General features: G+C 41.9%; 1 protein-coding gene and 1 non-coding gene across 2 annotated transcripts; both read left to right on the top strand.

The window, feature by feature from the left end:
* The first annotated feature begins 22,891 nt into the window (after positions 1–22,891).
* LOC123070159 (probable GABA transporter 2) lies at positions 22,892–33,186 on the top strand. The gene is made up of 6 exons (XM_044493192.1): positions 22,892–23,223; positions 23,308–23,538; positions 23,834–23,931; positions 25,292–25,478; positions 26,648–26,767; positions 32,549–33,186. The coding sequence occupies exons 1-6, from the start codon at positions 23,088–23,090 to the stop codon at positions 33,184–33,186; spliced, it is 1,410 nt and encodes a 469-aa protein (XP_044349127.1). The 5' UTR covers positions 22,892–23,087.
* A 34,487-nt stretch (positions 33,187–67,673) lies between these two features.
* On the top strand, positions 67,674–67,753 carry LOC123073000 (small nucleolar RNA SNORD36). Its single transcript, XR_006435527.1, has one exon. It is a non-coding gene; the product is annotated as a small nucleolar RNA SNORD36 (small nucleolar RNA).
* The last annotated feature ends 4,336 nt before the right edge of the window (positions 67,754–72,089 follow it).

The following is a 72,089-nucleotide window of genomic DNA, read 5'->3' as shown; positions in this document are numbered from 1 at the left end:
ACATGGTTCGTGATAATCCACTGTGTGGGATCTACTTGATTTTTCATCTTGATTTGAATTACATAATGGGGTCACAGCTGCAGGGGATGGTGTTTGAATTGCTAGAACTTCTATCTGTAGTGAACATGCAACTATAGGTGTGCCGTCAAAAAATTTGGAATTATTTAGGGCTCGTTTGGACATTTTTATACGGTAACTTGGTTTTCTAGGAATTTTAGGTGCACAATTCAAAATTAAACCACATGCACATGCTCCGGTGCACCAAAATGGGTTGTAAAATGATATATGTGTCCATGGATTGATGCTTACGTCCCATTCAAGAAATGGGGATTAAATTCAAACACCATGGCACCCTGGCTCTCCGGAAAATGTTGAGGTGCTTGCTTTTGTAATTCTAGTAAATACAAAACTCGTCTAAAATTCATGAACCTTGGCATGCTATCATGGAACGACATCAAGATGTTGGGGTAAAAAAATGTTGTCCCATTTGGGCCAGGTTATGGTATAAGCTTCTCGCAAAGCAGAGCTTCTCTCACAACAAGCATGATGGTTTCGGTAGGGAACGTTTCACCTTTCTAGACGAAACAATATCCGTTGCATCTTCTCGATTTCAATTTTTTTCCTAGTGTCAACATAGAACAACAGGGGTGTTGTGTCAATTTTTGGGATTTTTCGGGGTTCGCTTGGACATTTTATACATTAACTGAGTTTTCTATGCATTCATGTGCATAATTCAAATTTGAACTACATGCACACATATGCCCTAATGCATATAAATTGGTTGAAAATTCAAATATGTGTCCTTAGTTGCATGCTAAATTAGGTCCCATGCAAGAAATGCGAATGAATGTCAAATACCCTACCACCGTCACTCGGCCGCAAACATTGAGATATATACCTGGTTTTTAAATTGTAGTAAATCCAAAGCTCGTCTGAAATTCATGAAACTTGGCATGCTGTCATAGAGCGGCATCAACATGCCGTGGTAAATTTTTTGTCCCATTTGGGGCAGGTTTGGGGATATGCTTCTCACAAACCAGAGCTTCTCACAACAAGCCCGATGGTTTTGGTAGGGAACATTTCACCTTTCTGGACGAAACGAGATGCATTGCCTCTTCTCGGTTTCAATTTTTTTTCCTAGTGTCAGCATAGAATAACAGGGGTGTTGCGTCAATTTTTGGGATTTTTGGGGGTTCGCTTGGACATTTTTATACATCAACTGAGTTTTCTATGCATTCATATGCATAATGCAAATTTGAACTACATGCACACATATGCTCTAATGCATATAAATTGGTTGAAAATTCAAATCTGTGTCCTTGGTTGCATGCTTAATTAGGTCCCATGCAAGAAATGAGAATGAATGTCAAACACCCTGCCACCGTCACTCGGCCGCAAACATTGAGATATATATACCTGGTTTTTAAATTCTAGTAAATCCAAAGCTCGTCTGAAATTCATGAAACTTGGCATGCTGTCATGGAGCGGCATCAACATGTCGTGGTTAATTTTTTGTCCCATTTGGGGCAGGTTTGGGGATATGCTTCTCACAAACCAGAGCTTCTCACAACAAGCCCGATGGTTTCGGTAGGGAACGTTTCACCTTCCTGGACGAAACGATATGCATTGCCTCTTCTTGATTTCAATTTTTTTCCTAGTGTCAACATAAAACAACAGGGGTGTTGTGTCAACTTTTGGGATATTTGGGGGTTCTCTTGGACATTTTTATACATTAACTGAGTTTTCTATGCATTCATGTGCATAATTCAAATTTGAACTATACATGCAAGAAATGAGAATGAATGTCATCAAACAGCCTGCCACCGTCACTCGGCTGCAAACATTGAGATACCTGGTTTTTAAATTCTAGTATAAATCCAAAGCTCGTCTGAAATTCATGAAACTTGGAATGTATGCTATCATGGAGCGGCATCAACATGTTGTGGTAAAAATGTTTGTCCTATTTGGGGCAGGTTTGGGGATATGCTTCTCACAAACCAGAGCTTCTCACAACAATCTTGATGGTTTCGGTGCGGAACGTCCCACCTTTGGGGACAAAACGATACCCATTGCCTCTTATTGCTTTGAAATTTTTTCTCGTGTCAACATAGAACAACAGGAGTGTTATGTCAATTTTGGGATTTTTTAGGGTTCGTTTGGACATTTTTATGCATTAATTGAGTTTTTCAATGCATTTATGTGTATAATTCAAATTTTAACAATTCACGTGACGCCATGTGTCTTGGTTTTAAGGGATATAGGTTTCAATGGCTCTTGATCACAAACATTTTAGAAAGAACACCCGTATGCAAAGTGAGAGTAGGATTTGTGCATCTTTTTAATGCAAACGGTTGTTTTGGATGACCCGTGTGCAACCACTTTACAAAGAATTTGGTAAGATTTGCATCTGTTATATTGGGTATGTTGCCATTTGTCAAACTGTAAAGATTGTCATTTGTTGATCTAGTAACATTGTCATTTGTCAACCTTGTAACACCGCGATTTGTCAAAATATGAAGCTAAAAATCACTAGCAGTATCTAATTTTTGTAACTAAAATTCAGTAATTAAGTATAGATGGAGGCAAGGAGGCGTGTTCAGCCGGGCGTGCAGCAGGCGACGCAGTTCCTGATACGGCTTTAATGTAGATGAGGGAGAGGGTAGCGGTTCTCGAAATGTTGAACGGCCAATGATGCATCCTCCTTCAATTAGCATCATGAATGCACGAGGGAAGTAATGGGAGGAGGACTAGGAAAGAGGCAGCACGATGTGAATGCAACGCAGGTTGCACTCATAAAGGCGCCCCTCCATTCCAATGCATCTACCACATCGTATGCACCTAAGCATTTGCCTAAGCACCTACACTAAGCGCAAAAGTGCTCACTCCAAACCCATGGCGGCGATGCGTGCGAGTGGCCAGCGGCTGTGCCAGACGGTCCACAACGCCGGCCTACGGCATGGCACCAAGGATCGTCTCCAGACGGTGTTGGCGATCGCGGAGCGCTCTGCTCGCGTCCCTCCGTGCATGCTCTGCTAGCGGTTGGGCCTGCGCACGATCATGTCGGGGGCCCCATATGCAAGCGGTTGCACCGCGTGCGTTGTCACGCGATATAGTTACGTGCGGCATGATGGAGTTATGCGCTGTGAGTTAGAACTGCCATCAGGACGTGCCGTCTAGCCTCCCCTTTAATTCCCGTGGCCATTATAGCCTTAGTCTCTTCAACCTTTCGATCGCGCCCCACAACACAACAAGCACACCCACGACGACACATAGAGAGGGGATGTCTAGCGGCGCTCCAATGGAGTTCGGTGAGCATAAAGTGGAGACCCACACGAGGAAGGCGGATCTCTCGATGGTGTACACCATCGACCCGGCCGTGGTGGACGACTACACCAACACCGTTGAGCAGTTGCTTGCTGTCGACAAGTACAAGGTGGTCGGAATTGACCTCCTTTACACCGACGGTAGTCCCGGCATAGACCAGAAGGTTGTCGTTGCCCAGTTGTGCGTGCGCCATGATGTCCTCATCTACCACTACTGCATGGCCAGAGAGCCTTGCGACCGTTTCAACAGGTTTGTCAACAGCACCGACTACAAGTTCGTGAAGGAAATATGCCCTAGAGGCAATAATAAAGTTATTATTTATTTCCTTAGTTCACGATAAATTTTTATTATTCATGCTAGAATTGTATTAACCGGAAACTTAGTACATGTGTGAATACATAGACAAAACACATAGTCCCTAGTATGCCTCTACTTGACTAGCTCGTTAATCAAAGATGGTTATGTTTACTCACCATATACATGTGTTGTCATTTGATGAACGGGATCACATCATTATGAGAATGATATGACGGACATGACCCATCTGTGAGCTTAGCATTATGATTGTGTTAGTTTCATTGCTACTGCTTTCTTCATGACTTATACAAGTTCCTCAGACTATGAGATTATGCAGCTCCCGAATACCGGAGGAACACTTTGTGTGCTACCAAACGTCACAACATAAATGGGTGATTATAAAGGTGCTCTATAGGTGTCTCCAAAGGTGTTTGTTGGGTTGGCATAGATCGAGATTAGGATTTGTCACTCTGTGTTTCGGAGAGGTATCTCTGGGCCCTCTCGGTAATACTCATCACTATAAGCCTTGCAAGCATTGTGACTAATGAGTTAGTTGCAGGATGAAGTATTACGGAATGAGTAAACAGACTTGCCGGTGACGATATTGAACTAGGTATTGAGATACCAACGATCGAATCTCGGGCAAGTAACATACCGATGACAAAGGGAACAACGTATCTTGTTATGCGGTTTGACCAATAAAGATCTTCGTAGAATATGTAGGAACCAATATGAGCATCCAGGTTCCGCTATTGGTTATTGACCGGAGACATGTCTCGGTCATGTCTACATAGTTCTTGAACCCGTAGGGTCCGCACGCTTAACGTTCAATGATGATTGGTATTATGAGTTTATGTGTTTTGATGTACCGAGGCATGATGTGATATAAATTGTTGTATGAGATGATCATGTTTTGTAACACAGTTATCGGCAACTGGTAGGAGCCATATGGTTGTTGCTTTATTGTATGCAATGCAATCGCCATGTAATTGTTTTACTTTATCACTAAGCAGTAGTGATAGTCGTAGTAACAATAGTTGGCGAGACGACAACGATGCTACGATGGAGATCAAGGTGTCGTGCCGGTGACGTTGGAGATCATGACAATGCTTTGGTGATGGAGATCATGAGCACAAGATGATGATGGCCATATCATGTCACATATTTTGATTGCATGTGATGTTTATCCTTTATGCATCTTATTTTGCTTAGAACGTCGGTAGCATTATAAGATGATCCCTTACTAAATTTCAAGGTACAAGTGTTCTCCCTGAGTATGCACTGTTTCTATAGTTCGTCGTGCCGAGACACCATGTGATGATCGGGTGTAATAAGCTCTATGTTCACATACAACGGGTGCAAGCCAGTTTTGCACACGCAGAATACTCGGGTTAAACTTAACAAGCCTAGCATATGCAGATATGGCCTCGGAACACTGAGACCGAAAGGTCGAGCGTGAATCATATAGTAGATATGATCAACATAGTGATGTTCACCATTGAAAACTACTCCATCTCACGTGATGATCGGACATGGTTTAGTTGATTTGGATCACGTGATCACTTAGATGATTAGAGGGATGTCTATCTAAATGGGAGTTCTTAAGTAATATGATTAATTGAACTTTAATTAATCATGAACTTAGTACCTGATAGTATTTTTGCATGTCTATGTTGTTGTAGATCGATGGCCCGTGCTACCGTTCCTTTGAATTTTAATGCGTTCCTAGAGAAAGCTAAGTTGAAAGATGATGGCAGCAACTACACGGACTGGGTCCGTAACTTGAGGATTATCCTCATTGCTGCACAGAAGAATTATGTCCTGGAAGCACCATTGGGTGCCAGGCCTGCTGCAGATGCTACTAATTACGTTAAGAACGACTGGCAGAGCAAAGCTAATGACTACTCGATAGTTCAGTGTGCCATGCTTTATGGCTTAGAATCAGGACTTCAAAGATGTTTTGAACGAGATGGAGCATATGAGATGTTCCAAGAGCTGAAGTTAATCTTTCAAGCAAATGCCCGAGTTGAGAGATATGAAGTCTCCAACAAGTTCTACAGCTACAAAATGGAGGAGAATAGTTCTGTCAGTGAACACATACTCAAAATGTCTGGGTATCATAATCACTTGACTCAGCTGGGAGTTGATCTTCCAGTTGATTGTGTCATTGACAGAGTTCTTCAATCACTGCCACCAAGCTATAAAGGCTTCGTGATGAACTATAATATGCAAGGGATGGACAAGACTATTCCCGAGCTCTTCACAATGCTAAAGGCCGTGGAGGTAGAAATCAAAACGGAGCATCAAGTGTTGATGGTCAATAAGACCACTAGTTTCAAGAAAAATGGCAAAGGGAAGAAAGGGAACTTCAAGAAGAACGGCAAAAAGATTGTTGCTCAAGAGAAGAAACCCAAGTCTGGACCTAAGCCTGAAACTGAGTGCTTCTACTGCAAAGGGACTGGTAACTGGAAGCGGAACTGCCCCAAGTATTTGGCGGATAAGAAGGATGGCAAAGTGAAAGGTATATTTGATATACATGTTATTGATGTGTACTTAACTAATGCTCGCAGTAGCGCCTGGGTATTTGATACTGGTTCTGTTGCTCATATTTGTGATACGTCTCCAACGTATCTACAATTTTTTATTGTTCCATGCTATTATATTACCCCTTTTGGATGTTTATGGGCTTTATTTTACACATTTATATCATTTTTGGGACTAACCTACTAACCGGAGGCCCAGCCCATATTGCTGTTTTTTTTACATATTTCAGTATTTCGAAGAAAAGGAATATCAAACGGAGTCAAACGGAATGAAACCTTCGGGAGCGTGATTTTTGGAACAAACCTGATCCGGAGAGCTTGGAGTGCAAGTCAAGAAGCTTCCGAGGGCCCCATGAGATAGCCCCCCCTGTAGGGCGTGCCCCCTATCTCGTGGGCCCCTCGGGCAGCCACCGACGTACTTCTTCCTCCTATATATACCTATGTACCCCGAAAACATCCAGGGGCACCACGAAGCACAATTTCCACCGCCGTAACCTTCTATATCCGCGAGATCTCATCTTGGAGCCTTCGCCGGCACTCTGCCGGAGGGGGAATCGACCATGGAGGGCTTCTACATCAACATCCTTGCCCCTCCGATGAGTTGTGAGTAGTTTACCACAGACCTACGGGTCCATAGTTATTAGCTAGATGGCTTCTTCTCTCTTTTTGGATCTCAATAATGTTCTCCCCCTCTCTTGTGGAGATCTCTTCGATGTATACTTTTTTTGCGGTGTGTTCGTCAAGATCCGATGAATTGTGGGTTTATGATCAAGTTTATCTATGAATAATATTTGAATCTTCTCTGAATTCTTTTATGTATGATTGAGTTATCTTTGCAAGTCTCTTCGAATTATCAGTTTGGTTTGGCCTACTAGATTGATCTTTCTTGCCATGGGAGAAGTGCTTAGCTTTGGGTTCAATCTTGCGATGTCCTTACCCAGTGACAGAAAGGGATGCAAGGCACGTATTGTATTGTTGCCATCGAGGATAACAAGATGGGGTTTATATCATATTGCATGTGTTTATCCCTCTACATCATGTCATCTTGCTTAATGCGTTACTCTGTTCTTATGAACTTAATACTCTAGATGCAGGCAGGAGTCGGTCGATGTGTGGAGTAATAGTAGTAGATGCAGGCAGGAGTTGGTCTACTTGTTATGGACGTGATGCCTATATACATGATCATGCCTAGATAATCTCATAACTATGCGCTTTTCTATCAATTGCTCGATAGTAATTTGTTCACCCACCGTAATACTTATGCTATCTTGAGAGAAGCCTCTAGTGAAACCTATGGCCCCGGGTCTATCTCTTATCATATTTGCTTTCAATCTACTTTTATTAGCATCTTTACTTTTTGCATTTATATTACAAAATACCAAAAATATATTTATCTTATCATACTATCTTTATTAGATAACACTTTTGCAAGTGGCCGTGAAGGGATTGACACCCCCTTTATTGCGTTGGTTGCGAGTTCTCAGTTTGTTTGTGTAGGTGCGTGGGACTTTTGAGGAGCCTCCTACTGGATTTGATACCTTGGTTCTCAAAACTGAGGGAATACTTACGCTACACTTTGCTGCATCACCCTCTCCTCTTCGAGGAAAACCAACGCAAGCTCAAGACGTAGCAAGAAGTATTTCTGGTGTCGTTGCCGGGGAGGTCTTCGCTCAAGTCAAGACATACCAAGTACCCATCACAAACCCATCTCCCTCGCATTTACATTATTTACCATTTGCCTCTCATTTTCCTCTCCCCCACTTCACCCTTGTCGTTTTATTCGCCCTCTCTTTCCCAATCTCCTCCTCTCTTTTCGCTTGCCGTTTTTCTGTTTGCTTGTGTGTTGGATTACTTGTTGCCATGGCGCAAGATAATACCGAATTGTGTGACTTCTCGAATACCAATAATAATGATTTCCTTAGTACTCCGTTTTCTCCTCTTAATGATGTTGAGTCTTGTGAAATCAATACCGCTTTGCTGAATCTTGTTATGAAAGATCAATTCGCCGGCCTTCCTAGTGAAGATGCCGCTACTCATCTAAACAATTTTGTTGATTTGTGTGATATGCAAAAGAAGAAAGATACGGATAACAATATTGTCAAATTGAAGTTATTTCCGTTTTCACTTAGAGATCATGCTAAAGTTTGGTTTTCTTCTTTGCCTAAAAATAATATTGATTCTTGGAACAAGTGCAAAGATGCTTTTATCTCTAAGTATTTTCCTCCCGCTAAGATCATCACTCTTAGGAACGATATTATGAATTTTAAACAACTTGATCATGAGCATGTTGCCCAATCTTGGGAAAGAATGAAATTGATGATTCGCAATTGCCCTACTCATGGTTTGAATTTATGGATGATCATACAAAATTTTTATGCCGGGTTGAACTTTTCTTCTAGAAATCTCTTAGATTCGGCCGCGGGAGGCACATTTATGGAAATCACATTAGGAGATGCTACAAAATTGCTTGATAACATTATGGCTAATTATTCTCAATGGCACACCGAAAGATCTTCTAGTAAAAAAGTGCATGCTATAGAAGAAATCAATGTTTTGAGTGGAAAGATGGATGAACTTATGAAGATGTTTACTACTAAAAATACTCCTCTTGATCCCAATGATATGCCTTTGTCTTCCTTGATTGAGAATAATAATGAATCTATGGATGTGAATTTTGTTGGTAGGAATAGTTTTGGAAACAATGCTTATAGAGGAAATTTTAATGCTAGACCATTCCCTAGTAATTCCTCTAATAATTATGGAAATTCCTACAATAATTATTATGGTATTTTTAATAAGATGCCCTCTGATTTTGAGAATAGTGTGAAAGAATTTATGATTTCTCAAAAGAATTTTAATGCTTTGCTTGAAGAAAAATTGCTCATGGATGATGATTTGGCTAGGAACGTTGATAGACTTTCGCTTGATGTTAATTCTCTTAAACTTGGATCTTCTTCTCCTAAGCATGATATCAATGAGTATCTCAAAGTAATGAGAATTTCCATCGACGAGTGCAAGGAAAGAACCGCTAGATTGCGTGCTAAAAAAGAAAGCTTTATAAAAGCGTGTTCTTCTAGTTTCCGTGAAAATAATGATGAGGATCTTAAATTTATTGATGCGTCTCCGATTAGATCTATGTTTTCCAATATGAATTTTGATGATTATGGGAGTGATGATGAATCAACATTGCCTAGAAGGCGTCCCAAAAATTCAGAGTCTTTAGATCTTAATGCTAAATTTGGTAAAAGTGAGATTGGAGAATCCTCTACTTCTAATAATATTGAACCTTCCATCTCGGATTTCAAGGAATTTGATTATGATAATTGTTCTTTAAAAGGGTGTATTTCCTTGTTGTAATCCGTTGTTAATTCTCCTCATGCTTATAGTCAAAACAAAGCTTTTACCAAACATATTGTTGATGCCTTGATGCAATCTTATGATGAAAAACTTAATTTGGAAGTTTCTATACCTAGAAAACTTAATGATGAGTGGGAACCTACTATAAAGATTAGAATTAAAGATTATGAGTGTTTTTCTTTGTGTGATTTGGGTGCTAGTGTTTCCACGATTCCGAAAACTTTATGTGATATTCTAGATTTCCATGATCTTGATGATTGCTCTTTAAATTTGCACCTTGCGGATTCCACCATTAAAAAGCCTGTGGGAAGGATCAATGATGTTCTTATTGTTGCAAATAGAAATTTGGTGCCCGTAGATTTTATCATTCTTGATATAGATTGCAATCTTTCTTGCCCTATTATTCTTGGTAGACCTTTCCTTAGAACGATTGGTGCGATTATTGATATGAAGGAAGGGAACATTAGATTCCAATTTCTCTTAAAGAAAGGCATGGAGCACTTTCCAAGAAAGAAAGTCAAATTACCTTATGAATCTATCATGCGTGCTACTTATGAATTTAGTGCCAAAGATGGCACTCGTTAGATCTATCTTTGCTTTTTATGCCTAGCTAGGGGCGTTAAACGATAGCGCTAGTTGAGAGGCAACCCAATTTTCTTTATGTTTTTTTGCTTTTGCTCCTGTTTAGTAATAAATCTTGCATATACCTTCTATTTAGATGTGTTTTTATCTTTTAATTAGTGTTTGTGCCAAGTAGAACCTATAGGATAACCTACAATGATAGTTGATTTGATTCTGCTGAAAAACAGAAACTTTGCGCGCACGAATATAATTTTTTTAAATCACAGACACGTGCTTTTGCGTTGATTCTTTTTGATGCTGTTCAATAAACAAATTTTCCAGTACTTCCTATTTTGGTAGGATTTTTAGAGTTCCACAAGTTTGCGTTAGTTACAGATTGCTACAGACTGTTCTGTTTTTGACAGATTCTGTTTTTCGTGTGTTGTTTGCTTATTTCAATGCATCTATGGCTAGTGATTCAGTCTATGAACCATAAAGAAGTTGGAATACAGTAGGTTTAACACCAAATTAAATAAAGAATTATTTCATTGCAGTACCCTATGTGGTGGTTTTGTTTTCTTTCACTAACGGAGCTTATAAGATTTCCTGTTGAGTTTTGTGTTGTGAAGTTTTCAAGTTTTGGGTAAAGCTTTTATGGACTATGGAATAAAGGGTGGCAAGAGCCTAAGCTTGGGGATGCCCATGGAACCCCAAGATATTCAAGGATAGCCAAAAGCCTAAGCTTGGGGATGTCCCGGGAAGGCATCCCCTCTTTCGTCTTCGTTCATTGGTAACTTTACTTGGAGCTATATTTTATTCGCTACATGATATGTGTTTTGCTTGGAGCGTCATGTATTATATTAGTCTTTGCTTTTTAGTTTACCACAATCATCCTTGCTGTACACACCTTTTGGGAGAAGCCTATTTGATTAGAATTTGCTAGAATACTCTATGTGCTTCACTTATATCTTTTGAGCTTGATAGTTTTTGCTCTAGTGCTTCACTTATATCTTTTAGAGCACGGTGGTGTCTTAATTTTGAAGAAATTGCTAGTCTCTCATGCTTCACTTATATTGTTTTGAGAGTCTTTTATAACAGCATGGTATTTGCTATCATCATAAAGTTGGTCCTAGAATGATGAGCATCCAAGTTGGGTATAATAAAAACTATCATAGGAAGTGAATTGGATGCTATGATCAATTTGATACTTGATAATTGTTTTGAGATATGGAGGTAGTGATATTAAAGTCATGCTAGTTGGGTGATTATGAATTTAAAGAACGCTTGTTCTGAAATTAGCAAGTCCTGTAGCATGCACGTATGGTTAAAGTTGTGTAACAAATTTGAAACATGAAGTGTACCTGGTTTGTGCATCCTTATGAGTGGCGGTCGAGGACGAGCGATGGTCTTTTCCTACCAATCTATCCCCCTAGGAGCATCCGCATAGTACTTGAATTTTTGATGACTTCTAAATTTTTGCAATAAGTATATGAGTTCTTTTGACTAATGTTGAGTCCATGGATTATACACACTTTTACCTTTCCGCCTTTGCTAGCCTCTTCGGTACCGTGCATTGCCCTTTCTCACCTTGAGAGTTGGTGCAAACTTCATCGGTGCATCCAAACCCCGTGATACGATACGCTCTATCACACATAAATCTCCTTATATCTTCCTCAAAACAGCCACTATCCCTACCTATTATGGCATTTCCATAGCCATTCCGAGATATATTGCCATGCAACTTTCTACCGTTCCACTCATCATCATCATGACATACTTTACTTTTGTCATATTGCCATTGCATGATCATGTAGTTGACATCATATTTGTGGCAAAGCCACCATGCATTATTTTTCATACATGTCACTCTTGATTCATTGCACCATCCCGGTACACCGCCGGAGGCATTCATATAGAGTCATATTTTGTTCTAGTTTCGAGTTGTAGTTCTTATGTTGTAATCAATAGAAGTGTGATGATCATCATTATTAGAACATTGCCCAAAGAAAAAGAAAGAAAGAAAAGAGAAAGGCCAAAAGAAAAAAAAGGCCCAAAAAAGGAAAAAGAAAAAGAAAAAAAGAAAATAAACAAAAAGGGCAATGTTACTATCTCTTTTTCCACACTTGTGCTTCAAAGTAGCACCTTGTTCTTCATGTAGTGAGTCTCATATATTGTGCTTCAAAGTAGCACCATGTTTTTCATATAGCGAGTCTCATAAGTTGTCTTTTCATACTAGTGGGAATTTTTCATTATAGAACTTGGCTTGTATATTCCTACGATGGGCTTCCTCAAATGCCCTAGGTCTTCGTGAGCAAGCAAGTTGGATGCACACCCACTAGTTTTCTTTTGTTGAGCATTCATTTATAGCTCTAGTGCATCGGTTGCATGGCAATCCCTACTCCTCATGTTGACATCAATTGATGGGCATCTCCATAGCCCTTGATTATCCTCGTCAATGTGAGACTTTCTCCTTTTTGTCTTCTCCACACAATCCTCATCATCATATTCTATTCCACCCATAGTGCTATATCCATGGCTCACGCTCATGTATTGCGTGAAGGTTGAATTTTTTTTGAGATTATTTAAGTATGAAACAATTGCTTGGCTTGTCATCGGGGGTATAAAAGTTGGGAACATCTTTGTGTGACGAAAATGAAGCATAGCCTAACTATATGATTTTGTAGGGATGAACTTTCTTTTGCCACGTTCTTTTGAGAAGACATGATTACTTTGATTAGTATGCTTGAAGTGTTACTATTTCTTTTATCAATATGAACTTTTATTTTGTATTCATTTGGATCTGGACATTCATGCCACAATAAAGAAAATTACATTATGAATTATGCTAGGTAGCATCCCACATCAAAAATTCTCTTTTTATCATTTACCTACTCGAGGACGAGCAGGAATTAAGCTTGGGGATGCTTGATATGTCTCGAACGTATCTATAATTTTTGATTCTTGCATGCTATTATATTACCCCTTTTGGATGTTTATGGGCTTTATTTTACACATTTATATCATTTTTGGGACTAACCTACTAACCGGAGGCCCAGCCCATATTACTGTTTTTTTGCCTATTTCAGTATTTCGAAGAAAAGGAATATCAAACGGAGTCCAAACGGAATGAAACCTTCGGGAGCGTGATTTTTGGAACGAACCTGGTCCGGAGAGCTTGGAGTGCAAGTCAAGAAGCTTTCGAGGGCCCGCGAGATAGGGGGCCACACCCCGCCCCCCTGTAGAGCGCGCCCCCTGTCTCATGGGCCCCTCGGGCGGCCATCGACGTACTTCTTCCTCCTATATATACCTACGTATCCCGAAAACATCCAGGGGCACCACGAAACACAATTTCCACCACCGTAAGCTTCTATATCCGCGAGATCTCATCTTGGAGCCTTCGCCGGCACTCTGCCGGAGGGGGAATCGACCATGGAGGGCTTCTACATCAACATCCTTGCCCCTCCGATGAGTTGTGAGTAGTTTACCACAGACCTACGGGTCCATAGTTATTAGCTAGATGGCTTCTTCTCTCTTTTTGGATCTCAATACAATGTTCTCCCCCTCTCCTTTGGAGATCTATTCGATGTAAACTCTTTTTGCGGTGTGTTTGTCGAGACCCGATGAATTGTGGGTTTATGATCAAGTTTATCTATGAATAATATTTGAATCTTCTCTGAATTCTTTTATGTATGATTGAGTTATCTTTGCAAGTCTCTTTGAATTATCAGTTTGGTTTGGCCTACTAGATTGATCTTTCTTGCCATGGGAGAAGTGCTTAGCTTTGGGTTCAATCTTGCGATGTCCTTACCTAGTGACAGAAAGGGATGCAAGGCACGTATTGTATTGTTGCCATCGAGGATAACAAGATGGGGTTTATATCATATTGCATGTGTTTATCCCTCTACATCATGTCATCTTGCTTAATGCGTTACTCTATTCTTATGAACCTAATACTCTAGATGCAAGCAGGAGTCGGTCGATGTGTGGAGTGATAGTAGTAGATGCAGGCAGGAGTCGGTCTACTTGTTATGGACGTGACGCTTATATACATGATCATGCCTAGATAATCTCATAACTATGCGATTTTCTATCAATTGCTCGACAGTAATTTGTTCACCCACCGTAATACTTATGCTATCTTGAGAGAAGCCTCTAGTGAAACCTATGGCCCCGGGTCTATCTCTTATCATATTTGCTTTCAATCTACTTTTATTTGCATCTTTACTTTTTGCATTTATATTACAAAGTACCAAAAATATATTTATCTTATCATACTATCTTTATTAGATCTCACTTTTGCAAGTGGCCGTGAAGGGATTGACAACCCCTTTATTGCGTTGGTTGCGAGTTCTCAGTTTGTTGGTGTAGGTGCGTGGGACTTTTGAGGAGCCTCCTACTGGATTGATACCTTGGTTCTCAAAACTGAGGGAAATACTTATGCTACACTTTGCTGCATCACCCTCTCCTCTTCGAGAAAAACCAACGCTAGCTCAAGACGTAGCAATTTGCAACTCGAAACAGGGGCTACGGATTAAGAGAATATTGGCTAAGGACGAGGTGACAATGCGCGTGGGAAATGGTTCCAAAGTCGATATAATCGTGGTCGGCATGCTACCTCTACATCTACCATCGGGATTAGTTTTAGACCTGAATAATTGTTATTTGGCGCCAACGTTCAGCATGAACATTATATCTGGATCTTGTTTAATGTGAGACGGTTATTCATTTAAATCAGAGAATAATGGTTGTTCTATCTATATGAGTAATATCTTTTATGGTGATGCACCCCTGCTGAGTGGTCTATTTTTGTTGAATCTACACATATTCATAGTGTTGAAGCCAAAAGATTGAAGTTTAATAATGATAGTGCATATTATTTGTGGCACTGCCGTTTGGGTCATATCGATGTAAAGCGCATGAAGAAACTCCATACTGATGGACTTTTGGAATCACTTGATTATGAATCACTTGGTGCTTGCAAACCGTGCCTTATGGGCAAGATGACTAAAACTCCGTTCTTCGGAACAATGGAATGAGCTACTAACTTGTTGGAAATAAAACATACCGATGTATGTGGTCCAATGAGTATTGATGCTCGTGATGGGTATCGCTATTTTCTTATCTTCACAGATGATTTGAACAGATATGGTTATATCTACTTAATGAAGCATAAGTTTGAAACATTTGAAAAGTTCAAAGAATTTCAGGGTGAAGTGGAAAATCATCGTAACAAGGAAATAAAGTCTCTACGATCTGATCGCGGAGGAGAATATTTGAGTTACGAGTTTAGTCTTCATTTGAAACAACATGGGATAGCTTCACAATTAACGCCACCTGGAACACCGCAGTGAAATGGTGTGTCCGAATGTCGTAACCATACTTTATTTGATATGGTGTGATCTATGATGTCTCTTATTGATTTACCGCTATCGTTTTGGGGTTATGCTCTAGAGATTGCTGCATTCACTTTAAATAGGGCACCATCAAAATCCGTTGAGACGACGCCTTATGAACTGTGGTTTGGTAAGAAACCAAAGTTGTCGTTTCTTAAAGTTTGGGGCTGCGATGCTTATGTGAAAAAGCTTCAACCTGATAAGCTCGAACCCAAATCGGAGAAGTGCGTCTTCATAGGATACCCAAAGGAAACTGTTGGGCACACCTTCTATCACAGATCCGAAGGCAAAATCTTTATTGCTAAGAATGGATCCTTTCTAGAGAAGGAGTTTCTCTCGAAAGAAGTGAGTGGGAGGAAAGTAGAACTTGATGAGGTAACTGGACCTTCTTCCTTATTGGAAAGTAGTTCATCACAGAAATCAGTTCCCGCGATTCCTACACCAATTACTGAGGAAGCTAATGATGATGATCATGAAGCTTTAGATCAAGTTACTTCGAACCTCGTAGGTCTTCCAGAGTAAAATCCGCACCAGAGTGGTACGATAATCCTGTTCTGGAAGTCATGTTACTAGACCATGATGAACCTATGAACTATGAGGAAGTGATGATGAGCCCATTCCGTGAAATGGCTTGAGGCCATGAAATCTGAGATGGGATCCATGTATGAGAACAAAGTGTGGACTTTGGTGGACTTGCCCGATGATCGGCAAGCCATAGAAAATAAATGGATCTTTAAGAAGAAGACCGAAGCAGACGGTAATGTTACAGTTTACAAAGCTCGACTTGTTGCAAAAGGTTTTCGACAAGTTCAAGGAGTTGACTACGATGAGACTTTCTCACCCGTAGCGATGGTTAAGTCTGTCCGAATCATGTTAGCAATTGCTGCATTTTATGATTATGAAATTTGGCAAATGGATGTCAAAACTGCATTCCTGAATGGATTTCTAGAAGAAGAGTTGTATACGATGCAATCGGAAGGTTTTGTCGATCCAAAGGGTGCTAACAAAGTGTGCAAGCTCCAGCGATCCATTTATGGACTGGTGCAAGCCTCTTGGAGTTGGAATAAATGCTTTGATAGTGTGATCAAAGCATATGGTTTTATATAGACTTTTGGGGAAGTCTGTATTTACAAGAAAGTGAGTGGGAGCTCTGTAGCATTTCTAATCTTATATGTAGATGACATATTATTGATTGGAAATGATATAGAATTTCTGGATAGCATAAAGGGATACCTGAATAAGAGTTTTTCTATGAAAGAACTCGGAGAAGCTGCTTACATATTGGGCATCAAGATCTATAGAGATAGATCAAGACGCTTAATTGGACTTTCACAAAGCACATACCTTGATAAAGTTTTGAAGAAGTTTAAAATGGATCAGTCAAAGAAAGGGTTCTTGCCTGTGTTACAAGGTGTGAAGTTGAGTCAGACTCAATGCCCGACCATTGCAGAAGATAGAGAGAAAATGAAAGTCATTCCCTATGCTTCAGCCATAGGTTCTATCATGTATGCAATCTTGTGTACCTAACCTGATGTATGTCTTGCTATAAGCATAGCATGGAGGTACCAAAGTAATCCCGGAGTGGAGCACTGGACAACGGTCAAGAACATCCTGAAACACCAGAAAAGGACTAAGGATATGTTTCTCGTTTACGGAGGTGAAAAGAGCTCGTCGTGAACAGTTACGTCGATGCAAGCTTTGGCACTGATCCGGATGACTCTAAGTCGCAAATCGGATACGTATTTTTATTGAATGGAGGAGCTGTCAGTTGGTGCAGTTCCAAGCAGAGCGTCGTGGCAGGATCTACGCGTGAAGCGGAGTACATTGCTACTTCGGAAGCAGCGAATGAAGGAGTTTGGATGAAGGAGTTCATATCCGATCTAGGTGTCATACCTAGTGCATCGGGTCCAATGAAAATCTTTTGTGACAATACTGGTGCAATTGCCTTAGCAAAGGAATCCAGATTTCACAAGAGAACCAAGCACATGAAGAGACGCTTCAATTCCATCCGTCATCAAGTGTCGGAAGGGGACATAGAGATTTTCAAGATACACACGGATCAGAATGTTGCAGACCCGTTGACTAAGCCTCTCTCATGAGCAAAACATGATCAACACCAAAGCTCCATGGGTGTTTGAATCATTACTATGTAATCTAGATTATTGTCTCTAGTGAAAGTGGGAGACTGAAGGAAATATACCCTAGAGGCAATAATAAAGTTATTATTTATTTCCTTAATTCATGATAAATGTTTATTATTCATGCTAGAATTGTATTAACCAGAAACTTAGTACATGTCTGAATACATAAACAAAACATATAGTCCCTAGTATGCCTCTACTTGACTAGCTCGTTAATCAAAGATGGTTATGTTTCCTAACCATAGACATGTGTTGTCATTTGATGAACGGGATCACATCATTAGGAGAATGATATGATGGACATGACCCATCCGATAGCTTAGCATTATGATCATGTTAGTTTCATTGCTACTGCTTTCTTCATGACTTATACAAGTTCCTCAGACTATGAGATTATGCAACTCCCGAATACCGGAGGAACACTTTGTGTGCTACCAAACGTCACAACGCAAATGGGTGATTATAAAGGTGCTCTACAGGTGTCTCTAAAGGTGTTTGTTGGGTTGGCATAGATGGAGATTAGGATTTGTCACTCCGTGTTTCGGAGAGGTATTTCTGGGCCCTCTCGGTAATACTCATCACTATAAGCCTTGCAAGCATTGTGACTAATGAGTTAGTTGCGGGATGAAGTATTACGGAACGAGTAAAGAGACACGCCGATAATGATATTGAACTAGGTATTGAGATACCGATGATCGAATCCCGGGCAAGTAACATACCGATGACAAAGGGAACAACGTATGTTGTTATGCGGTTTGACCGATAAAGATCTTCGTAGAATATGTAGGAACCAACATGAGCATCCAGGTTCCTCTATTGGTTATTGACCGGAGACGTGTCTCGGTCATGTCTACATAGTTCTCGAACCCGTAGGGTCCGCACGCTTAACGTTCGATGACGATTGGTATTATGAGTTTATGTGTTTTGATATACCGAAGATAGTTCGGAGTTCCAGATGTGACCACGGACATGATGAGGAGTCTCAAAATGGTCGAGACATAAAGATTGATATATTGGATGACTATATTCGGACACCGGAAGTGTTCAGGAGAAGTTTCGGATATAATCGGAGTGCCGGAAGGGTCATCGGAACCACCGGAGAAGTAATGGGCCTTATTGGGCCTAATGGAGAGAGAGGGGCGGCCAGGGGCTGGCCGCGCCCCCCATGGGCCTAGTCCAAATTGGACTAGGGGGAGGGGCGGCGCCCCCTCCTTCCTTCTCCTCCCCCTCCTTCCTTCTTCTCCTAGTAGGACGAGGAAAAGGGGGAGTCCTACTCCTAGTAGGAGGAGGATTCCTCCCCCCTTGGCGCGCCCTAGCGGGCTGGCCGGCCTCCACCTTGCTCCTTTATATACGGGGGCGGTGGGGCACCCTAGAACACACAAGTTGACAATTGTTTAGCCGTGTGCGGTGCCCCCCTCCACAGTTACACACCTCGGTCCTATCGTCGTAGTGCTTAGGCGAAGCCCTGTGCCGGTAACTTCATCATCGCCGTCACCACGCCGTCATGTTGATGAAACTCTCCCTCGGCCTCAACTGGATCAAGAGTACAAGGGACATCTCCGAGCTGAATGTGTGCTGAACGCGGAGGTGCCGTACGTTCGGTGCTTGGATCGGTTGGATCGCGAAGACGTTCGACTACATCAACCGCGTTAACTAAATGCTTCCGCTTTCGGTCTACGAGGGTACGTGGACACACTCTCCCCTCTCGCTACTATACATCACATAGATAGATCTTGCGTGATCGTAGGAATTTTTTTGAAATTACCGCGTACCCCAACAGTTTGCCACGGTGGAAACCACCGATGATGTAAAAGCGCTCAGTGTTACGGGATTGTCCTGCGAGAACCTTGTCAAAATCCGTGTCCACTACAGGGTCTAGGGCAGCATGAAGGACTCCCTGGTTGAACTCGCCTCGGCCATCATCGACCCCTACTACGAAAAGATGAAGCAGGATGCCCAGAGAACAAGTGTCGTATCCTGGCACAGGGCCTGGATGCAGCGACTGGATGAACCTCACCTCAGGTTCGCGGCCAAGAGCGTGTACACATGCTTCGAGATGTACAGGCGGATCGTTGACATGAGGAAGTGCCTCGTTACCCAAATCGACAAGCCCGGATTGAGCCACAAGCAAAGCAACCGTCACAAGAAGTAGATGATGATCAGATGATCGTTTATGCTAGTTAATCATGCATGTAATATATAGTTTACTTTATTGATGTGTGGAAGTGTCATGTGTGTAGTAGCCACCTATGAAATTATGCATGTAATAGTTTACTTTGGTGTGTGCAAATGCCATGGTTGTAGTAGCCACCTATATAATTGGATGTTTAATTTGGTTAATCATGCATGTAATATAATGTTGTTGTTCTGTATGCAATCCCATCGCACAACACACACGTCTTATTAGCAACAATCGTCTGTGTTATTATTGGTCTTCACACATATTTATGATTACAGACCTGTTTGCTGCGTATCACACACATCTTGTTATATTGAACCGTTTACGTTTTCTTGTCTCAACACAAACAGTTCATCCACGTGAACCGCATATGCCGTATATCGCGCACACCTTGATTTGGCTGACCATTTCCTTTGTGTCGCCTAATCACAAATAGTTCATCATAGTGAACCGTATGTTGTTTATCGCACACACCTTCATCTGGCTGCCCGTTTCTTTTATTGCTCCTCATCGCAAACGGTTAATTGCACTGAACCGTATGCCCTACATCACACACGGAACTAAAATCTGAACCGTATTTGATGCATCCGTCATCGCAAACGTTTTGCACCTTTTTTGACGGTTTTTTACACCATCATTTGCGATTAATGCATCGCACACAGTTTTGTCAAAGGGTCTCTGGTCGTAGTATCGCGTTAGCAACATCCTGCAGTAGTGACACTTCATCATCCCCAACACCGGCCAAACTAAATATTCCATCAGTGCCAAAATATAAGGGGTATTATTTTTTTGCAAATTCAAATTTCTTTAACTTTGACCAAGTTTAGAGCAAAAAGTATGACATCCACAATATTAATAATGTGAAAATTCATTTCATGATTGAATCTAATAACACCGATTTGATATTATGAATTTTGATATATTTCTCTACAAATTTGATGAAACTTAAAGAAGTTTGACTTAAAAATACACACCATATATTTTGAAATAGGGTGAGTAAAGAAATTTAAGAATCCCAACAACGTTAATGGCGCAGCAAAGCACGCCCAACCCTTCTAGTAAATACATCATGCTCCCTAATTTTTAAGGTCTCATAATCAATTGAGGTCTCAATTTAGAATTAGGTCATTCGATTTTGACCAGGTCAAAAATTTCTAAGGAGCTTTCTCATCTGATTCTTTTAATTCAATATGCTTCTACAAATACAATATGCTCCCTAATACTATGCTCCTTAATTGTTAAGGCCTCACAATCAATTGAGGTTTGTAATCTAAAATTGGGTCATTCATTTTTTACCCTATCAACAATTTTTCAAGGTGCTCTCTCATTCAATTCTTTTAGTTCATGATGCTCGTTAATTTTTTAGGTTTTCCATTCGATTGAGGTATTCAGGATTTGGTTCATGATTTTGACCTGATCAGCGATTTTTCAAATCAATCGGCAACAAAGGGTCTATAAAAACATATCAACCCCGCGGACCCTCTCACAACCTAGAAAAAAAAGAAGCGTCAACATGTGATACGGTAGCACAAATATAGTACATGCAGACATCGTCGAAGAAAATTTCTCCACATAGGTATGGCTTGATTAGCAGATAACACAAAATCACACCATGAAAGACCCACCAAAACACCGCATTATATATAGAAAGAAAAACACACTCCATGATCTCGCCCACTCACAAAACCAAAAACTCTCCCAGTTCTAAAATATAAGGTGTACTTTTTTAAAAAAGTTAAATTTCTTAAACTTTGATCAAGTTTAGAGCCAAAAACATCATCATCAACAATACTAAATTAATAAATTATCAAAATTCATTTCATGATGAATCTAATGATACTAAATTAATATTATGGATATTGATATATTTCTCAACAAATTTGTCAAACTTAAAGAGGTTTGACTTTTCAAAAAACTAATACACCTTATATTTTAAAACAAAGGGAGTGAAAATATGAAAAAACCAACGATACCAACAGCACGGAAAAGCGCGCACAACCTTTCTAGTGTTAGAAGAACCATTGTGCTGACCAAACTCAATTGAATGTTATACTATGAGATCCTTTCGTCATAAGTTAATAGTTAATAACACAGTAAAGTTAAGGTTTGCATGATTCTTAAGACCATAACAGTATCGAGTTCCTTCATACCAAATGATGCACTTTGTAGTTTGTCAAACGTCAACCATAATAGGGTGATCATAATGACAGTTTATGAGTTTATTGGAAAAGTGCGACAAGGAACTAGGTAGCTCAAGACTGGGATTTGCTCCTCCGACAATGAAGAGACATTCTGTGGGCCCTCTCGGTGTCACAATATCCATGTCTGGCTAGACACAGTGCGTGCGATTGATCATGGGGTGCCTTGCTCGATTCGTCCTATTTGGTGTTGCTTTGCTCGACATGTGGTCATGTGGTGGTCCTTGACGGAATACTCCTTAGGAGTGAGTTCTCGTCACCCAGACTAATGTTGACACATGATCTCTCCCGCGCCGAAAGTGATCCAATCGGACGCATTATATCATCGGTATACGTGCGGGTTGTCCGCAAACTCTCATATTGATAACGGGAGAGTATGCGGGCTCTCGGAAGCGCATGTTCATCACATAGGACGCAGCCCACTCTGGATCACATTTTCTCTTCTCTCTCTCTCTCTTCATTTTCCACCTGTCACATGCAAGTGACTGAACATATAAGAGAGAAAATAAGAAGCATGGTTGCATGCATGAATAAATAAGGGCTCAAAACAAAGACACCGGATACTGACCGGCGTGTCCCTGGATGTTTAGGGGATCAGATTTGCTAAAGCCTGTGTGTAGATGCTCGTATCCATATTTGTTAGCATGCCTTGGTGTCCATTTCTTAAACATGTTGTCCATAGAGCTTACTTAACTTCCTAGCTACTCCAGTTCTTTACGCCAATAACGGAACGGGTCATCTGGTCCATATAATTTGTGTGTAGGACAAAATATATGACGACTCTGCTCTTGTGTGTGTGACGACCTACAAACCTTAACATCGCGGCGCGCGGCCCCGTAGCAGCATAAATACCGGCCGGCGGCACCGTTCCACTTCGTGCACTCCACAGAACGGAGACTCCACGCCACGCCCGCGAGTTACTACCGACCGTGTTCGCGTGCGGCACGGTGATTAGGCCGTAACGAGATCCTACTGTATTAATTAACCGGCTAATTAGATTTACCCCTACAGTAAATAGGGAGCGTCCCACCCTGTGTGTCCGTCGTGTCTATATATCACCGCCGTAACCACTAGCGACAGCCGAGCTCCAGGCCATGGCGCCTGCCGCGTTCGACGCCGAGGCCGGCGGCCCGGCGATCGTGGCCGCGGCAGGCAACGACGCGCACAAGCCCGCCCCCGGGGCCGGGGCCGACGCCGACGCCGGCGCCGCCTTCGTGCTCGAATCCAAAGGTACCCGGCCTGCCCCGCCCCGCCCTCCCGCGCTTCTCCGGCAATGCGGGGCCCTGCTGATTCGATTTTAATCGCTTATGGCAGGGACGTGGTGGCACGCGGGTTTCCACCTGACGACGGCGATCGTGGGGCCGACGGTGCTGACGCTGCCGTACGCGCTGCGGGGGATGGGCTGGGCTCTCGGCATCACCACGCTCTCCCTCATCGCCGCCGTCACCTTCTACGAGTACTCCCTCATGTCCCGCGTGCTCGACCACTGCGAGGCGCGCGGCCGCAGGCACATCCGCTTCCGCGAGCTCGCCGCCGACGTCCTCGGTAATCAACCCGCGCGCCGACCTGCCTCACCATACATCTCCTCCTTGTGTTCGCTGCAATGCCCTTACGCCCACTACGAGTGACAGACGATGCGTCTCGACCCATCTTCTGACTTTGCGTTTGTGTGCACGGCAATACGGCATGAGGCAGTACCCACTGTGTTTTGCTGTTGCCTGTTGCTGTCGTTCGTAGTCCTCCCATTAATCTGGATGCGTGTCTTGGTGAATTTGTGCTGGGAGAGAGAGACGTGTGATTAATTATGATTCGTTTTTGGGTGGATGTGTTTGGTGTGCAGGCTCCGGCTGGATGTTTTACTTCGTGGTGATTGTGCAGACGGCCATCAATACAGGGGTTAGCATCGGTTCCATCTTGCTGGCGGCCGATTGCATCGAGGTGAGCCCTGCGTATCCTCCAAGAACCACTGAATTTAACTGTAAATTTCATTAGCCTGTTATGTATGCTTTGTTTGTTGTTCTCTAGTTAGTTTCATGTCGTCTTCGTCCTGGACATAAATAGTTGGAGTTGCCTATATAATACTCTGCAAACTAGGAATACCCACAGACGAGAGGGTTGCGGTCCCAAATGTACAAGGTCATTCATTTCATTCTTGCGTGGATTTGTCATACTACCATACGCACTTATGCAGCATGAGGCGCTGCATATTCTGGCCTAACTGCAGACTCTGCTGTGCTGTCGCCTCCGCATTTGAGGATTTTTTTCTTTTTTTTTTGGAAAAGGAGGAATACCCCCGATCCGGATTTGAGTATTGCTTTCTCTCATCCATTGCTGCAGCTATTGCATCCGCACGCAGACACCAGTTCGATAAGGGATACTCAGTGCTGAGTTGACATTAGTACATTAGTAAGAAAGCTTCTCCTTGAGGCCAGTGCTTGGGAGGATTCAAAATACTCCCTCCGTCCCAAAATAAGTGTCTCAACTTTGTACTAGCTATAGTACAAATTTGTACTAAGCTCAAGACACTTATTTTGAAACGGAGGGAGTATGTAATTAATGTTTGATTGGTATTGCTCGTGGGTGTTTGTGCAAGTATGCAGTATGTCTCAGTCTGTCAGTCATGTATCCAGTAGCAGTATCTTGCATATCTGATGTCGTTATTCTGAAGTCTGAACCGTGGAGACACTATGATTGATCCTTTAGCAGTTTTCTTGAAGCATGGGAACACATGGTTTCCCACTCATTTGTTTCAAATATCCTGATGTTAATAGTATGGCTGAAACCAGTGTTCACATTAGTAAAACAACAGTGAAGTAGCTCATGTGTCATTTCCAAGTGCTTGTTGTCCTGGGCTCCTGGCTTTGGAGGTCTGAACATATATAAATATATAAGTTGTGTGCTAGCTCTGAATTGCGCACTATTTATGCCTCCCTGTCAAGATTACAGTGCCTTTTTTTCTGACATTTAAAGGCTGCAGGGGAAGGAGATATTTCAATCTTTTCGTGTCTCTTGACTTGAATTCTGAATATTTGAGTATATGGACCAAGTTCAAGTAGAACAGAAATTAATTGGCAACAAACTGAATATTATGCTTTCTTTGATAGGAAGGAGTTCACTGGCCGACTTACTAGTTTCTACATTTTTTAAAAGCAAAGACAATTGGAACTAATATGTACAACCAGTGAAGTTGGGTCAACAGACTTATGTCTGCTGTCACAGATATTGACTAAAAAAAATGCTTTCTGTTCTCTGCTCATATCGTCAGTTTCATAAACTGATCGTTATTATGGACAAACAGATCATGTATTCGAGCCTTGCTCCCGATGGTCCCCTAAAACTGTACCACTTCATCATCATCGTGGCTGTGGTGCTGGCCTTCCTCTCCCAACTACCATCGTTCCACTCGCTGCGGCACATCAACTTGGTCTCACTACTCCTAAGCTTGGGCTACACCATCCTTGTGTCTGCTGCTTGCATTCGTGCAGGTATTATTGCGTGAGCTCTCCTTACTACACTTCCTCTGTCCATTCCTGATACGTTTCACGTAAGATTTAAGAGAATTATTATATGTTGTGGATTTAGGAACTAGATTCCTGAAACACTTAGGCTGGCATATCAGAGGAATAAGATGCTATAATCTTTCATGGTATTTCATAGATGTATAAGCTAGGTCGTTATAGAAACTGCTCTTTACAGCTATATCTTTGCAGTGATTCTTTGATGTACGCCATTGGAATAAACTCATATGCAAAGACACATCGACACCGCAGCACCATGGAGTCATTAGCTGTGACATTCCTCTACAAAACGCATTAGTGGTTGTTAAGGTAGCACTGATTCCCCAGCAGCCGTAGCATTACAAACTAACCCAGACTAGTCTGTGTTCGCAAAACCCAGATTAGTCTGTAAAGTGATCAATAGTGCCTCAGTAGCCACATGATAGTAATCAGTGTGTTCAGTAATTTGCGGTTTTCACTATTGAGAACTACAATGGTCCTTTCCAACAATTGAATCATGTGACTGAAAACTAAATGACACCTAAGCAGTGTTTGCTTTTGTAGTTGTCATCATGTCATGATGAATCTCCATTAGTCAGCAATTACAAATTATTGTACTTAAATTGACGATTTTGTCACCATTCAGCTCTATTTCAGAACTCAGTAGACAAGATGACCTTCTAGATTTATCTGAAATTTTTTCTTTCCATTAAGACTTATTTCCCACGGGTCGATTACAGCATATATCGAATTTATGTTACTCCCTCTGTAAACTAATATAAGAGCGTTTAGATCACTACTTTAGTGATCTAAATGCTCTTATATTAGTTTACGAAGGGAGTACTTCATAACTATGATTCCGATTTTAGGCACAAACCAAACAACGGGGTCGAGATATTGATGTGATCAATTCCAAAGTAAAACCGAATTTGTCTGCTGGATTCTTTCGGCCCACAATTGAGTTAAAATACTCGTCGTTATAAACTTATCGAGCATCTCTCTGTCAGAAATTCTAATTTAGTTTGTGGTGAAGTTCCATAACAAAAGAAGAATATAATCGTCTGTACAAGTAGGAAAAGTATGTTCATGCAAGCATAGTCCATTTCAGGTTTTTGTGCTCTGCCATACGGTATTTAATTTGTTACCATTCTTGACAGGTTTGTCGAAAAACGCTCCAGCCAAGGACTACTCTCTAAGCTCATCCAAGTCAGAGCAGACCTTCAATGCCTTCCTCTCCATTTCCATCCTGGCATCTGTTTTCGGCAATGGCATACTGCCTTTTTTTTTTGAGAATCTCACAAAGCTTTATTACTGAATCATAATGTTCATAGGTACAAAAAGAAGATCGCCGGGTTGTCCTAGCCAAGTGTGTCGGCCAAACCCTAAAGATAACGCATGCTTTGCGAGATTATGGGCCTCCGTATTGGAGGTCCTATACTCATGAGTAAACGAACATGAAATAAAGGTAGTTGCTCTAGTCTTGATTTCCTCGACAATGGCTCCAAATTCTGCTGAGCTTCCCTGTCTGATTGCATCTACCACCACCTTGCAATCGGAGGCAACAAGTAAATGGTTGATATAGAGATCTTCTGAAAGTGCTAATGCCTCCCGAACAGCTAGTGCTTCTAGCACTTGGGGGTTGTGCAGTCCTCTGAAAACGAGAGCTGACGCTCCCATGAACAAACCTCTCTCATCCCTGCAAACCACACCAACTGCGCCAAACGTACCTGGGCGTGACACGGCCGCGTCCACATTGAGTTTGTAGTAATCTGTTGGTGGTGGAATCCACGTACGGGGTCGTGGTACTGCTATCCCATGTGCTTCCTCCTTCTTCTTCTTCAAAAACTCTATGTCTGATAAGTAAGCTTTGATGAAGTTGTCAGTGGCAAACGGAGTCTGGTATATATCCTCATGTATAGCTTTCCGTCTTGCACTCCAAATCGCCCATAAAGTAACAATCATCAACTGAAATTGCTCCGGTGGAAGAGAGTCATTCATGGCAAAGAGCCACAGCCGTGCGTCAGGTTCTGAGGTTGCCCACATGTGCTCGACCATCTCGGCTTCTGAAAGTGCCCACACACACCTAGACACATTACACTCCAGCAAAGAATGCCGCCAGCTATCCTGCCCTCCGCATAGGGAGCAAGCACTCGTAGTGGCCATATGACGATGGTTTAGGACATCTCTCGTAGGGAGTGAGTGTTGCGCCAATCGCCAAGTGAAAAAGCGCAGTTTCGGTGGCACTGACATGTTCCATAGCGAGTTCCACCCCCTCATCTCATGTTCAGAGTTGGAAGGATCCTCCCTTTCCTCCAGCCATGCCTCGCGCCCAATCTTGATCTTGACAATCATCTTATAAGCTGACCGTACAGAAAAATGCCCCCTTGGATCATCATTCCATCCCCAGAAATCGTCCACACGCCGTGTACAGAGCGGTATTTGCAAGATCGCCTCCACATCAATGGGTATGAACACCTGTCTAAGCAAGTCCTCTCGCCACGCAGCTCTAGTGTGGTCGATCAGATCAGAAACCAGTTGCGGTGGGTCAGCAACTAAGGAGGCCACCGGCTTCATCATTCCGTCCCTTGGGATCCAACTATGTTGCCATATCTTCGTGGTAGTTCCATCACCAATACGCCGGATAGCTCCTTGGGTGATAATATCTCTCCCATCAAGTATAGATCGCCACACCTGAGAAGGATGTGGACCTAGTTGAGCTTCAAGGACTGTACATTGTGGAAAATATGATGCTTTAAGGATTTGTGCACTAAGAGAGGAGGGATCATTCAATAATCTCCAAATTTGCCGAGACAAAAGTGCCAAGTTAAAGATTTCTATATCCCGAAAGCCAAGTCCTCCCAAACTTTTCGGTCGGGTCATCAAATCCCAAGCTACCCAACATGGTTTCCTCTTGCCTCTCTTGCCCCCCCACCAAAATTGACGAATGAGTGACATAATGCTTCCACAAAGGCCTCAAGGTAATCTGAAGCAAGACATCGAAAAAACTGGTAAAGCTTGAGCCACAGATTTTATGAGAACCTCCTTTCCTGCCACTGATAAAAGTTTCTCCATCCATCCCTTTATCCTTTCCCAAACTCTGTCTCGTAAATATTTGAAGGTGCCATTTTTGGACTGTCCAACATCGGTCGGCAGACCCAAATACTTTTCACTCAAAGACTCATTCTGCACATTAAGTATATTCTTTATCTCCACCCTAAGGGTCTCCGGGCATCCCTTACTGAAAAATATGGACGATTTATCATAGTTTACCCTTTGGCCCGAAGCCAAGCAATATGCATCAAGTAGGTTTGAAACCTCATTTGCCCCCTGGACACTAGACTTGAAAAGCAGCAGGCTGTCATCTGCAAACAAAAGGTGGTTCACTACCGGAGCCGTGGGCGCCACCTTTATGCCACCGAGCACTAATGACTGAGAACTGTGTTTTAAAAGGCACGAAAGGCCCTCCGCTGCAATCAAGAATAAGTAAGGGGAAATAGGATCTCCCTGCCTGATACCCCTGGAAGGTGAGAAGCTCTCTAATCTTTCTCCATTAAACAAGACCGAGAATGAAACAGAAGTGATCATGCTCATAACTGTATGGATTCAATCTGGTGCAAAGCCAAGCTTAGCCATAATTGCCTTTAGATAAGGCCACTCTAGTCTGTCATATGCCTTCATCATATCAAGCTTAAGTGCACAAAAGTTGTTTGTCTTGGATCTGTTTCTCTTCATGAAGTGCAAACATTCATACGCACAAATAATATTATCCGTGATCAACCTCCCGGGAACAAAGGCTGATTGCTCCTTTGAGATAATATCTGGCAATATCAACTTCAATCTACTCGACACCACTTTAGAAGCTATTTTATAAATCACATTGCAAAGGCTGATAGGCCTAAACTGGGTAAGTAGAGTGGGATTTTGTACCTTGGGTATCAACACGAGTACCGTATCATTAATGCTTGCAGCAGTCTCCTCTCCAAGGACGATCCGAAGCACCACTTTAGTTACTTCATCCCCACAAATGTCCCAGTGGCGCTGATAGAAGTGTGCAGGAAAACCATCTGGCCCCGGTGCCTTCGTAGGAAACATCTGAAACAGGGCCTGCTTAACTTCCTCATTTTTGTAAGGAGCGCAAAGCGAAGCATTCATCTCTGGTGTCACTTTCCGAGACACATGTTGTAATACATCATCTACCCCCTGTACACCTTCCGTCGTGTACAAGGTTTTATAGAAATCTGTCACAAGTTGTTTCATCTCAGCCTTGTCCTCTACTCTTATACCCATCGCATTGTGTAGAGCTCGAATCATATTCTTCCTACGCCGCATATTTGCTCTCATGTGAAAAAATTTTGTGTTGCGATCACCCGAAGTCAGCCACTGTATGCGCGATCTTTGTCTCCACATTAACTCCTCCCTATGATAGAGCTCAACCAGTCGTTCATTCAACTTTTGCTCAAGGTGATTTGGAGCAGTCCTAGACGGAACACTCCGAAGCCTCTCTAGCTCCGCTTTTGCCTTCTTGATCTCCTTCCTAACACTTCCAAAAGTTGCATCCTCCCATGCCGAGAGGTTCTTTGACAGAAGCTCCAATTTTCTGCGAATCCCCTCAACTCCTTGATCCGCTTGCAGTTCGCTCCATCCTGAGCTGATAGTGTCACGCCATGATTCATGTGACTCCCACATCACTTCGTACCGGAAACTCGGTTTAGGGCGTGGTAAAACCTCTTCAAACTGTACGAGTATTGGTCCATGATCCGAGGACGCCGAAGTTAAGTTTGTAACCTTGGCCATAGGGAAAAGCGCCGCCCAATCAGCTGTGGCCATCGCTCTGTCAAGCCTCACGCGGGTGTAGGATCCCCCGGTCACTTTTTTCTCAAAGGTCCAAAATCTGCCATGATAGCCCAAGTCCATCAACATGCAAACGTCAACCGCATCCCGGAAACCTTGTATTTGTGCATTACTCCGATTAGCAGCTCCCTCATGTTCATCCGGACGTAAAACTTCGTTAAAATCGCCCAAACACAGCCAAGGGAGGTTGCTAAAAGACGCCAACCCCTTTAGGAGATCCCATGTTTGGTGTCTCAGTTGTGTCTGGGCCTCGCCATACACGCATGTCAACCTCCATGGGTCTTTCCCTTCCTCTACCACCTTTGCATCAATATGATAAACAGAATCACCCAAGATCTCAACATTTATTGTATTATTCCAAAAAATCCCTATTCCTCCACTTCTTCCTTGACTATCTATCGCATAGGCATTATCATAGCCCAAAGTGTTAGCTAAAGCTTCTACACGTGCACCCTTTACTTGAGTTTCAACAATACACAGCACGGTAGGGGTAAATTTCTTCGCAAAGTCGCGAAGCTCACGAACTGTCGCGGCTTTACCCGCGCCGCGACAGTTCCAACAAAATGAACTCATTGCGTCCGGCGGCACTCCTCGGAGGAGCCCGCCGATCCATCATACTGGTCCTTGCCACGTTCCACTCCATCTGTCACCATACTCGGTGTCCCTGCATCAGACAGCTCCTTAAACAGGTCTCCTTTATTGCCAACATCTTTCTTCCGTCGCTTCACCTCTTTCCTTGGAGACACATATATAGGCGGCATCGGTGGAACCCCGTCCGGCTTTCCAGAGATTACAAGAGCTGTAGAGCTCACTGGGACCACGTCCCCTTCTCCATCATCGCTCGACTGAACTGTCTCTGGATGGTTCTTGTCCGAAGATTGCCTCTTGTTACTTGCCACCACTACCCCCAGCGTTGCAGCAGTTGGTTCCTCGATCATACCCTTGGGCTCGCTTGACCCCGATACTTCTGTGGTCATTGCATTGTCCTCTCCTTCATCCTGCCTCCCCGCCTCCTTGCGAGGTTCATTCTGATATGCATTGAAGCGCCAACTTTGATTGGGGTTATACTGCTCTCGCCCCCTACCTCTTCCTCCTGCATTCCTTGGGCCGCCTCGTCCCCTCTGGTTACCAAAACCACCTCTGCCAGGTTGCCTGAAGCGAATATTGTCAGCCAGAACAAAGTCACCCCACTCAAACTTTGTCTCATCATGAATACCATCACCACACTCCTCGTGCCAATGCCCGCATTCACCACAGTTAAAGCAAAAGACAGGTAATTTCTCGTATTTTACTTGATATCTAACTCGTTCATCCCCCTTCTTTCCAGTGACAAACCTCTTAATTTTTGCGTTGATATCGATTTTCACCCTCACCCGGACAAATTCACCAAAGAAACCTGCCGGTAGCTTGAGCTGCACTTCTTCCACCTCGCCAATTCGCGATGCCATCCCCCTGGCTGCGGGCTCGATCAAAAAGTTGTCAGGTAAACGATGGATTTGCGCCCAAACTGCCAACTTATCCAACTTGATGCTATCAGGGTTTTTGAACCCATCATACTCCACCAAAATCACTGCTTGGTCTCTGAAAAGCCATGGCCCCTCTAGCATGGCCTTATTCCAATCCCCTAGACAACCAAACTGCGCTGTGAACAAGTTGTCCTTCACCTTCCTCCAGACCACCGTTTTCGCTGGATTCCAGGCTGCACGCATGTCCCCATAAAGAGCATTAGGGCTGAAAGTCCTTGTAGTGTGTACCGTGGCTATGGCTAGCCACTTCGCCGGCGCCCCCAGATCCGGTAACTCCTCCTCCCACACGAAATCATCATCTTCCTCCTGCAAATTCAACCTGGCTAGCAGCTCCTCCGTCGTCTCCTTGCCATGCCGCCCCTGTGAGCTTGATCCCGACGCCATGAACCGAGCAGTCTAGTCGCCGCCAACGAAAACCCTAGATCGATCTGCCAGAGAAACCACTATAACCAAGGCCGGGTAAGGTCACGAGGGGCCTCCCTTGATCAGCCCGAGTCTAGGGGATCACCAGCAATGGCATACTGCCTGAAATCCAGGTATATGACCAAGGCCCAAACTGTGCGGATGACGCCAAGCATACTGGGCCATGTAATTATCATGAGGCACCGGGCTCTTTCTTCATCGAGTCATTCAAATTACAGGCCTATCATACAAACCTCATAGTGGGCCTATTTTTGAACTCGGATTTGCAGGCTACCTTGGCGCCGCCGGCCGCCGGAAAGATGATGAAGGCTCTGGTGATGTGCTACTCCGTCATAGGCTTCACCTTCTACCTCCCGTCGATCACCGGGTACTGGGCGTTCGGCAGCCAGGTCCAGTCCAACATCCTCAAGAGCCTCATGCCGGACTCGGGGCCGGCCCTCGCGCCGACCTGGCTGCTGGGCCTCGCCGTTCTCTTCGTCCTCCTCCAGCTCCTAGCCATCGGCCTCGTGTACTCCCAGGTGGCATACGAGATCATGGAGAAGAACTCAGCGGACGCGACGCAGGGCAAGTTCTCGCGCCGGAACCTGGTGCCCCGGCTGCTGCTGCGGACGCTTTACCTGGCCTTCTGCGCGCTCATGGCCGCCATGCTGCCCTTCTTTGGTGACATTGTCGGCGTGGTCGGCGCCGTAGGGTTCATTCCACTCGACTTTGTCCTCCCCGTCATCATGTACAACATCGCGCTTGCGCCGCCGAGGAGGTCCACGCTGTACATCGCCAACACGGTCATCATGGTCGTCTTCACTGGCGTCGGGGCCATCGGCGCCTTCGCCTCTATACGGAAGCTCGTGCTAGACGCCGGCCAGTTTAAACTCTTCAGCAACAACGTAGTCGACTGAAGTACGCACAACTATGTAGAGTCTAGTTTGTTAGGTGATTAGCCCTTGATTTCTTGAGGTATAGGCGTATAGCTCAGTAATTAAGCTTTGTTCCTCCCCTTTTACATATAGGAGTAGTAGTTATTTTTTTTTTTGAACTTAGGAGTAGTAGTTATTAATTTACACGTACGCACGCATGCATCCGTCCAGTGTACACCAGCATAGTACCCCTTCGTTACATAATGTAGTAATGTAGTGTATCCAGATCCACTATACTAAACATATAAAATATGAAAATATGTCTCGTGATATATTTAATGGCATGTATTTGATATTCTAGATGTAGATATTTTTTCTCTGTAAGTCTGATCAAAATGAGTAGAAATTATTTTTAAAAAGTCTATATGCACTACCCATTATGAAATGGAGGCACTTTTTTTTGGAAAAGGAGGCTCACCCCCGGCCTCTGCATCTGAAAGATGCATGCATCCATCTTATTAAAAAGTTCGAGTAAAACAAAACTAAATGGAGGCATTTCTGGTAACGTAAAAGCAATGTGTTACAAAAAGAACATGCAAGTGGTAAAACATGACCACAAATGACTTGACAATAATTTTAGGCCTTGATAAACCTTAGGTCCTACTTGAGGGAAATTTACTGTTGTCCTACAAAACACTGTGCTCGGAGGCCCAACAGGGTTTATAAGAATAATGTTGCGTAGTAGACATCACGAAGTAAACTGAAGTTTGAAATATCAACCAAACATTGTCGCTTCTTGCTGAACGAGTCTATGCATCAGTGGAAGTGGCACACCTCGTCCTGGGCATCTTTCGGCCGATGGCTAGATCATGGGAGAACGCAGCTGCTTCAGCGTCCTTTGGGCCTACAACACAAACCACTGTGCACGCTCCAACTACTTGTCAGGCACCTACTTCAAGGTCCCTCCAAGAATGGGGTGTCGCCCAAGAAAACGACCAATACTGCACATGTCTCGGCGGGCTCCCCAAAGGAGCGCCGCCAGGCGCAATGAGTCTCTTCTGTTGGAACTGTCGCGGAGCGGGCAAATACGCAACAGTTCAAGAGCTTCGGTTTCGCGAGGCAATTTGTCCCTTTTGTGTTTTGTATAGTTAAAACCCTACTTTCGCAAGTTAGAGTGGAAAACTTAGCAAGCACATTAGGTTTCGATAATTGTTATGCAGTGAGTTGCTCTGGAAGGAGTGGTGGTGGTGGAATAATAGAATAAAAGTTGAGATTTTTGGTTATTCAGAGTACCATATTGATGCACATGTAACTTTACCTGATGCTGAGCCATGGCGGTTTACCTGCATATACGGTGAAGCTAATGTGAGTCAAAGGGGAAGAACGTGGGATCTTCTACTGTCCCTAGCATCATAAAGCGATCGACCATGGGTGTGCATAGGCAACTTCAACGAGGTCCTCAGACTCGATGAACACGACGGGGTCGGAAATAGATGTGTGGCATAAGTCATTGACTTCTGTGACGCCACAGATGTTTGTGGGCTAGTTGATCCTGGATATTCAGGGAATAAATGGACTTTGGAGAAGAGGGTAACCGGGGGCAGCTATACCCGTGTCCGTTTGGATCGTGCCCTGGCCACTGGAAATTGGTGCAATCTGTTTCCTGATGCAATACTAGCTCACAAGACAGTTTCAACTTCAGATCACAACGCAATATTGTTACAGCTCCGGACGACCGATATGCAGCTGCAACATGCCAAGCCCTTCAGATATGAGCTCATGTGGGAGGCTCACGATGGTTTTCAGGAGACAGTAGAACAACACTGGCGGGGTCCGGGATAAATACTGTTGACGGGATCAAAGCAAAGCTGAAAAATCTTTCTAACACGCTCATTCGATGGAATTGGAACACGTTCAGCAATGTACGAGCAGAGATCAAACGCCTGAAGGATGAACTTGAGAGTTTACAGGCGGATCCAGCAAGGACCGGACCTTCACATCCAGAGATTAAAATCCAGGGTCGTTTGCTTGAGCTATACCATCAGGAGGTGGTAATGTGGCGATAGAGGGCACGTATTAACTGGCTAGCGGCTGGTGATAAAAATACTAAGTTTTTCCATTTACGAGCTAGTAGACGGCACCTCAAGAACAAGATCAAACACTTGATGCGTCAAGATGAGACCACAGTCGATGAAGCCTTGGAAATGTAAGGAATGGTAAATGATTTTTATCAAAATCTTTTTACATCTGAAGGTACGTCCAACATGCATAAGGTGCTAGACGTGGTTCCACGTAAGGTTACAGATGCCATGAATGCCCAGTTGACTGCTGAGTACACTAAAGAGGAGATAAAATTGGCATTATTTCAAATGGCACCAACGAAAGCACCAGGCTCAGATGAGTACCCAGCACATTTCTTTCAGAGGCACGGGGTAATGTGTGGGGAGGAGATTACTTTGCTTATTATGCAGATACTCAAAGGTGAACATGATGTAGAGGACTTAAATGACACAATCCTATTCCTGATCCCGAAGGTAACCAATCCAACTCTTCTCACAGAGTTCAGACCGATCAGTCTTTGCAATGTTATTTATAAAATTGCTTCGAAGGTTTTGGCTAATAGACTGAAATTACTCTTTCCTGAGATCATATCCAAGGAGCAGTCGGCCTTTGTCTCTGGACGTTTAATAACTGATAACATTATCTCTGCATATGAGTGCCTTCATTTCATGGAAAGCAACAGAACAAAGAAGAACAATTTTTGTGCTCTCAAGCTAGATATGATGAAAGCATATGACCTTTTGGAGTGGGATTATCTACAGGCCATCATGTCTAAGCTGGGGTTTGCACCAGCATGGATTGCTTCGGTTATGAGGATGGTAAGTTCAGTAAGTTTGTCAGTTTTATTTAATGGGAAAAGACTCGAGGAGTTGAAACTTTCAAGAGGTATTCGCTAGGGAGATCCAGTCTCACCCTACCTATTCTTGTTGCCAGCAGAGGGCCTTTCGTGCCTCATAAAAAGCCAGAATCTGTCATCTCAAATCAGTGGAATTAAAGTGACAGAGTCGGCTCCACCGGTGAGTCACCTACTCTTCGCAGATGACAACATGTAGTTCGTCAAGGCTAGTAGTGAGGGTGCTAGTTTGGTCATGTCTTTGTTGGATACTTATTGCAGTGCATCTGGTCAGAAATTTAATATGGCCAAGTCCTCGGTCTTCTTTAGTAAGGGATGCCCTCAAAATATTTGAGTTGAGATGAAACATATACTGAATATAACAAATGAAAGCTTATCAAAAAAATATCTTGGTATGCCCACTAACGTCGGCAGCGGTAAGAATGGAGCTTTGAAGTACTTAAAGGAAAGAGTCTGGAGCAAGGTCAAAGGGTGGATAGAAAAATCTTATCATATGGTGGAAAGGAGGTGCTTATAAAATCCGTAGCCCAAGCAATTCCGGTTTATTCCATGTCATGTTTTAAACTCCCTCGAGGTTTGTGTGAACACATCAACTCCATCATTCAGAAATTTTGGTGGGGAAGTAGACGGGGAGAAAGGAAAATTGCTTGGGTCTCTCATGGGAAGTAATGACCAGACCTAAGTACCAGGGGGACTCGGTTTTTGCGACATTGATCCCTGCTCGCAAGACAAGCATGGCGCATTTTGCAATCCCCTAACACCCTCAGTGCAACAATTCTAAAGGCTCGGTATTTTCCAAACATAGAATTTCTTCAAGCCGAACTTGGCAGCAAACCCTCTCATATTTGGAGGGCAATTTTAGAAGGTAAAGAAACACTTACTCAAGGCCTCATTAGGCGTATTGGAGATGGCTCCAAGACCAACATCTGGCAACAGAATTGGTTACCAAGAGAACATGCTAGGCGGCCGTTTGTGTGTTTGTCACAGAATAAGCCACAATTGGTTTCCGAGCTTATGATACCGAATACAGCAACTTGGAACCGGGAACTAATTAGTACTACTTTCCTCCCTACCGACATGGAACTCATTCTGAATATTCCTATTAGTACAAGACAACATGAGGATCTCTGGGCGTGGTCACATTACAAAAAGGGCGAGTTCTTTGTGTGCTTGGCCTATAAGATGATCGTCTTGACGAAGCTGTGTCCGGAGGCCTGGATGGATGGCAGTGCAGGCTCTTCTGACACTTTGAAAGAGAATTGCAGCTGGTCCAAGCTTTGAAAATGAATGTCCCATCCAAGGTGAAGGTATTTCTATGGAGGCTTGCCTAATGCTCCCTCCCTACAGCAGATGTGAGGCACCTTCACCATATGTCCACTACTTCAAGCTGCACATTATGTGGGGCAGATGACTCATGGATGCACTCACTCCTCCTCTGTTCCATGGCTCGATGCGTGTGGGCGCTATCTGATGCAGAGCTCGTGGAACATATGCTAGATACAGCGGAGCCAGACCCGAAAAATTGGATCTTTGAAATGTCAGAATCAATATCACATGTGGAGTCCACTAGACTGGTGGTGATGTTATGGGTGATCTGGAATGCACGCCAGAAGTTGATTCATGAGGGCGAACATCAAAGTACAATGTCCACTCATCAGTTTGTCGGGAAATGTTGCATGGAAAACAAAAAAAATCTACGCACACGCAAGATCTATCTATGGAGATGCATAGAAACGAAGGGGGAGAGTGTGTCTACGTACCCTCGTAGACCGTAAGTAGAAGCGTTTAACACGCGGTTGATGTAGTCGAACTTCTTCGCGCTCCAACCGATCAAGTACCAAATGTACGACACCTCTGCGTTCTTCACACATTCATCTCGGTGACTGATAACCCGCAAGTATACGGGATAGTTGTAGCCTCTTTCAATAAGTAAGAGTGTCGAACCGAACGAGGAGCTAAAGGTAGAACAAATACTCTCTCAAGTCCTATCGACCACTGATACGACTCTACGCACGCTTGACGTTCTCTTTACCTAGAACAAGTATGAAACTAGAAGTACTTTGTAGGTGTGATAGGATAGGTTTGCAAGATAATAAAGAACACGTAAATAAAAGCTAGGGGCTGTTTAGATAAAAAAGCAATAAAGTAAATATAGCGAGTGTGGAAAAGTGGTGGTAGGAGTTGTGGAATTGCCCCTAAGCAATTGACTACGTTACTAGACCGGTAATCACTATTGCAATTCTATTTGAGGGAGAGGCATAAGCTAACATACTTTCTCTACTTGGATCATATGCACTTATGATTGGAACTCTAGCAAGCATCCACAAATACTAAAGATTAATTAAGGTAAAACCCAACCATAGCATTAAAGTATCAAGTCCCCTTTATCCCATAAGCAACAATCCCCTTACTCGGATTTGTGTTTCAGTCACTCACGCAACCCACTATAAGTGAATCATGAACGCATTGCAACACCCTACAGCGGGAATCCCTCACGCTTGCGCGACATGGAGGGCACCATAGGACAGCACCAATAATAAAACATACAACTCAAACCAATCATAGCAATTCATCAATCACCGATAGGACAATGAAAATCTACTCAGACATCATAGGATGGCAACACATCATTGGAAAATAATATGAAGCATAAAGCACCATGTTCAAGTAGAGGGTACAGCGGGTTGCGGGAGAGTGGACCGCTGAATATAGATGGGGGAAGGTGATGGAGATGTCGGTGAAGATGGCGGAGGTGTTGGTGAAGATCGCGGTGATGATGATGGCCCCCGGCGGCGTTCTGGTGCCACCGGAAGCAAGGGGGGAGAGAGCCCCCCTTCTTCTTCTTCTTCGTCTTCTTCTTCTTCTTCCTTGACCTTCTCCCTAGATGGGAGAAGGGTTTCCCCTCTGGTCCTTGGCTCCCATGGCGTGGGAGGGGCGAGAGCCCCTCCGAGATTGGATCTATCTCTCTGTTTCTGCGTTCTCAGATTCTACCCCTTCACTGTTTCTTTAATATCCGGAGATCCGTAACTCCGATTGGGGTGAATCTTTCGCCCAGATTTTTCTCGTAAAATTAGCTTTCTTGCGGCAAAAGAAGAGCGTAAACCGCCTTACGGGTGGCCCATGAGAGTCCAGGGCGCGCCCAGGGGGGAGGGCGCGCCCCCTGTCTCGTGGCCACCCCGGGCACCGTTTCGCGTTGATTTTACTTCCCAAAAATCATAAATATTCCAAAAACAATCTCCGTCCGTTTTTATCCCGTTTGGACTCCGTTTGATATTGGGTTTCTGCGAAACAAAAAACATGCAACATACAGGAACTGGCGCTGGGCACTTATGTTAGTCCCAAAAATAATATAAAAAGTTGCCAAAGGTATATGAAAGTTGAAGAATATTGGCATGGAACAATCAAAAATTATAGATACGACGGAGACGTATCAGCATCCCCAAGCTTAATTCCTGCTCTTCCTCGAGTAGGTAAATGATAAAAAAGATAATTTTTGATGTGGAATGCTACCTAGCATAATCTTGATCATATGTCTAATCATGGCATGAATATTAAGACACGAGTGATTCAAAGCAATAGTCTATTATTTGACATAAAAACAATAATACTTCGAGCGTACCAATAAAGCAATCATGTCTTTTCAAAACAACATGGCCAAAGAAAGTTATCCCTACAAAATCATATAGTCTGGCTGTTGCTCTATCTTCATCACACAAAGTATTTAATCATGCACAACCCCGATGACAAGCCAAGCAATTGTTTCATACTTTAATAATCTCAAACTTTTTCAACTTTCACGTAATACATGAGCGTGAGCCATGGACATAGCACTATAAGTGGAATAGAATATGATGGTGGAGGTTATGTGGAGAAGACAAAAAAGGGAGAAAGTCTCACATCAACTAGGCATATCAACGGGCTATGGAGATGCCCATCAATAGATATCAATGTGAGTGAGTAGGGATTGTCATGCAACAGATGCACCAGAGCTATAAGTGTATGAAAGCTCAAACTGAAAACTAAGTGGGTGTGCATCCAACTTGCTTGCTCATGAAGACCTCGGGCATTTGAGGAAGCCCATCATCGGAATATACAAGCCAAGTTCTATAATGAAAATTCCCACTAGTATATGAAAGTGAAAGCATAGGAGACTCTCTCTATGAAGAACATGGTGCTACTTTGAAGCACAAGTGTGGTAAAAGGATAGTAGCATTGCCCCTTCTCTCTTTTTGTCTCAGTCATTTTTTTTCTTTTTTTCTTTTTTTTCCTCCCCCCCTTTTTTTGTGGGCTTCTTTGGCCTCCTTTTTATTAATTTAGGCTTCTTTGGCCTCTTTTATTTTTCATAAAGTCCGGAGTCTCATCCCGACTTGTGGGGGAATCATAGTCTCCATCATCCTTTCCTTACTGGGACAATGCTCTAATAATGATGATCATCACACTTTTATTTACTTACAACTCAATATCTAGAACAAAGATATGACTCTATATGAATGCCTCCGGCGGTGTACCGGGATGTGCAATGATCTAGTGTAGCAATGACATCAAAAAACGGACAAGCCATGAAAACATCATGCTAGCTATCTTACGATCATGCAAGGCAATATGACAATGAATTCTCAAGTCATGTATGTGATGATGATGGAAGTTGCATGGCAATATATCTCGGAATGGCTATGGAAATGCCATGATAGGTAGGTATGGTGGCTGTTTTGAGGAAGACATAAGGAGGCTTATGTGTGACAGAGCGTATTATATCACGGGGTTTGGATGCATCGGCGAAGTTTGCACCAACTCTCGAGGTGAGAAAGGGCAATGCACGGTACCGAAGAGGCTAGCAATGATGGAAGGGTGAGAGTGCGTATAATCCATGGACTCAACATTAGTCATAAAGAACTCACATACTTATTGCAAAAAAATCTACAAGCCATTGAAAACAAAGTACTACGAGCATGCTCCTATGGGGATAGATTGGTGGGAAAAGACCATCGCTCGTCCCCGACCGCCACTCATAAGGAAGACAATCAATAAATAAAATTGTGCTCCAACTTCATCACAAAGCGGTTCACCATACATGCATGCTACGGGTATCACAAACCTCAACACAAGTATTTCTACTAATCCACAACCACCCACCAGCATGACTCTAATATCACCACCTTTATATCGCAAAACTATTGCAAGGAATCAAACATATCATATTCAGCGATCTACAAGTTTATGTAGGATTTTATGACTAACCATGTGAATGACCAATTCATGTCATCTCTCTAAATAGATATAAGTGAAGCAAAAGAGTTTAATTCTTTCTAAAAAAAGGTATGCCCATGCTCTAACAAATATAAGTGAAGCAAAAGAGCATTCTACAAATGGCGGCTGTCTATGTAAAGGGAAACAGGCAATCCAAACTTCAAATGATATAAGTGAAGCACATGAAGCATTCTATAAAGCCATACTCAAAAGATTTAAGTGAAGCGCAATGAGCATTCTATAAATAAACCAAGTACTATCTCATACCAGCATGGTGCATAAAACAAAAGTGAAAACTAAATGCAGAAGACGCTCCAAGACTTGCACATATCGCACGAACGAAACGAATACGAAAACATACCGATACTTGTTGAAGAAAGAGGGGATGCCTTCCGGGCATCCCCAAGCTTAGACGCTTGAGTCTCCTTGAATATTTACTTGGGGTGCCTTGGGCATCCCCAAGATTGAGCTCTTGCCTCTCTTCCTTTTCCTCATATCGAGACCTCCTCGTTTAGACACTTCATCCACACAAAACTTCAACAGAAAACTCGGTAAGATCCGTTAGTATAATAAAGCAAATCACCACTCTAAGTGCTGTTGCAAACCAATTCATATTTTGTTTTTGCATTTTGTCTACTGTAATATAACTTTTCCATGGCTTAATCCACTAATATAAATTGATAGATTCATCAAAACAAGCAAACTATGCATCAAAAACAGAATCTGTCAAAAACAGAACAGTCTGTAGCAATCTGAACATCCACCATACTTCTGTTACCCCAAAAATTCTACCAAAATTAGGAAAAATAAACAAGTTGTATAGCAAGACAGTACAAAAAGAATCAGAACCGTTTGACGTTTCAGTTAAAAATGTAAAATCGCGCACTACAGCCAAAGTTTCTGTCCTGCACCGTACAAACCAACAAGCATTGTAAACATCCTAAAGGCAAACCTTAGCACATTATTTTTATAATACAATGGAATTATACAAGGGGATAATTTTTCTTTTGATGAAAAGTTTCTGTAATCAAGATTCACAAAGTTTCCGTGAGCATGAACAAAGTTCAAGGCTAGCTCCCACTTCAACAATGCTTTGTCTTTCTCACTTTCACTTTCCTTTTTGAAAAGTTTTAGGGTTCCCCTCTTTATTTTTTTGTTTTTTAAACTATATGAAAGCACTCAACAGAAATAAATGACTCTCTAAAACTTCCGGGTTGTCTCCCTGGCAGCGCTTTCTTTAAAGTCATTAAGCTAGGCATTTAGTGCTCAAGTAATGAATCCACCCGGATCCCAAGGTATATCAAAACCAATTTTACTTAACAATGATTTGTAATTTAGTAGTGATCACAAAGTAACATATATCATGCAACAACGAAGTCTAACTCTCTTCCTATGCATTGGCATGTCATAAAAGAACACTTCATGCACACCAAGTAAAGGCCAATGCATAGTATAAGCAGTTTCTTGCAATTCTATCGTGTTGGAAACATAAAGAGGCGGAGATGTAGTTCCTCTCTCATAATAATTGCAAGTAGGAGTAGCAAGCACATGCATATTATATATATCAAAATCATCATGTGCAACGGTAAAAGGCAACCCATCAATATAATCCTTACTAAGCACAAACTTCTCCGATATAGTGTAGTCGGGAGAATTCAAAAAGATAATAGGACTATCATGCGTGGGTGCAATAGCAAAAATTTCATGTTTAACATAAGGGACTATAGCAAGTTCATCTCCATAAGCATAATTCATATTGGCATCTTGGCCACAAGCATAGCAAGCATCATCAAAAAGGGATATTTCAAACGAATTCAAGGGATCATAGCAATCATCATAGCAATCATCCTTCGGTAAGCACGAAGGGGAATTAAATAATGTATGAGTTGGAGGGTTACTCTCATTAGAAGGTGGGCACGGGTAGCTAATCCACTCTTCCTCCTTTTGTTCTTCGCTCTCCTCATCATATTTTTCATCCAATGAGCTCACTGTTTCATCAATTTCTTCTTCCATAGCTTCCTGCAAAATATTATTCTCTTCTTGGACAGCAGAGACTTTCTCAATAAATGCATTAATATTGTAATTGTATTCATAATTTTCATAGCAATATCTAAGTATAGCAAGATTTTCTGGTCTATAAGCTGAATCATCAAAATCATCAAACGCTTTAAACATAGATTCAACCTCATAAGCACCCATAAAAGCAAAAAATTCTTCTATTTGTTCCACATCATAGTAATCAAAGATACCATTAACATAAGAAGCTAAGGTTTCATTATCATTGAATTTCCATGAAAAGGGAAGGTGTGGAGACTTCATGCTAGAGCAGCAAGTATAATCATGCATCAAGCATAGTTGCCTAGCATACCACTTCAATAGTAGAATTTGATCCCATAATAGTTTCCCTTTTTGTGTCAAGCGATAATCACTAGTATTCACGTTGATCCAATGTTACTCCCATAACATAATTGAGTTGGGTTTTCTCAGGATTATCAAAGTAGTACATAATATCTTGAACATAACGAGCATCGAGGGTTTTAGGAGGTTCCCCATCTCCATGAGTAGCAAGTACACCTAATGTTTTTGGTATTTCGTGTTCCATATCCATAACTAAAGATAGAGAACAACTAAGAACAGCAAATAAAAATTACTTAGTGATAAAGCAAACAAGCACACACGAGTTCACCCCATGCTATGACTCCCCGGCAACGGCGCCAGAAAAAGGTCTTGATAACCCGCAAGTATACGGGATAGTTGTAGCCTCTTTCGATAAGTAAGAGCGTCGAACCCAACGAGGAGCTAAAGGTAGAACAAATACTCTCTCAAGTCCTATCGGCCACTGATACGACTCTACGCACGCTTGACGTTCGCTTTACCTAGAACAAGTATGAAACTAGAAGTACTTTGTAGGTGTGATAGGATAGGTTTGCAAGATAATAAAGAACGCGTAAATAAAAGCTAGGGCTGTTTAGATAAAAAAGCAATAAAGTAAATATAGCGAGTGTGGAAAAGTGGTGGTAGGAGTTGTGGAATTGCCCCTAAGCAATTGACTACGTTACTAGACCGGTAATCACTATTGCAATTCTATTTGAGGGAGAGGCATAAGCTAACATACTTTCTCTACTTGGATCATATGCACTTATGATTGGAACTCTAGCATGCATCTGCAAATACTAAAGATTCATTAAGGTAAAACCCAGCCATAGCATTAAAGTATCAAGTCCCCTTTATCCCATACGCAACAATCCCCTTACTCGGGTTTGTGTTTCAGTCACTCACGCAACCCACTATAAGCGAATCATGAACACATTGCAACACCCTACAGAGGTAATCCCTCACGCTTGCGCGACACGGAGGGCACCATAGGAAAGCACCAATAATAAAACATACAACTCAAACCAATCATAGCAATTCATCAATCACCGATAGGACAACCAAAATCTACTCAGACATCATAGGATGGCAACACATCATTGGAAAATATTATGAAGCATAAAGCACCATGTTCAAGTAGAGGGTACAGAGGGTTGAGGGAGAGTGGACCGTTGAATATAGATGGTGGAAGGTGATGGAGATGTTGGTGAAGATGGCGGAGGTGTTGGTGAAGATCGCGGTGATGATGATGGCCCCCGGCGGCGTTCCGTTGCCACCAGAAGCAAGGGGGAGAGATCCCCCTTCTTCTTCTTCTTCCTTGACCTTCTCCCTAGATGGGAGAAGGTTTGCCCCTCTGGTCCTTGGCTCCCATGGCGTGGGAGGGGCGAGAGCCCCTCCGAGATTGGATCTATCTCTCTGTTTCTGCGTTCTCAGATTCTACCCCTTCACCGTTTCTTTAATATCCGGAGATCCGTAACTCCGATTGGGGTGAATCTTTCACCCAGATTTTTCTCGTAAAATTAGCTTTCTTGCGGCAAAAGAAGAGCGTCAACCGCCTTACGGGTGGCCCACGAGAGTCCAGGGCGCGCCCAGGGGGGAGGGCGCGCCCCCTTGTCTCGTGGCCACCCCGGACACCGTTTCGCGGTTATTTTACTTCCCAAAAATCATAAATATTCCAAAAACAATCTCTGTCCGTTTTTATCCTGTTTGGACTCCATTTGATATTGGGTTTCTGCGAAACAAAAAACATGCAACAGACAGGAACTGGCACTGGGGCCCTAGTGACAAGCATTAAGCATAGCAAAGTCATAGCAACATATATTCATGAAAAGATAATAGGTTCAGATCTGAAATCATGGCACTCGGGTCCTAGTGACAAGCATTAAACATAGCAAAGTCATAGCAACATCAATCTCAGAACATAGCGGATACTAGGGATCAAACCCTAACAAAACTAACTTGATTACATGGTAAATCTCATCCAACCCATCGCCGTCCAGCAAGCCTATGATGGAATTACTCATGCACGGCGGTGATTGATACGTCTCGAACGTATCTACTTTTCTAAACACTTTTGCCCTTGTTTTGGACTCTAAATTGCATGATTTGAATGAAACTAACCCGGACTAAGGCTGTTTTCAGCAGAACTGCCATGATCTTGTTTTATGTGTAGAAAAGAAAAGTTCTCGGAATGTCCTGGAAATCCACAGAGGCACTTTTTGGATTTAATTAGAATTTTTGGTGAAAGAATTAATGCCAGAGGGCCCACAACCTGTCCACGAGATAGGAGGGTGCCGCCCCTCCTAGGGCGCGGCCTCCTATCTCGTGGGCCCCTGGACCTCCACCGACGTCAACTCCAACTCCATATATTCACGTTCGGGGAAAAAATCAGAGAGAAAGTTTCATCGCGTTTTATGACATGGAGCCGCCGCCAAGCCCTAATCTCTCTTGGGAGGGCTGATCTGGAGTCCGTTCGGGGCTCCGGAGAGGGGAATTCATCGCCGTCATCATCATCAACCATCCTCCATCACCAATTTCATGATGCTCACCGCCGTGCGTGAGTAATTCCATCGTAGGCTTGCTGGACGGTGATGGGTTGGATGAGATTTACCATGTAATCAAGTTAGTTTTGTTAGGGTTTGATCCCTAGTATCCACTATGTTCTGAGATTGATGTTGCTATGACTTTGCTATGCTTAATGCTTGTCACTAGGGCCCGAGTGCCATGATTTTAGATCTGAACATATTATGTTTTCATGAATATATGTGTGTTCTTGATCCTATCTTGCAAGTCTATAGTCACCTATTATGTGTTATGATCCGACAACCCCGAAGTGACAATAATCGGGATACTTCTTGGTGATGACCGTAGTTTGAGGAGTTCATGTATTCACTATGTGTTAATGCTTCGGTCAGGTTCTCTATTAAAAGGAAGCCTTAATATCCCTTAGTTTCCGTAAGGACCCCGCTGCAACGGGAGGGTAGGACAAAAGATGTCATACAAGTTCTTTTCCATAAGCACGTATGACTATTTACGAAATACATGCCTACAATACATTGATGAATTGGAGCTAGTTCTATATCACCCTATGTTATAACTATTGCATGAGGAATCGCATCCGGCATAATTATCCATCACTGATCCGCTGCCTACGACCTTTTCATATATTGTTCTTCGCTTATTTACTTTTCCGTTGCTACTGTTACAACTACTACAAAAACCCAAAAACATTTATCTTTACTTTTGCTACCGTTACTATTATTATCATACCACTTTTGCTACTAAACACTTTGCTGCAGATACTAAGTTATCCAGGTGTGGTTGAATTGACAACTCAACTGCTAATACTCAAGAATATTCTTTGGCTCCCCTTGTGTCGAATCAATAAATTTGGGTTGAATACTCTACCCTCAAAAGCTGTTGCGATCCCCTATACTTGTGGGTTATCAAGACTATTTTCTGGCGCCGTTGCCGGGGAGCATAGCTCTATTCTCTGAGTCACTTGGGGTTTATATCTGTTGATCACTATGAAGAACTTGAAAGACGCTAAAACCAAGATTTTACCCTCAACTACGAGGGGAGGTAAGGAACTGCCATCTAGCTCTGCACTAGATTCTCCTTCCGTTATTAGTAGGCTTGCGACACCTAAACATACTACTGCTATGAATTCTGATATGTCGCATGTTATTGATGATGCCACTTCTGTTATGGATGATGAAACTACTTATGTGCGTGATACGACTATGCCATTAGGTGAATTTCTTGATGAACAACTTGCTAGAGTTAGGAGGAATGAAAATATTGAAGAACCTATTATTGATGATAGTGATGATGAAGGTTCCCCCAATGATTATGTATTACCTGTTGTTCCTAAGGATTATGTTATGAATGAAAAAGCTGCTATGAAAATTCTTTCTTGCAATGATAGAAATGATCTTAGGAAATTATTAGCTAAATGGAAGCAGCAGTCTCTTAATGCTAGAATGAAACCCGATCCTGCTTTTGCTACTTCACCTATCTGTGTTACTGATAAGGATTATGAATTCTCTGTTGATCCTGATATTATTACTTTAGTTGAATCTGATCCTTTTTATGGCCTTGAATCTGAAATTGTTGTGGCACATCTTACCAAGTTGAATGATATAGCCACCCGGTTTACTAATGATGAGAAGTCTCGCTATTTATATATCCTTAAGATATCTCCGTTCTCATTAAAGGGTGATGCTAAGACTTGGTATAATTCTCTTGCTCCTGGTTGTGTGCGTGGTCCCCAGGATATGATTTATTACTTCTCTGCTAAATATTTCCCTGATCATAAGAAACAAGCTGCCTTGCGGGAAATATATAATTTTGTGCACATCAAAGAAGAGAGTCTCCCACAAGCTTGGGTGAGGCTTCTCCGGTTACTTAATGCTTTGCCTGATCATCCTTTTAAGAAAAATGAAATACTTGATATCTTTTATAACGGACTAACCGATGCTTCCAAAGACTACTTAGATAGTTGTGCTGGTTGTGTTTTCAGGGAAAGAACAGTCGACAAAGCTGAAATATTATTGAATAATATGTTGACTAATGAAAATAACTGGACTCTTCCTGAGCCAGTTCCTGAAGTAATTCCTGAACCAATTGAGCCAACTCCTAAGCCTATTCCTAAACCCACTCCGAAGAAGAGAGGTGTTTTATTTCTCAGTCCTGAAATATGCAAGAGGCAAAGAAATCAATGAAAGAAAAAGGTATTAAAGCTGAAGATGTTAAGAATTTACCTCCTATTGAAGAAATACATGGTCTTAATATACCGCCTGAAGAACCACATTGTCTTGATAACCCGACACAGGTAGTAAAGGTAAATTCTCTCTATAGATATGATAAAGTTGAAATACCCTCTACTAAATTTCATAGCCCATGCTTAGATGAATTTGATGACTTTATGGCTAGACAAGAAAGTTTTAATGCCTATGTTGGTAGAGAGTTAAAGAATAATGCTTTCGAGATAGGACGCGTAGGTGACAATCTGGCTAGAGTTAAAGATGAACTTCACCGCGTTAGCAAATATGCTTCTATGGTTTCTACTCAAGCTGAGCAAGTACTCAAAGCTCAAAATGATTTGCTTGATGAATTAAATAATAAAAATGAATTTGCTGTTAGAGTGGCTACTAGAACTGGTAGAATGACTCAGGAACCTTTGTATCCTGAAGGCCACCCTAAGAGAATCGAGCAAGATTCTCAGAGAAATAATTTAGAGGCACCTAGTTCTTCTAAAAAGAAGAAAAAGAAAAACAATAGGACTTTGCATGCTTCTAGTGAACCTACTGTAGACACACCTGAGAATCCCAATGATATTTCTATTTCTGATGGTGAAACACAATCAGGTGATGAACATGAACCTAATGATAATGTTAATGATAATGTTCATCTTGATGCTCAACCTAGCAAAGACAATGATGTAGAAATTGAACCTGTTGTTGACCTTGATAACCCACAATCAAAGAATCAATGTTATGATAAGAGAGATTTTCTTGCTAGGAAGCACGGTAAAGAAAGAGAACCATGGGTTCAGAAACCCATGCCCTTTCATCCTAAACCATCCAAGTCAAAGGATGATGAGGACTTTGAGCGCTTTGCTGAAATGATTAGACCTATTTTCTTACGTATGCGCTTAACTGATATGCTTAAAGTAAATCCTTATGCTAAGTATATGAAGGATATCATCACAAATAAAAGAAAGATACCGGAAGCTGAAATTTCCACCATGCTTGCTAATTACACTTTTAAGGGTGAAATACCAAAGAAACTTGGAGATCCGGGTGTTCCAACTATACCATGCTCTATTAAAAGAAATTATGTTAGAACTGCTTTATGTGATCTTGGAGCTGGTGTTAGTGTTATGCCTCTCTCTTTATATCGTAGACTTGTATTGAATAAGTTGACACCTACTGAAATATCTTTGCAAATGGCTGATAAATCAACTGCTATACCTGTCGGTATTTGTGCGGATGTGCCTGTTGTGGTTGCAAATGTCACTATCTTAACGGACTTTGCTATTCTTGATATTCGCAAGGACGATAGTATGTCTATTATCCTTGGTAGATCTTTTCTTAATACTGCAGGGGCTGTTATAGATTGCAACAAAGGCAATGTCACTTTTCATGTTAATGGTAATGAGCATACGGTACACTTTCCGAGGAAACAATCTCAAGTTCATAGTATCAATTCTATTAAAAAAGTTCCAACTATTATTTTTGGAGGTTTTGAATTTCCTCTCCCTACTGTCAAGAAAAAGTATGATATTCTTATTGTTGGGGATTTTCATATCCCCGTTGAGGTAACTTAGTGTTATTCGAAATTTCTCCGGTTTCATGTTATTCGGAGTGAGTTTGTTAACAAGACTTGATCAACCTTGTTAGTGGATTCATTTTGATGATCACGAGATGGATGAAACTAGAAGGCACAACCTTCTGTACCCTCTTTTTACTTTCTGTTATTTAGAATAAATATAGAAAAATTAGTATTATCCGTTTGTTTTCTGAATTATCCGTGCATTAAAAAATAGTCCAAAAATAAAAGTGCTCCAAATTCCCTGCAAATTTAGTATGATTTTTTCTGGAATATTTGAGGATTTTAGGCATTGAAATCACTGCAGGAGGGGCAAGCACCAGACCACGAGAGTGGAGGGCGCGCCCCCTGTCTCGTGGGCCCCTGGTGGCTCCCCTCCACTTATGCCAACACCCACATACTTCATCTTCTACCCAAAAAAATCCCCATCCAGCTCAAACCTGAGTTCTAGCTCGTTTTGCTGCGATTTTCGATCTCTTAGCTCAAAGCTCCATTCACAAAACTGCTTTGGGAGATTGTTGCTTGGTATGTGACTCCTCCATTGGTCAAATTAGTTTTTGTTCTAGTGCTTTATTCATTGCAAATTTTTTCTGCATAGGTGACCATGTTCTTGAGCTTGCATGTTAAAATTTTGAGGTCCCAAGCAATTCCGATGCATAATATAGGCTCTAGGCACTTGTAGGAGTAGTTGCTATCAATCTTGTTTAGTTTTATCACTTTTATTTTGAAGTTACTAAAAGTTCAGAAATTTTCAGAAAATGTTAAGGAGGCTCTTTAAAGGCTCTTCTATCCAAAGTTCTCAGGAAAAACAAGCCAAAGAGAAGGAAAAAGCCAAGTATAATCTTCCTCGCTTAGCGGAAGTACGGTCGTGCGAATGGCCATGTGAGGATTTCTTGAAGGAAGCCGAAATTCATGAAGACTTCTATTTTTTAATCGAGACTGCAGGCCTCACCGGTTTCATCAACGACCGAATCGATCAGTATCTCTTACTTACCAATACTTTCGTGCAAAAATTTTATTTTTAACCTAAGAAGTCACCGCCTGCAGTATCATTTCATTTATATGATGAATTCAAAGAAATGTCTTTACGTCATTTTTGTGCGGTATGTAGGATACCTTATGAGGGAGAATCAGGGGAACCCCATCGTGAAGATGTGGGTGGCTTCGTTAAAACTATTGTTGTGGAAGAGCCAAAGAAGGGCTCTGAGGCAAAAGTCTCTAGCATACACTTTCCTGTTTTACGCTACTTTGCCATATTTGCTAGTAGATGCTTGATTGGTTGTGGAAATAGTGGAAATTTGAGTGTTCCAGATATTATTATTCTTCAACAGGCTTTGCTGGGAGACAATACTTTTAGTATGGGTGCCGTCGTTGCTAAACGGCTAGCCCTGAATCGTACAAAAGGCCCCATATTTGGAGGTATCTATGTTGCACGTCTTGCCAAATATTTTCAGATACCTATTAGGCACCATGAGGAGGAAGAAACAAAATTACCTCCTCACATTTTAGATTACAAGAGCATGGTAGCACACAAGTTTATTGTTGACAACGAAGAAAAGATGCTCTTGTATAAACTTAGATTTAATAAGAAACACTTTGAGTTCATTATTTTGCCTGCGCCTCTGTTGTTTGATTTGCTTGCAGAAAATCGTCTTGTCACGCCGGAAGCGGTGAACAATCACGGAGCTCAAGCTTTTACTCCAGAACCTGAACCTGAGCCGGAACCTGAGCTGGACCCTTATCGTGCATCATCTGTCCAGTGGGATCCGGAGATGACCAGTCAGTGGTATCCTGATTTCACCTCCCACTACACCGAGGAGAGTAGCGGCGGTCCTTGGTATTAGGCCAACTTAGGCCAAAAGCCTAAGCTTGGGGGAGTACGTATTTCTCACCGACTTTACATTCATGTTCACACACTAGTCGTCGGTGCTCATACTCTTTCATTGTATTATCCATGCTAGTTTAAATTTCTTTTTCTAGTTTTCTTCTTGTGTGTTTGATAAACCTTGAGAAAAACAAAAAAAATTAGTTAGTTTAATTTCCATGCTTGTAGTAGGAATTAAAATGAAAACCCAAAAAGATTTCGCGTTCTTCTTTTACTTGTTGGGAGCTTTCCCGTGTAAATAGTTTTATTTTATTTTCTTTTTTTGGGGGGTCGAGAAGACCATATTGAAAATGTTTAGTGGCTCTTATATGCATGATTGTTTATTTAATTTAGAGCTCATATTACTTGTCTTCTCTCTTGAGTTGAATGCTTGCAGATTCCAGCTTAGTCCAATGCACGTGCACTCTTATTATTATACACATTGTTCGGTCGTGTAAGTGAAAGGCAATAATGACGATATATGATGGACTTATTGGAATGAGAAAAGCTGGTATGAACTCGACCTCTCTTGTTTTTGTAAATATGATGATTCATCATTCCTGAGTCAGCTATTATGAAGTAAACATATTTGCAATGACTTTTAGAGATTATAGTTACTTGTGCCATGCTTGATTAGTTATGAGTTATAATGGTCTACCTTGTGTTCCAACATGCTATTAGAATGATTATGATGTGGTATGATGGGATGGTATCCTCCTTTAAATGAATTGAGTGACTCGACTTGGCACATGTTCACGCATGTAGTTGAATCAAATCAACATAGCCTTCATGATATTTATGTTCATGGCGGATTATATCCTACTCATGCTTGTACTCGGTGTGAATTAATTTTAATGCATGTTTACGACTGTTGTCGCTCTCTCAGTTGGTCGCTTCCCAGTCTTTTGCTAGCCTTCACCTGTACTAAGAGGGAATACTGCTTGTGCATCCAAACTCCATAAACCCCAAAGTTGTTCCATATGAGTCCACCATACCTACCTATATGCGGTATTTACCTGTCGTCCCAAGTAAATTTGTATGTGCCAAACTCCAAACCTTCAAATGAAATTCTGTTTTGTATGCTCGAGAAGCTCATGTTTCAACTAGGGCTGCCTTTATCTTACATGCTAGGTGGGTTATTCTCAAGAGGAGTGGACTCCGCTCCTCATTCACGAGAAAGGGTCGGTAACCAGGATGCCCAGTCCCACGATCCAAAAAGATCGAAACAAATTAAAATAATTAAACAAAACTCCCCCAGGGTTGTTGTATGTTGGAGGCACTCGTTGTTTCGAGCAAGCCATGGATTGATGCTTGTTGGTGGTTGGGGGAGTATAAATCTTTACCATTCTGTTTGGGAACTACCTATAATGCATGTAGTATGGAAGATACAGCCATCTCATAGTTGTTGCGTTGACAGCGAAAGTATGCCGCTCAAAATGTTATTCACTCTCTATTTTAAAATCGAGCTCTGGCACCTCTACAAATCCCTACTTCCCTCTGCGAAGGGCCTATCTATTTATTTTTATGTTGAGTCACCATCCCTTCTTATTAAAAAGCACCCGCTGGAGAGCACACTATCATTTGCATTCATTATTATTGGTTTATATTGGGTATGACTTGACTGGATCTCTTTTACCAAGAATTACAATGTTTAGTCAGTCCTTGATCTTTAAAGGTGCTCTGCATTTATGTTTTGCGGTCTAAGAAAGGGCTAGCGAGATACCATTTTGTTATATCATGTTATGATTATTTTGAGAAAGTGTTGTCATTGGAGTTTTAGTATTATGGCTCGCTAGCTGATTATGCTATTGATATGAGTAATTGTGAGACCTATGTGTCATTGTGAGTATGGTTAGTTCATAATATTTGCTGAAACTTGAATGTTGGCTTTTCATGTTACAACAACAAGAGCAAACAGAATTTGTAAAAGTTTTTCTTTATCAATTTTAGTTGATCAACTGAATTGCTTGAGGACAAGCAAAGGTTTAAGCTTGGGGGAGTTGATACGTCTCCAATGTATCTACTTTTCCAAACACTTTTGCCCTTGTTTTGGACTCTAACTTGCATGATTTGAATGAAACTAACTCGGACTGACGCTGTTTTCAGCAGAACTGCCATGATGTTGTTTTATGTGTAGAAAAGAAAAGTTCTCGGAATGTCCTGGAAATCCACGGAGGCACCTTTTGGATTTAATAAGAATTTTTGGCGAAAGAATTAATGCCAGGGGGCCCACAGCCTGTCCACGAGACAGAGGGGGCGCCCCCCCTAGGGCGCGGCCTCCTATCTCGTGGGCCTCCTGGACCTCCACCGACGTCAACTCCAACTCCATATATTCACGTTCGGGGAGAGAAAAAATCAGAGAGAAAGTTTCATCGCGTTTTACGACACGGAGCTGCCACCAAGCCCTAATCTCTCTCGGGAGGGCTGATCTGGAGTCCGTTCGGGGCTCCGGAGAGGGGAATTCGTCGCCGCCGTCATCATCAACCATCCTCTATCACCAATTTCATGATGCTCACCGCCGTTTGTGAGTAATTCCATCATAGGCTTGCTGGACGGTGATGGGTTGGATGAGATTTACCATGTAATCAAGTTAGTTCTGTTAGGGTTTGATCCCTAGTATCCACTATGTTCTGAGATTGATGTTACTATGACTTTGCTATGCTTAATGCTTGTCACTAGGGCCCGAGTGCCATGATTTCAGATCTGAACCTATTATGTTTTCATGAATATATGTGTGTTCTTGATCCTATCTTGCAAGTCTATAGTCACCTATTATGTGTTATGATCCGACAACACCGAAGTGACAATAATCGGGATACTTCTCGGTGATGACCGTAGTTTGAGGAGTTCATGTATTCACTATGTGTTAATGCTTTGGTCCGGTTCTCTATTAAAAGGAGGCCTTAATATCCCTTAGTTTCCGTAAGGACCCCGCTGCAATGGGAGGGTAGGACAAAAGATGTCATACAAATTCTTTTCCATAAGCACGTATGACTATTTACGGAATACATGCCTACATTACATTGATGAATTGGAGCTAGATCTATATCACCCTATGTTATAACTATTGCATGAGGAATCGCATCCGACATAATTATCCATCACTGATCCACTGCCTATGAGCTTTTCATATATTGTTCTTCGCTTATTTACTTTTCCGTTGCTACTGTTACAACTACTACCAAAACCCAAAAACATTTATCTTTACTTTTGCTACCGTTACTATTATTATCATACCACTTTTGCTACTAAACACTTTGCTGCAGATACTAAGTTGTCCAGGTGTGGTTGAATTGACAACTCAACTGCTAATACTCAAGAATATTCTTTGGCTCCCCTTGTGTTGAATCAATAAATTTGGGTTGAATACTCTACCCTCGAAAGCTGTTGCGATCCCCTATACTTGTGGGTTATCAGTGAGCATCATGAAATTGGTGATGGAGGATGGTTGATGATGACGACGGCGACGAATCCCCCTTTCCGGAGCCCCGAACAGACTCCAGATCAGCCCTCCCGAGATAGATTAGGGCTTGGCGGCAGCTCCGTATCGTAAAACGCGATGAAACTTTCTCTCTGATTTTTCTCTCTGGAAAGCCAATATATGGAGTTGGAGTTGAGGTTGGTGGACGTCCAAGGGGCCCACGAGGCAGGGGGCGCCCCCCCCCCCCCCCACCCTCATGGATAGGGTGTGGGCCCCCTGATGCTAATTCTTTCACCAATATTTTTTATTAATTCTGAAAAGTTGCTCCATGGATTTTCATGTCATTCCGAGAACTTCTATTTCTGCGCAAAAATAACACCATGGCAGTTCTGTTGAAAACAGCGCTAGTCCGGGTTAGTTCCATTCAAATCATGCAAGTTAGAGTCCAAAACAAGGGCAAAAGTGTTTGGAAAAGTAGATACGACAGAGACGTATCAACTCTCCCAAGCTTAAACCTTTGCTTGTCCTCAAGCAATTCAGTTGATAAACTGAAAGTGATAAAGAAAAACTTTTACAAACTGTGTTTGCTCTTGTTGTTGTAAATATGTAAAGCCAACATTCAAGTTTTCAGCAAAGATTATGAACTAACCACATTCACAATAACACTTAGGTCTCATGTTTACTCATATCAATGGTATAATCAACTAGCGAGCAATAATAATAAATCTCGGATGACAACACTTTCTCAAAACAATCATAATATGATAAAACAAGATGGTATCTTGCTAGACCTTTCTGAGACCGCAAAACATAAATGTAGAGCACCTTTAAAGATCAAGGACTGACTAAACATTGTAATTCATGGTGAAAGAGATCCAGTCATAGTCATACCCAATATAAACTAAGAGTACTGCATGCAAATGACAGCGGTGCTCTCCAGCGGGTGCTTTTTAATAAGAGGGCGATGACTCAACATAAAAGTAAATAGATAGGCCCTTCGTAGAGGGAAGCATGGATTTGTAGAGGTGCCAGAGCTCGATTTTGAAATAGAGATGAATAACATTTTGAGCGGTATACTTTCACTGTCAACATAACAACTATGAGATCTCGATATCTTCCATGCTACACACATTATAGGCGGTTCCCAAACAGAATGGTAAAGTTTATACTCCCCCACCACCAACAAGCATCAATCCATGGCTTGCCCGAAACAACGGGTGCCTCCAACTAGCAACAATCCTGGGGGAGTTTTGTTTAATTATTTTGATTTGATTTGAGCATGGGACTGGGCATCCCAGTTACCAGCCATTTTCTCATGAATGAGGAGCGGAGTCCACTCCTCTTGAGAATAACCCACCTAGCATGGAAGATACAGACAACCCTAGTTGATACATGAGGTGCTCGAGCATACAAAACAGAATTTCATTTGAAGGTTTGGAGTTTGGCACATACAAATTTACTTGGAACGGTAGGTAAATACCGCATATAGGAAGGTATGGTGGACTCATATGGAATAACTTTGGGGTTCATGGAGTTTGGATGCACAAGCAGTATTCCCGCTTAGTACAGGTGAAGGCTAGCAAAACACTGGGAAGCGACCAACTAAGAGAGCGACAACAGTCATGAACATGCATTAAAATTAATCAACACTGAGTGCAAGCATGTGTAGGATATAATCCACCATGAACATAAATATCGTGAAGGCTATGTTGATTTTGTTTCAACTACATGCGTGAACATGTGACAAGTCAAGTCACTTGAATCATTCAAAGGAGGATACCACCCTATTATACCACATCACAACCATTTTAATAGCATGTTGGCATGCAAGGTAAACCATTATAAGCTCCTAGCTAATTAAGCATGGCATAAGCAACTATAATCTCTAATTGTCATTGCAAACATGTTTATTCATAATAGGGTGAATTAGGAATGATGAACTAATCATATTTACAAAAATAAGAGAGGTCGAGTTCATACTAGCTTCTCTCATTTCAATCAGTCCATCATATATCGTCATTATTGCCTTTCACTCGCACGACCGAACGGTGTGTATAATAATAATAGTGTACGTGCATTGGACTAAGCTGGAATCTGCAAGCATTCAATTCAAGGGAGAAGACAAGGTAATATGGGCTCTTGGTTAAATCAACAATCATGCATATGAGAGCCACTAAACATTTTCATTATGGTCTTCTCCTCTCGACCCCCAAAGGAAAGAAAAGAAATAAAACTATTTACACGGGAAAGCTCCCAACAAGAAGAAGAAGAACAAAAAATCTTTTTGGGTTTTCTTTTGATTACTACCTACTACAGCATGGAAAGTAAACTAACTAATTTTTTGGCTTTTCTTAAGGTTTATCAAATACACAAGAAGAAAGCTAGAAAAAGAAATTAAACTAGCATGGATGGTACATTGAAAAAGTATGAGCACCGACGACTAGAATGAGTGTGTGAACATGAATGTAATGTCGGTGAGAAATACGTACTCCCCCAAGCTTAGGCTTTTGGCCTAAGTTGGTCTATGGCCATGAGTAGCCTGGCTGATATCCGAAGTTGTAACTGGGGTGGTACTGAGATGTAGCAGCCAATGCCTCCTGAGCTATGGCATGGTGGCTCGCTGCCTCCATCCTCCTCTCGTGCTCGTTTGCCTCCTCCCTCGTTATAACATATCTTCCTTTTGCCTGATAGTCAAAGAGGGCAGGAGCAGGGAGAGTAATATGACAGCGCGACGTCTGTCAAAGATTAGTCGATACTAGAGGAATTGTTCATTCCTCTCAAGAAAAAGATGACTAACCCTGGCATTATAATCTAAATAGGTGGGAGGCAACTCCCTATCATCTTCATGTACAGGTATACCAAGATAATTAGCCACACGGGTCGCATAAATCCCTCCAAACAAATCTCCAACTAAACCATTATTATGCAACCTACATGCAACAATTGCCCCCAAGTTGTATTGTTTATCACCTAATACAACACTCTTGAGAACACAAAGATCAGGAACACACATGTGACATGTTTCATCTTTACTGTTAATGCATCTACCAATGAAAAGAGCGAAATAATGTATAGTAGGAAAGTGAATGCTCCCTATGGTAGCTTGTGTTATCTCTCTAGATTCTCCCACAGTGATACTAGCAAGAAAGTCTTTATATTCAATTTTACGGGGTTCATTAACATTGCCCCACTGCGGGAGTTTACAAGCAGTTGTGAAATCTTCTAGGTCCATGGTATATGATTTATCATAAATATCAAACAGGACACTTGGAGAATTACGCGAAGATGTAAATTTAAACCTTCTCATGAATGAATCAGTCAAATAGTAGTACTGAGGACACTTATCTTGCATGAAATCCTCAAGATCGGCATTACGCACATATGCATCAAATTCATCCTTGATGCCTACTTTGACCATAAACTCCTCTGATGTGCATTCACAAGGCCGCACGTTAGCTTCCCTTGGTGGTTCATCTCCTGCTCACGCATTGCAAGCCTGGGTCCTTTCTTTCTTGAAGAACCACCTTGGTACATTTTCCTAGACATATTTCTTCCTCTGAAAAATTTCTAAAGTTTTTAGTAACTCAAAATAAAAGTGAATCAAACTCAACAAAATTGATAGCAACTACTCCCACAAGTGCCTAGAGCCTATATCATGCATTAGAATTACTTAGGACCTCATAAATTTGACATGAAAGCTCAAGAACAGGGTCATCTAGGCTGCAAAAATTTGCAATGAATAAAGCACTAGAACAAAAACTAATTTGACCATTGGAGGAGTCACATACGAAAGAACAATCTCCCAAAGCAGTTTTGTGAATGGAGCTTTGAGCAAGGAGATCGAAAATGGCAGAAAAGTGAGCTAGAACTCGTGCTTGAGCTGGATGGTGATTTTTTGTGAGGAAGATGAAGTGTGTGGGTGCAGGAATAAGTGGAGGGGGGCCACCGTGGGCCCACGAGGCAGGGGGGGTGTGCCCTGGACCCTCGTGGCTAGGTGCCAGCTCCCCCTCTTGTGTTCTCAGTGCCAGATATTCTCAAATATTCCAGAAAAATCATACTAAATTTGCAGGGCATTTGGAGAACTTTTATTTTCGGGTATTTTTTTATTGCATGGGTAATTCAGAAAATAGACAGAAAATACTATTTTTACTTTATTTAATCTAAATAACAGAAAGTAAAAGGAGGGTACAGAAGGTTGTGCCTTCTAATTTCATCCATCTCATGATCATCAAAAGGAATCCACTAACAAGGTTGATCAAGTCTTGTTAACAAACTCATTCCGAATAACATGGAACCGGAGAAATTTCGAATAACACTAGGTTACCTCAACGGGGATATGAACATCCCCAATAATAAGAATATCATATTTTTTCTTGACAATAGGAAGAGAAAATTCAAAACCTCCAATAATGATAGTTGGAATTTTTTCCAATAGAATTGATACTGTGAACTTGAGGTTGTTTCCTCAGAAAGTGTATCGTATGCTCATTACCATTAACATGAAAAGTGACATTGCCTTTGTTTCAATCAATAACAGCCCCTGCAGTATTCAAAAAGGGTCTACCTAGGATAATCGACATACTATCATCCTCGGGAATATCAAGAATAACAAAGTCTGTTAAGATAGTAACGTTTGCAACCACAACAGGCACATCCTCACAAATACCGACAGGTATAGAAGTTGATTTATCAGCCATTTGCAAAGATATTTTAGTAGGTGTCAACTTATTCAATTCAAGTCTACGATATAAAGAGAGAGGCATAACACTAACACTGGCTCCAAGATCACATAAAGCAGTTTTAACATAATTTCTTTTAATGGAGCATGGTATAGTTGGTACCCCTGGATCTCCTAGTTTCTTAGGTATTCCACCTTTAAAAGTATAATTAGCAAGCATGGTGGAAATTTCAGCTTCCGGTATCTTTCTTTTATTTGTAATAGTATCTTTCATGTATTTATCATAAGGATTTACTTTAAGCATATCAGTTAAGCACATACGTAAGAAGATAGGTCTAATCATTTCAGTAAAGCGCTCAAAATCGTCATCATCGTTTTTCTTGGATGGTTTAGGAGGAAAAGTCATGGGTTTCTGAACCCATGGTTCTCTTTCTTTACCGTGCTTCCTAGCAACAAAGTCTCTCTTATCATAATGTTGATTCTTTGATTGTGGGTTATCAAGATCAACAGCAGGTTCAATTTCTACATCATTATTATTGCTAGGTTGAGCATCAACATGAACATTATCATTAACATTATCACTAGGTTCATATTCATCACCAGATTGTGTTTCAGCATCAGAAATAGAAATATCATTGGGATTCTCAGGTGTGTCTACAACAGGTTCACTAGAAGCATGCAAAGTCCTATCATTTTTCTATTTCTTCTTGTTAGAAGGACTAGGTGCATCTAAATTATTTCTCTGAGAATCTTGCTCAATTCTTTTAGGGTGGCCTTTAGGATACAAAGATTCCTGAGTCATTTTACCAGTTCTAGTTGCCACTCTAACAGCAAAATCATGTTTATTATATAATTCATCGAGCAAATCACTTTGAGCTTTGAGTACTTGTTCTACTTGAGTGGTAACCATAGAAGCATATTTACTAATGAGTTTAAGTTCACCTTTAACTCTAACCATATAATCACTCAAGCATCCAATCATGTTAGCATTACTCTTTAATTCTCTACCAACATAAGCATTGAAATTTTCTTGTCTAGCCATAAAGTCATCAAATTCATCCAAGCATTGGCTAGCAAACTTAGTAGACGGGATTTCAACTTTATCATATCTATAGAGAGAATTTACCTTTACTACCTGTGTCGGGTTATCAAGACCATGTGTTTCTTCAATAGGTGGTAAATTAAGACCATGTATTTCTTCAACAGGAGGTAAATTCTTAACATGTTCAGCTTTATTACCTTTTTCTTTCATAGATTTCTTTGCCTCTTGCATATCTTCAGGACTGAGAAATAGAACACCTCTTTTCTTCGGAGTTGGTTTAGGAGTTGGCTCAGGAAGAGTCCAATTATTTTCATTAGTCAACATATTATTCAACATCAATTCAGCTTGGTTGACTGTTCTTTCCCTGAAAACACAACCAGCACAACTATCCAAGTGGTCCTTGGAAGCATCGGTTAGTCCATTATAAAAGACATCAAGTAATTCATTTTTCTTAAGAGGATGATTAGGCAAATCATTAAGTAATTGGAGAAGCCTCCCCCAAGCTTGTGGGAGACTCTCATCTTCAATTTGCACAAAATTATATATTTCCCTCAAGGCAGCTTGTTTCTTATGAGTAGGGAAATGTTTAGCAGAGAAGTAATAAATCATATCCTGGGGACTACACACACAACCAGGATCAAGAGAATTAAACCAAGTTTTAGCATCACCCTTTAATGAGAACGGAAATATCTTAAGGATATAATAGTAGCAAGATTTCTCATCATTAGTGAATAGGTGGCTATATCATTCAATTTAGTAAGATGTGCCACAACAGTTTCAGATTCATAGCCATAAAAAGGATCAGATTCAACCAAAGTAATTATCTCAGGATCGACAGAGAATTCATAATCCTTATCGGTAACAAAGATAGGTGAAGTAGCAAAAGCAGGGTCATATTTCATTCTAGCATTCATAGTTTTCTGTTTAAGTTTAGCTAATAACTTCTTAAGATCAGATCTATCATTGCAAGCAAGAAAATCTCTGGCAGTTTCTTCATCCATAACATAACCCTTGGGAGCAACAGGCAATTCATATTTAGGGGGAGAACCTTCATCATCACTATCTTCAATAATATCAGTTTCAAGAATTTCATTCTCTCTAACCCTAGCAAGTTGGTCATCAAGAAATTCACCTAACGGCACAATAGTATAAAGCACAGAAGTAGTTTCATCATAAGTATCATGCATAGTAGAAGTGGCATCATCAATAACATGCGACATATCAGAATTAATAGCAGAAGCAGGTTTAGGTGTCACAAGTTTACTCATAACAAAAGGAGAATCTAGTGCAGAGCTAGATGCTAGTTCCTTACCTCCCCTCGTAGTTGAGGGATAAATCTTAGTTGTTTCGTCTTTCAAGTTCATCATAGTGACCAGCAGATATAAATCCCAAGTGACTCAAATAATAGAGCTATGCTCCCCGGCAACGGCGCCAGAAAATAGTCTTGATAACCCACAAGTATAGGGGATCGCAACAGTTTTCGAGGGTAGAGTATTCAACCCAAATTTATTGATTCGACACAAGGGGAGCCAACGAATATTCTCAAGTATTAGCAGTTGAGTTGTCAATTCAACCACACCTGGATAACTTAGTATCTGCAGCAAAGTATTTAGTAGCAAAGTAGTATGGAAGTAACGGTAACAATTGTAACAGTAGCAACGGTAAAGTAAATAAGCAAAGAGCAATATGGGAAAAGCTCGTAGGCATTGGATTAGTGATGGATAACTATGTCAGATGCGGTTCATCATGTAACAGTTATAACATAGGGTGACATAGAACTAGCTCCAGTTCATCAATGCAATGTAGGCATGTATTCCGTATATAGTCATACGTGCTTATGGAAAAGAACTTGCATGACATCTTTTGTCCTACCCTCTCGTGGCAGCGGGGTCCTAGTGGAAACTAAGGGATATTAAGGCCTCCTTTTGATAGAGTACCGGACCAAAGCATTAACACATAGTGAATACATGAACTCCTCAAACTACGGTCATCACCGAGAAGTATCCCGATTATTGTCACTTCGGGGTTGTCGGATCATAACACATAATAGGTGACTATAGACTTGCAAGATAGGATCAAGAACTCACATATATTCATGAAAACATAATAGGTTCAGATCTGAAATCATGGCACTCGGACCCTAGTGCTTTCCTATGCCCAAATAACCATCCTCCACAAAATTTCAGCTCAGTCCATTCATTAGTTTGAGCCCAGCTTCAACATCCATATTTCTGCCCAATGTGGTACTTTGCAAAGCAAGTGCCATCCAAACTCCTCCATTTGAGCTGAAAATTGGCCAAGACAGCCTCCCTAGTAGATGATCATACTCAGCCAAAACTCAGGCCCATTGGCCTTAAATTTCCCGTACCGCTAATCAAACACTTGGTTGTTAATTCATGTTTGAGCATAGTTCGGTCTCCTCGTGAGATTCTTCTATTGTTATTTTCTTTCTAGCATATACCTGGGGAGTGCCCAACCTGCTAGACATGCCTAGGCTGCCCATAACGCAAGGCAACGCCACGGTCATGCGGTGACCACGCAGCGGGCATGCGAATCTACGCGCTTTGGAGTTGGGGCCCTGGGCCACCATCGAAACATTGACATATCACCACCAAACCATGTATTTATGATTAAATAGATACTTATGTAATTAGAAATGATTTTTGAAAAAAATAAAGAGCAAACTATAAGGCAGCTGCAGTTCAAATTTGACCCGATTCCTACTGAATCGGTGGAAATTTGTCTTTTTCACGAGAGGTGGATCAAAACATTTGAAACCCAACCACTTTGTCAATTTTGCATTAAATATGTCCTAGTATTTTATAAAATTGATTTGGTGCAAATTTGCAACAAATATATGGTAGGTCCTTCACAAAAAAACTCATTTTGGGCACTCGAAAATTGGAAAATTGATTTTTCGTCCAAAGAAAAAGAAAACTTCCTTAAGCAACATTTTTTGCCATTCCAATATGCACCCTTATGCACAATATGAGATGATTTGAACAAACTATGCCATGAATGTGGCCATAAGATTGAGCATTTGGGTTGAAAGCCATGAATCTTCACGCATGATAGCTCATTTCTGAGAACACTTTTTTAAAAGAATTGCCGTATTACAAGTTTATTATTTTTCCTGGTAACTTAGTCACATATAATGACACAATGCGATGGTTTTCCAATTTTTTGATTTTTTTTGAATTTTTTATGCCCGTTTCAAAACGCGGTCAAAACGGCGGGAGTGACCGTTCCTAGCTAGTCGTTGAATCTTGGAATTTTTTGGTGTTTTTCTGATTAAATAGATACTTTTGTACCTAGAAATGATTTTTGTAAAAAATAAATAGCAAACTATGAGGCAGCCGCAGTTCAAATTTGACCCGCTTCCTACTGAATCGGCGGAAATTTCTCTTTTTCACCAGAGGTGGATCAAAACTTTTTACACCCAACCATTTGGTCAATTGTGCATTAAATATGGCCTAGTATATTAGAAAATTGATTTGGTGCAAATTTGCAACAAATATTTGGCAGTCCCTTCACAAAAAAACATTTTGAGCACTCGAAAATGGAAAATGAATTTTTCGTCCAAAGAAAATGAAAACTTCCTTAGGCAACAATGTCTGTCATTCCAATATGCACCCTTGTGCACAATATGAGATCATTTGAACAAACTATGCCATGAATGTGGCCATAAGATTAAGCATTTGGGTTGAAAGCCATGAATCTTCACACATGATAGCTCATTTCTGAGAACACTTTTTTAAAAGAATTGCCGTATTACAAGTTTATTGTTTTTCCTGGTAACTTAGTCACATATAATGACACAATGCGAAGGTTTTTCAAAAAAAATTGAATTTTTTATACCCGTTTCAAAATGCGGTCAAACCGGCAGGAATGACCATTCATAGCTAGTGGTTGAATCTTGGAATTTTTTTGTGTTTCTCTGATTAAATAGATACCTAAGTAACTAGAAATGATTTTTGGAAAAAATAAAGAGGAAACTACGAGGCAGCTGCAGTTCAAATTTGACAGAAATTTGTCTTTTTCACGAGAGGTGGATAAAAGCTTTTGACACCCAACCATTTGGTCAATTGTGCATTAAATATGACCTAATATTTTAGAAAAATGATTTGGTCTAATTTTGAAACAAATATTTGGTAGGCCCTTCACAATTAAACCCATTTTGGGCACTCAAAAAATGGAAAATGTTATTTTTTGCAAAAAACTCATTTCCGACGACACCTTTTTAAAGATATTTATCTTATTCCATGTTGTTATTTTTTTTGAAAACTTGTTCACATTTTGGTGACACAATGAGAAGGTTTTCCAATTTTTTTAGAATTTCTCAGATCATAAAGTAGCTTAAATGATTTTAACACATTATTTTGAGTCTAATACGACCAATTTATCACGCGGACATATCACGCGGATCATACTGCATTGTGATTGGTCCGTGGACATATCACGCGGATCGTGCATCCAACACCGTCGGATGCTCGGGGATCCAACGGCTGTCCTCGACCCATCCACACCAACCCCAAAACCCTAGCTATGTCCTCCCGGTCAATTTCCATCCACCACCCCGCCTCCTTTCTTTCCCTCGCTCCCCGATCCCCTCCCTTCCTCACCCGCGCAAACCCTAGCTCCTCTCGATCTCGTCCCCTTCCTCCCCGCCAGCTCCACCGATCCTTCCCTCGATCTCGTTGGAGCGGGCGGAGATCGGGCCGCGGCGATTCCCCACCCCACCCAGCCACAACGCCATGCCCAAATCAAGCCTGCCCTCTCCTCTGCCGCACCCATACCCATCTCCACTCCAATCGCGCCGCCCTCCCCCATCGACCGCTCCTCCGCCCCGCCGAGTCGCTGCACACTGGTGAGTGAGCTTGTTTCTCGTATCACCCAAAGCCGCGGATGGCCCTAATTAACCCCCCCCCCAATTTGGTCCCTCGCAGGCCGCGGCGCTGTCGCCATGGAAGGGATGTGCGGCGGCCGTCCCCCCTAGCGACCAACTCATGTAGATGGAGACGGCCTGCGGCGCCCTCATGCGCGAGCTCCAGGTGCGCCCGTGGTCTGCCAGCGACCAGGACGATGTCGACGGCCTCCACAGTTGCTCCTTCTCTACATTCGCGCGCCACGAGAGGAGCCTCTGACCCCGACGCCATGGAAGGTCCCCTCCCATCTCCTCTCTCTGCTCATTTCCAGAAGGGACATCATTTGTGCTAGCGAGTTGCTGCATGAGAACAAATCATGTCCTGCACTTCCTCCTAGTCTCCAAGGCTTCTTGATATGTACACTACCATTTTTAGAGGCTTCATAGGACTGCTTGCTGCTCAGGCCACTTATGGCCAAGGGGAGAACATCGAGTTCATGCTCCAAGAGCTTAAGAATGAAGTCTTATATTAAGTTACTGACCCTGACTGTAAGACTAAATGCATGTGGGGACGCATGATTAATATTGGGACACCCATTACTTACATGGGACTAGATTATGCATTTCATATGGGCATGTTCGATTAATTAGATGTAAGTATGTAACAGGAATCCTATGTGTGAGCTAGGTTTCTTTGCTTTTCTTTTCCTGTGAGTAGTACGTATATCTTAATTAGTACAGTAGCTTGTGGGCTAAGGGAAAAGTACGGTGGATGTGGCAACCCTGTAGGTGTTTGGCCTTTTGGTGAGCACCTGACATAATAACAGAGTGTTGCCTAAGCTAATTACCTGGGCACACGTCATGGCACTGGCAGAGTGTTGCCAATAAGTAGATGATGTATCTGTCACTTTGACATCTTTCTATACTTTAGAACTACCACTTATCATATTGCTTATTGTTGATGCTTTCTAAGTTATTATATTTCAGTAGTACTTGATTCCCTTTTCAAATTGTTGTTGCCATGTGGTTGTCCTTCCCGTTAGTTCATGTGAAATTTGGATTTTAAGATTATGGCTTAATATGTTGTCTCATGCTTTTGATTTCACTTGTGCAGAATCTATTGAATTGAAAGCGGGTCAAGAAGCACCCCATCAACCAGAACAGCCACGTTGCCACGCGCCTCTCCGATGGCGAGGAGGCACAGCAGCACCTCCTCCTCGGCGGCGGCGTATCCGGCACCCTCTGCTATGAGGAGGAGGGTGACATCGTGTCGCTCAAGAACTACATGAACGGACAGTACTTCAGGGAGATCGGCATCGGCACGCCGCCCCAGAAGTTCACCTTCATCTCGGTGCGTCCTCCTCCTCGGTGGTGCTGACGCCTTTTTTGTTTTTAGGATTAAGATGGTTTGGTTGTCTGTGAGACTGTGACGCAGGGGATTGATGTTGTTTTTGGTGCTTTGTTGTGCAGATTGCGTGCTACCTCCACTCACGCTACAAGGCGGGGGCGTCCAACACCTGCAAGAAGAATGGTTGGCATCTGGAAACTTCTCTCACCACCATGCCAGTGATTGTGCTTTACAGTAGTTGACACGCTCTATTCTTGTCTGTTTTGCTTGCTGTCAAAGATGGTGTGTATTGTACACACCCCTATGTGATTTATGCACTTCACATGATTTTCCCCATCACCCACAAACTGTAACATGCTAGTTGTATGTGCTGCAGCAATTCTTGCATTTGATTTCAAATCATTCTCTGCTTTGTGTGTGCATGTGTGTTAATGATGGATTGGCTGGTCAGATGATGCTACAACAACATATTCCTGATATTCTCTTTGAGGAATATAAAATCGAGGTTTTTAAGACTGATGGCCAGCCTGTCTAATGTTTGTTTTCTTCTATACACTTGCTCCTTCCAGTAGGCATTGCATGTGATGTGTTCAAGTGTAGTCCCCTGGTCACATTTTTTAACCAGTACCATATGATTGTAGCATACTACTAGTTTTAGTCATTTAACATCTTAATTTACCTAGAATGATGAAGTAGTTGCACTTGGTAGATGGGCTGAGCAAATGATGATTCATATGATTATTCTGATACATTTGATGTTTGAAAATCGATCTTTTGAACTATGCATAGATTTGTAACAACGAGCATAGGTGGTTATAGGTTGCTGTGATGATGAATATAAATATTAAGAAGTGCTCATGCATGGCAGTATACCAAATACCATTGTTTTCACTGTTTTATCAACATGCCTTTGCTGAATCTTCGGTTTATATTTGTAAACTATACATTGTCAGCTACTGAGTACTTTTTAGTTATTGAAAGAACTCATATTGGTTAGTGTTGGCCATATGCAAGTAAACTAGATACCCACAAGACTTAACTATTTCCCAAAGCTACAGTGATACATTCTATACTACACCGCTAATGCTTATCCGAGTTCGTTGTTTTATGTTCATGGTAACTAAATGTTGATATATTAGATAATTGTGTACCTAAATATGACCCAGGTACAATGGATACAGCAAGCTCATCCTCCTCAATCCCTAGCTACTGCACGATTGCCGAAGTGCAGTTCCTGGAGCATCTAGACCTCTTATTGTAGTAGCTGCTATGCTTGATGCGTGTATGTCCATCTCTTTACTGTTTTGCTAGAACCATAAATCCTGATGCATGATGATCATGGTCTGGTTTGTTAGATCTATTCTGCTGGTGCTTAAAATTTTGACATGCCTGGATTCTGAAACTCGTTCTTACAGTTTTTGTTTCTATGATCAATTTAGAGAGTTGCACATGTCAGTATATTATATACCAAAAGAATCCTAGCTAGTGAGAACATTTTAGTCACTCCATGAACGCATGCTGGTTAGTGTTAGTCATACTATTTATGTACATGGCATTTGCTGTCAATTCTTGATTATAAGTTATTGGATCCCTCATTGGCTACTGTTTGATGTTCTATACCTATTCTTATTCTTATATGTTCATTCTTATTTTTTGCATAGGTGAAGTGCGAATCCATGTCCGAAGTTGTGAAGCATATCAGCAAAGAGTAGCATATTATGTGTTGTAATTGTATAGGCAGTTGTAGGCATATCTGGGTTGTAATATACTGTAACGTGTAATAGATTAATGGTTTGTTCGAAACAATGATTGTGTATGTGATTTGAATACCCATGAAATGGAAACCTGACAAGTGGGTGCAAGTTATAATTGTTGCTTGACAAATTTCGAAATTTCTTATGTGTGGGACCAATTTTGAGCTAAGCATGACAAGTCAGACCCGCTGCAAAATAAAATGGCTGAAAATAGAAAATCAGTAGATTATAAAAGGCTGCATTCTAGGATATAAAAGGCCAAATTGTTGGGCTAGGCCCATGTAGCTAGCGAAAATTGACAAGAAAAAAATATAAATGGGTTGAATTAATGGGCTCGGCCCATATAGACACCTAATCGGACCGGGCTGATTCTTATCCACGTCAGCTTGCCACACTGGATCCTATGTGGCTTGGGGAGGCTGCTAGTGACCACAATTTTGGTCGAAGAACCAATGACCTTTTACATATCATAGAGAAGGTCGTTAATTTTAGTTTACGACCGCCAGCTTTTGACCTTCTATTTTTGGTCACAAAAAGGTCGCAAATGAAAAACAATGACCTTTCAGTCACCAATAGTGATGGTCGCAAGTTGACATATTTCTTGTAGTGGTTGATGATGACGACGATGAATCCCCCTCTCTGGAGCCTTGAACGGACTCCAGAGCAGCCCTCCCGAGAGAGATTAGGGCTTGGCGGCGGCTCCGTATCGTAAAACGCGATGAAACTTTCTCTCTGATTTTTTTTCTCCGTGAAAGCCAATATATGGAGTTGCAGTTGAGGTCGATGGACATCCAGGGGGCCCACGAGGCAAGGGGTGCGCCCTAGGGGAGGGGGCGCACCCCCACCCTCGTGGACAGGGTGTGGGCTCCCTGATGCTAATTCTTTTGCCAGTATTTTTTATTAATTCTGAAAAGTTGCTCCGTGGATTTTCAGGTTATTCCGAGAACTTTTATTTCGGCACAAAAATAACACCATGGCAGTTCTGCTGAAATCACCGTCGGTCCGGGTTAGTTCCATTCAAATCATGCAAGTTAGAGTCCAAAACAAGGGCAAAAGTGTTTGGAAAAGTAGATCCAATGGAGACATACCACACGACGGCGTGGTGATGGTGATGGTGAAGTGATCTCCGCAGGGCTTCGCCTAAGCACTACGAAAATATGATCGGGGGTGTAAATGGTGGAGGGGCGCCGCACACAGCTAGGCAATTGTCTGTTTTGTGCTAGGCGCCCCCCTCCCACATATATATATAGGTGGGAGGGAGGGAGGAGCAGCCAAGGGGGCACCCAAGTAGGAGGAATCCTACTTGGGGTCTCTCCCAAGCCGTGTCGTCCCCCTGCCTTGTATAAGTGCGGGGAAAAGGCAAGGGAGGGTGGCGCCCCCCCCCATTTCCTTTCCCACTTGAGGAGGGAAAGGAAGGAGGGGTCTCCCCTCCCCTTTCCTTCCCTTAGGGCCTGCTGTCAAAGGAAGGGGCGCACCAGGGGCTGATCCGCCCCCCCTTTGGCCCATTAGGCCCATACACTTACCGAGGGTGTCTGAAACCCCTTCCAGTGACCCGATGACTACCCGGTGCACTCTGAAACTATTCTGGTGTTCGAATACCATCGTCCTATATATCAATCTTTACCTCTCAAACATTTTGAGGCTCCTCATCATGTCTGTTATCTCATATGAGACTCCAAACAACATTCGGTCACCAAATCTATAATTCATATAACACTATATCGTCAACGAACGTTAAGCATGCGGACCCTACGGGTTCAAGAACTATGTAAACATGACCGAGACACCTCTCCGGTCAATAACCGATAGTGGATTCTGGATTCCGATATTAGCTCCTACATATTCTATGAAGATCTTTATCGGTCGAACCGTTGTGACAACATACGTAATTCCCTTTGTCTATCAGTATGTTACTTGTCTGAGATTCGATCTTCGGTATCTTCATACCTAGTTCAATCTCGTTACCGGCAAGTCTCTTTAATCCTTCCATAATACATCATCTTGTAACTAAATCCTTAGTCATTTGCTTGCAAGCTTATGATGTGTATTACCGAGAGGGGCCAGAGATACCTCTCCGATACTCGGAGTGACAAATCCTAATCTCGATCTATGCCAACTCAACAAACACCTTCAGAGATACTTGTAGAGCACCTTTATGATCACCCATTTACGTTGTGACGTTTGATAGCACACAAGGTATTCCTCCGGTATCCGGGAGTTGCATAATCTCATAGTCGAAGGAATATGTATTTGACATGAAGAAAGCAATAACAATAAAACTGAACGATCATTACGTTAAGCTAACGGATGGGTCTGGTCCATCACATCATTATTCTAATGATGTGATCCCGTTATCAAATGACAACTCATGTCCATGGTTAGGAAACCTTAACCATCTTTGATCAACGAGCTAGTCTAGTAGAGGCTTACTAGGGACACGGTCTTTGTTTATGTATTCACACATGTATTTAAGTTTCCGATTAATACAATTCTAGCATGAACAATAAACCTTTATCATGAATAAGGAAATATAAAATAACAACTTTATTATTGCCTCTAGGGCATATTTCCTTTAGTCTCCCACTTGCACTAGAGTCAATAATTTAGTTCACATCGCCATGTGATTAACACCCATAGTTCACATTGTCGTGTGATTAACACCCAAAGAGTTTACTAGAGTCAATAATCTAGTTCATATCTCCATGGTGATTAACACCCAAAGAGTACTAAGGTGTGATCATGTTTTGCTTGTGAAAGAAGTTTAGTCAATGGGTCTGCCACATTCAGATCCGTATGCATTTTGCAAATTTCTATGTCTACAATGCTCTACATGGAACTACTCTAGCTAATTGCTCCCACGTTCAATATGTATCCAGATTGAGACTTAGAGTCATCTAGATCAGTGTCAAAGCTTGCATCGATGTAACTCTATACGACGAACTCTTTATCACCTCCATAACCGAGAAACATTTCCTTAGTCCTCTTAGGTAACTAAGGATAATTTTGACCGCTGTCCAGTGATCTACTCCTGGCTGACTATTGTACCCCCTTGCCAAACTCATGGCAAGGTACGCACTAGGTTTGGCACACGGCATGGCATACTTTAC

Source organism: Triticum aestivum, chromosome 3B, assembly GCF_018294505.1.
Source record: "Triticum aestivum cultivar Chinese Spring chromosome 3B, IWGSC CS RefSeq v2.1, whole genome shotgun sequence".
In the NCBI taxonomy this organism is placed as follows: domain Eukaryota; kingdom Viridiplantae; phylum Streptophyta; class Magnoliopsida; order Poales; family Poaceae; genus Triticum; species Triticum aestivum.
This window is presented reverse-complemented; position numbering and strand designations above follow the sequence as displayed.

Excerpts from the sequence above, each read along its gene's own strand:
- LOC123070159 (XM_044493192.1), top strand. The coding sequence starts at position 23,088 with ATGGCGCCTGCCGCGTTCGACGCCGAGGCCGGCGGCCCGGCGATCGTG. Across the intron at positions 23,932-25,291 it reads TGGCGGCCGATTGCATCGAG|ATCATGTATTCGAGCCTTGC; the intron begins GTGAGCCCTGCG and ends ATGGACAAACAG. Across the intron at positions 26,768-32,548 it reads TTTCGGCAATGGCATACTGC|CGGATTTGCAGGCTACCTTG; the intron begins CTTTTTTTTTTG and ends TATTTTTGAACT.